Source organism: Elaeis guineensis, chromosome 5 (genome assembly GCF_000442705.2).
Source record: "Elaeis guineensis isolate ETL-2024a chromosome 5, EG11, whole genome shotgun sequence".
In the NCBI taxonomy this organism is placed as follows: Eukaryota; Viridiplantae; Streptophyta; class Magnoliopsida; order Arecales; family Arecaceae; genus Elaeis; species Elaeis guineensis.
Genome location: NC_025997.2, coordinates 110,144,888 through 110,216,976, shown reverse-complemented (window position 1 = coordinate 110,216,976; position 72,089 = coordinate 110,144,888). Strand labels below are relative to the sequence as shown.

At 36.2% G+C, this 72,089-nt stretch overlaps 2 protein-coding genes across 2 annotated transcripts; both read left to right on the top strand.

Annotated features, from left to right (window-relative positions):
- Positions 1 to 12,473: 12,473 nt before the first annotated feature.
- On the top strand, positions 12,474 to 19,431 carry LOC105033690 (uncharacterized). The gene is made up of 7 exons (XM_010908584.3): positions 12,474 to 12,652; positions 15,477 to 15,571; positions 16,027 to 16,106; positions 16,224 to 16,276; positions 16,445 to 16,557; positions 17,781 to 17,842; positions 19,102 to 19,431. The coding sequence occupies exons 1-7, from the start codon at positions 12,568 to 12,570 to the stop codon at positions 19,391 to 19,393; spliced, it is 780 nt and encodes a 259-aa protein (XP_010906886.1). The 5' UTR covers positions 12,474 to 12,567; the 3' UTR covers positions 19,394 to 19,431.
- A 14,762-nt stretch (positions 19,432 to 34,193) lies between these two features.
- On the top strand, positions 34,194 to 38,738 carry LOC105033688 (aluminum-activated malate transporter 2). Its single transcript, XM_010908583.3, has 6 exons — positions 34,194 to 34,519; positions 36,894 to 37,034; positions 37,187 to 37,459; positions 37,687 to 37,799; positions 37,964 to 38,107; positions 38,259 to 38,738. The coding sequence occupies exons 1-6, from the start codon at positions 34,210 to 34,212 to the stop codon at positions 38,598 to 38,600; spliced, it is 1,323 nt and encodes a 440-aa protein (XP_010906885.2). The 5' UTR covers positions 34,194 to 34,209; the 3' UTR covers positions 38,601 to 38,738.
- Positions 38,739 to 72,089: the final 33,351 nt, after the last annotated feature.

Genomic DNA, 72,089 nt, shown 5'->3' with positions numbered 1-72,089 from the left:
TTGGGCAGGGTTTCAAGGGTTCCCCTCCTAGACCCATGCAATGATGTGACCACGATATGTGGCATTAGGAGTTGATGCCTGGCTCTGCTTAGAATTCGTTGGGGAGTCGTATTCGCTTTTCAAGTGGTGCTTTATTGCAATAACGCTGCCACCATTTCGGAAATGTTTGATTTCCATTTCTTTTAAGTACAGTAATGCAATGTCGAAGCGTCATATTTTTTAGATCTGAGATTAAATAAAAAAATATTTTTTTATAAAAAATTAATATATTATAAATATTAATTATTATTAAAAAATTAATCTACGTGTAATAATTTTTTATAAATATATTTGTTAAGCAATATATAAAATTTATTATTAATTTATTTAATTATTTTTCTTACTATGATATTGTAGAAAGTTATTTTTGTATGTCATTGGAATATCAATGCAGGGTCTGGGATGACCGTCCAATTTGATCCGCCCCAGGGTTGGTCTTGCTTGTGGGCATATTTCAAATCAAAAATCTCCGCTCCTTCCAAAGGATCCAAGAGACCATGACTGCCTGACTATTTTTTGTTTGTTTAAAAATAAATAAATAAATAAATAAATAAATAAATAAATAAATATATATATATATATATATATATATATATATATATATATATATATATATATATATATATATATATATATATATATATATATATATATGGGTAAAAGTTTGTTTGGAAATATTTGTTGGTAGGAGATCTCACCAATTTGTCCATTATTCCTTATGGTTTTTGGGTTATGCTAATTTTTTGTTTCTATAGAATAGTTAACCAAACACCAGCAGAAAAATTACGAGGAGAAAGTGGCCTACGGTCTTCTCTTCTGAGCAGCACTTTTTTTTTTTTTTTTGGTTAAAAGTCAGCCAATTGAAGATTTTGGCTTCTTAGTGTTTTCCAATTGGATTTGGTGAATTGTGGTAAGATTTCTACGTAGCTCACGAATGATTAGCATTTTTTTATTAAAAAAATTTGATATATTCTATTATGATACAGAAAAAAGGACATTATTAGTTTCATATTGATTGTGAGTTAAGAAAAATTTTGATTTATATAAAAATGATCATTTTTCTTACGTGAGGTATCGTTTGAAGGATAAAATTATAAGATCAATGGATCAAAGTGGATAATACCTCATGTATCAAATCATATGTCCTAGGCAGAGAACCATTCCTGCAACTGTGAGACTCCTTCAGGGAGAGAAGGGTATCTTCCATCCAGACATAAACTCAGATGCTGTGGTGTAGAAGAGAAGGTATTATTAGTCTTACATTAGTTTCTTCTCCAGAGAGAGAAAAGCATATTTTATCCGCACACAAATTCACATTAGTCTTATATTGGTTCAAAAAAAATCTTAGTTTATATAGAAAAAAATTATTCTTCCCACGTAAGGTACCTTTTGAAAGAAAATTGTAAGATCCATAGATTAGAGTGGACAATACTTCATAAGTCAATCCATGAGCCTTTGGCCACAACACATCCTATTTCTATTCCACCATGTCAAGTTTGCTTTGAAATTTTATGATGCTGATCATTGTTTGAGTTTCTGTGTTCTTCCCCCTCCATTAGTGTTCATGATCGTGCCGAAGAGGTCTCAAATGTTATTTGTGTTTAAAAAGAAAAGAAATCTACAATTAAGGCTTCCTGTTAAATCCAGAAAAACTTCTTCGAGGGTCCGCTACTCAACTAGTGATCATGCCAAAGGGAAACATGCGAAACGTGCATCTTGTTGCCAATTTGGAAGCAATTCTTAAGGCTGAAAAAATCGTTTACCTTCAAACTGATGTGAGTTTGAGGTGTTTGAAGGCTGATAAGCAGGACGGTGGACGGTCTGAATGAGTTTACACCAAGTTTTGCTGGTCTTTTGAAGTTTCTCCATCATCTTGCATTGATGGCAAGTTTTGAGGTTTATCACCCCCAACCCTCCTATAGCTTCTGGCCTACATACTCAATCCCAGCTTACTAAACAACGAGCTCCATTATTGCTTTTATCCCCCTACTAAAGGAGATCTCTTCGTTTTTCATCAATTTTTTCTATTACCTCTAAGTTTTGCAAAGATTGCAAACTTAAACTCAAATTGACTTCAGAACAAGGGTTAGGATATAAAATTTCTTGATTAACATACATTAATGATCATATGTAAATTCAAATAGGGTTAGTGTGATAGCCCAGCCCAGCCAGACGATCAAAGCCCAAAAAAAAAAAAAAAAAAAAAAAAAAAAAAACAGGAAACAGGGGAATTCAAAAACCGGGAAGAAGACTCCCGATGGGAGTCTCCTTCTCCGGCGAAACCCAAGGAAATCGGGACTCCTAGGACCCCTCGGAGTCCTAGGATCCTCTATAAGTAGACCCCTCCCCTTTGAGACCCAAGATCGGCCTCCTCCCTCACTCTTTTTCTCCGATTTTCCCGAAGAAGAGCCGCCGGCACAGTTGGGTTCTCGCTGTGTTTTCTCTCCGACGAGGTCCCAAGAAGCCGAGGTAAGTTTTCCCTCTTCCTCCCCTCTTTCTTCTCCTTCCTCCCCGTGCACTGTGCGCGGCTGCCGGCAACGAGAGTCGCCGATTTTTCATTGGGAAAGAGACCCTGTTTTTGGGTCTCTTTTCCTTGAATTTTCCGGCGCCGGCGATCGGAATTGATCGCCGGCCCCGCTCCTCCGTGACCGGGGGAGTGGCCCCCCGTCGGCCGCCGGCCTCCGCCGCGGCGGCCGTGGCCTGAACGGCCCAGCAAAGCATGGGCCACGCCGGTCCTCTGTTCCGGCGTAGGAAGAACCAGGAAAAAAAAAAAAAAGAAGAAAAGAAGAAAAAGAAGAAAAAAAGAAAAAGAAGAAAAAGAAAAGAGAAAGAAGGAAAAAGAAAAGAAAAAGAAAAGGAAAAAGGAAAAAAAAAATAATAAAATTGATGAGAGAGAGAGTTTCTCTCTCTTCTCTCTCTTCACTTCAGTCTGAACCCTGACTTTCTCTCTCTAGAATCCTCTCTCTAGATTATTTCTCTCTCCTAAGATTTTTAGAATTTTGAGAAGAATGATGATGAATTTAAATGATTCTCGTAATGGATTTTTGATCTGTGATCGTCGGACGATACACCGACATCCACTTTGATCAGATCAAGTATTTTTAGATTTTATTTCTCATGATCTTATTTAATTATCCACATGATAATTTTAGCATGATTTGATCTGATCGATCAGAATTTGTTAAATCATATTGTCTGAAGAATTCAAGATGAGTTTTCTCTCTCTAGAATTTTCTCTCTCTAAAATTTTCTCTCTCTAAAATATTCTCTCTCTTGATTGATTCTCTCTCTAAAAAAAAAAGGTTAGTGAATGAAAAAATTTCTTTTAATAAGTCTGATCTGATTCTAATGAAGAACCTTGATCCATGATTGTCAGACAGCGTACTGGCACCCACTCTAATCAGACCATAAATCTTTAGATTTGATCATCCATGATTTCCGATCTAGCCATGACTTGATTTGATCACATTGATTTCACCAATCGAGATATTGGACCCATCGTAATGTTGGATTGTGTCACCTGATCAATTCGAATTATACCTCATGAATTCTCTCTCCTCTGATTTTCTCTCTCCACTTGATTTTATGAAATCGATGAAGAAACCTTGGTCCTATCACTTCGAATCCAATTTGATCTGATAGTCAAACTTTGGATCGTTTAGGTCCTAATTAGATTTTGATTAGATGAAATTAGATGATCGGATCCAATCTAAACCGTTGAAATATAGAATTCGTATTCTTTCTAATTATTCAAATTGATTCTGTATAGGATTGTGGATGTTTGATCATGGGATATCGCGATATGATCTACGAATAGAATTTTTGGAAAAAAATTTATAGAATTTTATGGACTTATTGGAATGCGTTCGAGGTAAGTAATGTTTCACTTTTTCTAGATTTATCAACAAATTATAATGTTTTCTTCTGACATGATTTGTGAAACGATGCATGAATTGGATGAATGGTATTTTGTTATGAAAATATCTTATTTGAAATGTTATGATGAAGCATGATTGAATATATTGATTTCATGATGCATTATATTGATTGATTTCGATACTACATGATTATATGTTTTATTATCGAAATTAGAATATGAAACATGATTATGAAGAATTATGATATAAGAAACAATAAGAATTGACAATCTGACTATGTTGAGGACCCCGCCAATGGGGGCATATACGTTGGCAATTGACTGTCCTGAGGGTTTACGTCGCCAGTAAGACCAGCGACATGTCGTCAGATAGACCAGCGACAAAACCGCCAGTTAGACCAGCGGTTCCAAAGGACTTGGCTGCCAGATGATTCGCAGCCCACCGCAAGCAGATACGCGGTATTATGACCCTGCCACAGGGATAATGTGGTCATAGCTCATGGTTGACGAAAAGAAATTGAAGAACAAAAGAAATTGAAATCCCGAAAGAAACTTGAAATTTCGAAAAAAAAGAAATGAATTTGGCATGAATTATATTGCATAATTGAAATTGATTTCGAATTGATGAACTCTATATGCTTATTTTCTATAAATGATTATTTACTTATATGCCTGATGAAATCTGTTGAGAAGTGATCGTTGCTTACTGGGCTGTCTAGCTCATTACCTCTTATTTTACTGTTTTTACAGATGTTGAGGAATTAAGATGATACAAGATATGAATAGAGGAGTGATCAGAAGCAGAATCTTCGTATTTTTATTTTAGGTTGGAAGGCTTATTGAATTTGATGCAAAGCCTTTGAATTATTGTTGAATTTATTGAGATATTAAAAAAAAAAAAAATTTAGGTCGTTATGTTTTGGATTTAAATTATTGAATAATTATTCCGCTGTTGTTTTAGGATAGCATGATAAGATGCCTTGCATGCTTATGGGAAGAGTTTTCTATGAGTATGCGGCGGTTGCCGCGACCCTCGATTCACAAATCTCGGGTCGGGGGCGTGACAATTAATATGGTATCAGAGCATAAGTGGATGAATTATGAAACATAGAATCAGATATAGAATGGGTGTTAGTGGATAGACACCAGGGACATTATAAGGTAGATCTTTGATGATTGTAGTGGGAGAAATATTTATAAATTTTGACTAAACATTGAGATTATGTATGAAAGGATCACAATAGATTATAACATATAGAATTTGAAATATGATGGATGATCTATTGATCATGATATGATTACTTAGATCTTGATCGAAAGTAATCACAAAAGGATTGATATAAAATTGTATTGTGCATTATGGTTATTAATTTGATCATTGGTTATTCAAGTGAATCGTAAGTTCAAATTCGATGTGAGAATAATATTATGATATTACTTCTAGTTGAGAAATTGACTATTATTGGCAAGATAAAGATTTGATAATAAAATATTATTCCAGAATGGGCTAAGAAAAATCTTTTATGATGCTTGATTGAAATATTTATCGAAATTGAATTTGGTATGTGGATTATATATAAAGTGGCATATTAGGATGAATGCATATTTGAGGATATTGCAAAGAAACCTATTTCTTATTGATGAAATTGATTATGAGGTTGTAGAATATTCATTGTATTGGAAGCTTTAATCATCATTTTTAGATCTAAATAATAGATCTTATTATGCCTCTTGGAGACTACATGATGTGTGTGAAATTTCAATTTAAAGATTTCGTATCTAAGTTGATTAAGAGATTTTTTGATATTATTGTTGAGGTTGTTAATGAAAAATTGATATCTTCAGATTAAGATAAAAGATCTGATTTATATTTATTTCAGATTAAGGGACCTATGTGAATTTACAATTAAGAAATCTTGGATTTAAGAATTGATATGGAGTTTCCTTTGCTTTTGTTAACGAGGTCCTTAATTGAATCTACTATTAAATAGAGATTTGATTTTTTTTTTTTTGAAGCTTGTATGATTGTTATGAAAGGATATTTGATAGATATTGAAGATCCTGATGATAGAAATTTTAGAAAAAAAAATAATGATTTGAAATTCTTATATATTCTGATTATGTCCAAATTTGGTGGAGCATCGAAGGATTTTTTTTTTTTTCATTAATTTGACTTATAAAGATTTTTGGTTTGAAAATTATCGAATTGAATTGATATGAGAATTGAGATTTGATTCATATTGATTATAGTAAATCTATATGATGGTTTAAATATTATATTGGACTCAAGGGTTAATCAAGATTATTGTACACCAGTGAAGGTATGAATGAGAATCGAAAGCTAATCTTTGATTTCAATTGAAATTTGAAATTTGAGGATAAAGAAATAATTTGATCCAACTTTTTTTTGGTGAACCTAAGAAATTTTGATTGTTAGATCAGAGTGCGCAGCGGAAGCATGGTAATCTGAACTACTTTGAGTAAGTCAGGAATGTTGACCCTTTGAGTTAAAGAATTATGATAGATGATATGGTTTGATACAAGAAATTTATTGATATTAGAAAGAATAATATTTTAAAATTTTGAATTATTTTAGATATCCTAATGTGACTTTTTAAAAGTAGTGCTTCCACCTACTATGCTACAAAAAATAATTAGCATCCTAATTCTAGGATGAGTGGACCTTTGATTTTAGATTTAGAATATTTAGAGATAAATTTTCTCTATTCTAGAATTAAATTTTATAATTCTTTATTAAGAAGAATTTGAGATTGTTTATCAAATGATGATTTTGATCTTAGATTAGTATACTCAAATAATTATCTCCAGAGTATAATGAAATTTGAAATTTGAACTCTTTTGATTATTATTATTTCTCCGACTGAATGAAAAAGATTAAGGTTATCTATTGATATTGACGATTGTTCTACAAAAGATAGATTGGAGTTATTCATAATTTGATAATGAATCGATTAATTAAGTGATGTTAATGTTTAGATAAAGAAAATTGATATACTTAGAATATTTAAGAGTTTGAGGGTTTGAGTAAGAAAATTTCGATGACTAGAAATAGTGATATTGATTCAATCAACAATGATGATATTGATCTTTATAAAATGACTTAATGATGAAGTTGTATCGAGAATTAAAATATCAAAAGTTCGAGAATGAGATTGAAATGATTAATCTTAAACCTTTGAAAGTATGAATAAGAGAAATATTTTTAAAATTTTGATTGATTGGGATATCGTCAATGATTCATAGAAGTATGTTTTCCTATCTTATGATGGATTAAAATTAAGAGTGGTTAATATTTTGAAATAAAATAAATGATGAATGAAGTTCTTATGCAAGAATAGAGACATTGATCCTCTTCTATTCACAAGAGATAGATTTGATTTTAATTTGAGTCATGAGATATTGAATGTTAATTTTTACAGGAAATAAGATCATAATTTTGAAATCTTGAAACATTGAAAATCTTTGAGACGTGGATCTTGATAAATAAGAAAATGAGTGGTTCCGTTTCAGATAGATATTTGATGTACCGACTTTTTCTTATGAAATGATTTAAGAATGAATTTATATCAAGAATTAGAATATTTGTGGATGAGATTCAAGTAAGAAAGTATGAAGACTCAAGCAAGAAAAATTTCGAGGACGAAATTTCTTTTTAGGGGTGAAGAATGTGATAGCCCAGCCCAGCCAGTCGATCAAAGCCCAAAAAAAAAAAAAAAAAAAGTAGGAAACAGGGGAATTCAAAAATCGGGAAGAAGACTCCCCGATGGGAGTCTCCTTCTCCGGCGAAACCCAAGGAAATCGGGACTCCTAGGACCCCTCGGAGTCCTAGGATCCTCTATAAGTAGACCCCTCCCCTTTGAGACCCAAGATCGGCCTCCTCCCTCACTCTTTTTCTCCGATTTTCCCGAAGAAGAGCCGTCGGCACAGTTGGGTTCTCGCCGTGTTTTCTCTCCGACGAGGTCCCAAGAAGCCGAGGTAAGTTTTCCCTCTTCCTCCCTCTTTCTTCTCCTTCCTCCCCGTGCACTGTGCGCGGCTGCCGGCGACGAGAGTCGCCGATTTTTCATTGGGAAAGAGACCCTGTTTTTGGGTCTCTTTTCCTTGAATTTTCCGGCGCCGGCGATCGGAATTGATCGCCGGCCCCGCTCCTCCGTGACCGGGGGAGTGGCCCCCCGTCGGCCGCCGGCCTCCGCCGCGGCGGCCGTGGCCTGAACGGCCCAGCAAAGCATGGGCCACGCCGGTCCTCTGTTCCGACGTAGGAAGAACCAGGAAAAAAAAAAAAAGAAGAAAAGAAGAAAAAGAAGAAAAAAAGAAAAAGAAGAAAAAGAAAAGTGAAAGAAGGAAAAAGAAAAGAAAAAGAAAAGGGAAAAGGAAAAAAAAATAATAAAATTGATGAGAGAGAGAGTTTCTCTCTCTTCTCTCTCTTCACTTCAGTCTGAACCCTGACTTTCTCTCTCTAGAATTAGATTTTCTCTCTCTACTTTCTCTCTCTAGAATCCTCTCTCTAGATTATTTCTCTCTCCTAAGATTTTTAGAATTTTGAGAAGAATGATGATGAATTTAAATGATTCTCGTAATGGATTTTTGATCTGTGATCGTCGGACGATACACCGACATCCACTTTGATCAGATCAAGTATTTTTAGATTTTATTTCTCATGATCTTATTTAATTATCCACATGATAATTTTAGCATGATTTGATCTGATCGATCAGAATTTGTTAAATCATATTGTCTGAAGAATTCAAGATGAGTTTTCTCTCTCTAGAATTTTCTCTCTCTAAAATTTTCTCTCTCTAAAATATTCTCTCTCTTGATTGATTCTCTCTCTAAAAAAAAAAGGTTAGTGAATGAAGAAATTTCTTTTAATAAGTCTGATCTGATTCTAATGAAGAACCTTGATCCATGATTGTCAGACAGCGTACTGGCACCCACTCTAATCAGATCATAAATCTTTAGATTTGATCATCCATGATTTTCGATCTAGTCATGACTTGATTTGATCACATTGATTTCACCAATCGAGATATTGGACCCATCGTAATGTTGGATTGTGTCACCTGATCAATTCGAATTATACCTCATGAATTCTCTCTCCTCTGATTTTCTCTCTCCACTTGATTTTATGAAATCGATGAAGAAACCTTGGTCCTATCACTTCGAATCCGATTTGATCTGATAGTCAAACTTTGGATCGTTTAGGTCCTAATTAGATTTTGATTAGATGAAATTAGATGATCGGATCCAATCTAAACCGTTGAAATATAGAATTCGTATTCTTTCTAATTATTCAAATTGATTCTGTATAGGATTGTGGATGTTTGATCATGGGATATCGCGATATGATCTACGAACAGAATTTTTGGAAGAAAATTTATAGAATTTTATGGACTTATTGGAATGCGTTCGAGGTAAGTAATGTTTCACTTTTTCTAGATTTATCAGCAAATTGTAATATTTTCTTCTGACATGATTTGTGAAACGATGCATGAATTGGATGAATGGTATTTTGTTATGAAAATATCTTATTTGAAATGTTATGATGAAGCATGATTGAATATATTGATTTCATGATGCATTATATTGATTGATTTCGATACTACATGATTATATGTTTTATTATCGAAATTAGAATATGAAACATGATTATGAAGAATTATGATATAAGAAACAATAAGAATTGACAACCTGACTATGTTGAGGACCCCGCCAATGGGGGCATATACGTTGGCAATTGACTGTCCTGAGGGTTTACGTCGCTAGTAAGACCAGCGACATGTCGTCAGATAGACCAGCGACAAAACCGCCAGTTAGACCAGCGGTTCCAAAGGACTTGGCTGCCAGATGATTCGCAGCCCACCGCAAGCAGATACGCGGTATTATGACCCTGCCACAGGGATAATGTGGTCATAGCTCATGGTTGACGAAAAGAAATTGAAGAACAAAAGAAATTGAAATCCCGAAAGAAACTTGAAATTTCGAAAAAAAAGAAATGAATTTGGCATGAATTATATTGCATAATTGAAATTGATTTCGAATTGATGAACTCTATATGCTTATTTTCTATAAATGATTATTTACTTATATGCCTGATGAAATCTGTTGAGAAGTGATCGTTGCTTACTGGGCTGTCTAGCTCATTACCTCTTATTTTACTGTTTTTACAGATGTTGAGGAATTAAGATGATACAAGATATGAATAGAGGAGTGATCAGAAGCAGAATCTTCGTATTTTTATTTTAGGTTTGAAGGCTTATTGAATTTGATGCAAAGCCTTTGAATTATTGTTGAATTTATTGAGATATTAAAAAAAAAAAAAATTTAGGTCGTTATGTTTTGGATTTAAATTATTGAATAATTATTCCGCTGTTGTTTTAGGATAGCATGATAAGATGCCTTGCATGCTTATGAAAAGAGTTTTCTATGAGTATGCGGCGGTTGCCGTGACCCTCGATTCACAAATCTCGGATCGGGGGCGTGACAGTTAGGATCTCTTTTTTTTTTTCTTTTTTTTTTCCCTCTCTTTTATTCCTCACATGGTAATTATCCAAACTGGATATCAGTTATCCACACCTCTTATTTTTTGTATCACACCATGTCTTATAAAAGAAAAAAAAAAAAAGATTAAGTGGCTTCTCACATTTATAACTCTTATGTTATTAGCATAAAGAGGTGCATGGTACAAGGATTTCCCAGGCGGTTACCTCTACTACTACCACTCTCACATTAATTCTCTAGTCATGATGTTCTGGAAAAGTCCGTCAGGATGCCCAACACTAGTACATGTACGAGCAATAATTGAGGTGGGCTCTGGTTGGGTCAACTTTTATTTAAATTCAACGAGAACTGCATGTAGACCATGGCTATTTCTGATCAATATTATGTTGGATTCCACAGTTGGAGAATAGTGTCTAAAGGAGAGAGATTGACCATTGGTCATTGCTCTCTTATTTGTCGTTTATTACCTGTCGGAACTTTGATAGGCCAGATCGCTGAAACAGGCCAAGGGCTATCTATCTTCTCTTATTCAGAAAAATATAGTAATATAAAAAAAATATAAATAATAGATTTTGAAGCTATTTTTTTTATATGTGGAAGAGCATGAATAATTTTTTTCTTTAAATATTATCTAAAAAAATATAAATTTTTAGATAAATTTTTATTCATAAAAAAATAGATTCTAAAAATATAAATAATTATATAAAAGTTTATTACGGTCCTTAATGGAAGTAGGCCAGGGATCCATCTATCTCCTCCTCAGGATGTAAATTCTAGCCAAAATTTGAGAGTGGGTGGGTTTCGCATCCAAGTTCTTCAAAGTCAAAAACTTCACCTATGGTTGGCACTCTTGATGAGATGAACAAATTCTTACGCTATACAAAGTAACTTAATTTTTCTTATTTTTTAATTTAAAAAATAATTCAATTATTTTTTTATTTTATGAAATTTTCATAATAAACTTCAATAATTTTCTGTCTCAAAGATTTAAATTAATAGAAGATGAATTGTGAGAAATCTATTTTTGCAAAATAAGAGTCACACCTCTCCAATAGTCTAAATTTATTATAATTTATACTTATAGAAAAAAATTAAAAATATTATAAATTTGAAATATTATATGGAAAGTGAATTTTAATTTATTTAATAAAAAGTATAGATCAAAAATAATACAGCAGATAACTTTCAAACAATTTCGTGCGGGAAGGATATTAGTGAGTAATCCATGGTTAATTTTTTTTAAACTTGCCTTATGATGCATGATAACTAGGTAGAAGATGAGCACTATGCATCACAAAAAAATATCGTACGTCTCAGTCATCACATTTTGGGGAAGGTTACTCCAAAGCCTATAATCGAACCCAACATGATAAGAGAAATTCTTTGTCCACCACAGGTGATATAGAAAATTCGATATAGAGCATACCATCTTATCCCATTGATCCATGTAGTCATCATTTTTCAACACGTATTTAATACTTATAGGTCGGCTTTTTTATTTAAAAATTTTATATGATGAAAATATTTTTGTACTTCAGAAAAAATTATTTTGTAGCATAATATGGCTCACGATATTATAATATTATCTAAAATATCGAAAGGGATATTTTTATTCAACTACCTTCTCATGCGCATTTAATATTTGCAGATCGATTTTTTTTTTAAAATTTTAAATAATAAAAATATCTTTATTTTTTTAAAAAAATTATGATATTCTATGCACATTATGATGTTTCGTCTATATTATGATATCTTATGGACAAAAATTATGACTTTTTAGATGTAGGATGTTATAATATGGACATAGAATGTCATAATTTTTTTAAAGAGTAGAGATATTTTCGTCATATAAAATTTTTAAATAAAAAAATTGATCTACAAATTTTAAATATATATTAAAAAATAATAATTATATAAATTAATCAAATAAATTTATATATTTTACGTCGGATTTTCTATGCCGTCCGTGCACACAGATAATTTTGCAACATCATAAATGAGAAATCAATTTGGCACGGTGTATATTGGGCTTAGGTCGGATTCGGGTCGCTTCTTTCCCGGATAATGGGCTTCACTGCCACCGGCCGATGTCTAACCCGCCCTTCTTCTGAGATTGGGGCGCGGTGTCTCTCCGGATGGCCTCCTCGTCCGGCAGCCGCAACGATTGTCCGATATGTCTCGAACCCGTGAAAGATGAAGCCTATTTAGATCAATGTTTTCGTAAGTCTCTCCATCTTGCTTCGTTGTCCTGCCTCGATCTAATCTAATTCGTCTTCTACCTACTTTCCTGCTGTTCTTCTTTTTAATTTCCTGGATTTACTACAGATACCCCTAATTACCTCCTATTTTTGGTTGCGTTTCTTCAAATATTCTCAATCGCGACTGCCTTTTTCGATTTTGTGAACGATTGATCTTTGGGATATCAAAAAGAAGTGATAAACTACTATATGTGAAGCTTTGCATCCAGGGTTAACTGAAGATTGCATTACAGTTAATTAAGAATGTGGCAATTGGTAATTGGCAATAGGCTTTGCTGTAATTCTTGTTCTTGAATCTTATGATCTTCATCTTCCTCATTTTTTTAAAAAAAATTCATGCCATGCAAGCTTATATGTGCCTTGCATCCTTCCTTCCTTTTTTTTTTTTTTTTAATTTGGTAAACCAATTCACTAGGAGTCGTAGAAGATTTTGTTATGCTGTTGCTTTTACAAAAAAGTATTTTTTTGCTTAGTAACTTAATATAGGTAATTTGCAGACATGTCTTTATAAGTTTTCCAGAACTGTATAAGTGTTTGTCCATATAAAGTTTACAACAAGGAGGGAAGAAGATTAATGAAACTATAACATGTAAGACTGTAAATAAACCAAGCCATCCACAAAGAACTCGCGCTCTTTCAATTAGGAAGCAAGACAAACGTAAGGAGTTGAACTTGTACTATGTGTACTATGTATTAATAAGTTAAGATTTGGCCATTCAGGTTACTGCAACTCTAGGTTCCATTGCAAGCTCCTTTGTAGCCCAACCAATTTGCAGAACTGCAGAAGGTGACAACTGGTTAGTCGGCTGTCCAGCAAGTAGTAATGCTCTCATATTTTTGCATGGTTGGACTTTCATATATATATTTATATGCTAGCATTGTATAGCCATGAATAGTATTGCTGGTTAAATTATAAATATAGAGATAGTGCCTATTAGGTATAGAGACTGAGGTCTCTGTTCAATGTCAGGAGAGGCTTATATGGAGTTTCTTTTGTATACCTATGCAGTGATACTGTGATGTTCACTGAGGGAGATCTAGTAATCTTGTTGGAGAGGAAGCCTAAATGTTTGGACAAAATTCTTCATGAATCATGAGATCAGAAGCCTACCTATTAAATCAGCATGCCCATAGTTTTGGTTAGCCTCTTTTGGATATGAGAAGGACCTTATTAACAAGCCAATTCCCCTTTCTTCTCTTCATCTATTCAAGATGGCACAAAGCTTGCTCCTTGTTCCAACGGTAATGTAACGGGAACAAAGCATGCTTTCTGGTAGGTTAAATGAAACCGAAATACGAAAGTTTGGTAACATATATTGGGAGAAATGATGATATTACTGGATGCTTTAAGCTGTTGTTAAAGCCAAATTGGTTCTGTATGTCAAAGCAGTGTCATCAAGAGAATTTCTTGTGAGTTCTTGATAATGGCCCTGAGATTTATTCAGGGCATGGTGTTGTTTTTGGAAATAATGGAAAAGGGAGTAAAAAGAAGCAGTATACTTATCCTACCATAATGTTTCAGGCAAAGAAACTATAAGAGGGGAAGGAAAAAAAAGGTAATTGATTATGATAATGGGGTTGAGAAGGCTAGTGTAGTGTAGATGCACCAAAAGATATGCAATCTCTTTGTACAAAGACCACCTGAGATAAATTTTTTCATCTAGTTCACTAGGTCTTTAAATTGAGTTTGGCCAGATGTTTGAAGTGGAGGACACTTCCATTCAAATTAGAGCACAATATGCTAGTAAAAAGGTTTTCTGCAGACAGCTTTAGGAGAAAATATATGGAGAATTCTATTAAACATAATAGGTTTAAATTCAGCAGAGAAGATCAGAGAAGAGTTGCAACAAGAAGATAACTTCCTTGAAGCTAGAAATAAGGAAAAATAGTTAATGAAATGATGTTCTGTGGGTGATAGAGATAACTGAAAATCAATGTTACCGGGGCCTAGTTAAACAGCCAGAAAAGCATGGTTTTGACACTGAATTTTATAGATACTGAAATGTCTTTTTATTTGCAGCATTGGAAGTAATTAGTGAGAGAATTGGTGGTAGTGATCAGGAGGATAATAGATGTAGAGTAATATTCAAAGAAAATGAGAAATGGAAGGCAAAACAATTACTATTCAGTAGTCATGCTTAATTACTGATTTTTCAACCTTATAGACAAACCCATGATGCAGTAATAGCTTAAGGCCCTGCTTACAATTGGATGACCTTCATTCTTGCTAATTTGATTCCTATTCCTTCCCGACCAGCCATGATGTTGAGGTAAAACTAAGATTGTTAGAATACACTTCTCATGTTAAGGCCAAATCACTAATCTGTAACACAGCAAGGAAAATTTTGCTTTTCCTTCTTGCTCATCTTTGTGTAGAGTGCATCAAAATGTATGAATATCATTGAGGTACAACATGATTGCTTAAAACATTTGTTGCTTGTGATGTAATGTTGGGTTTGAGTATTTTGTATGCAGTGTAGTGAGTAAAGTATCCCTTTAGGAAATGATAGAAAACAAATCCACAACTGTAAATTTAAAAGAGTTGGTTAGCACTAGCGGTAAAAAAAAATATAATGGCATTGAATATCGTTTAGCCTTCTTCAGAAGGAAAATCTAGATTCTGAAGCACAGGGACATGTTTTGCCGTACGTTTCCTTCTATTCTTTATCGGAAGGTAAATTCTTTAATGGCTGAAAGCTTCATTTCCATTTAAGTATGAAATAGCTATATTCCAATACATTATAATGCTTATCTTTACTGTTTTTGCCTTTCTTGCCCTTTCACAGATGCATTTTGCTACCGGTGCATTGTTCAGTGGTTAAGATTGGTAGCTAGCAAGCATTCCCAGCCAATATCTTTAATCAGATGTCCTCTTTGCAAGGTCAGCTGATAGTGATGGCTTGCACACTTTTGTGATTAAATATGATTCATCTGCTATTGATTGTGGCTAATGGTTAAAAATAATATGTCCTCTAATGAGGACATATACAAGTAAGAATACTAGCATTCTACAAGTATATTTCTTGATAAAGTACACTATAGTATGTGGTACTTTTAGTACCAAAGGAAATTGTTGGTCAAGAGTGCATGTCTTTGAAGGAGAGAAATCTAGAAAGGAAGCACTTTAACAATAGTTTCTTTCATTACTCATTGACAGAGTGAGCAATTGTTGGTTGCGTATTTCAGAATTTTTCCAATAAACATGAAGCACCATAATGTAATTTATTGTAAACATGATACTCGGATACCTAATCCATGCTGATAGATTTATAGTAGTGACATACTTGTGACTGTATGTAATCATGAGCATTATCATTTTTGTTATAAAATGCGCAGACAGAGAACTTTTCTATAGTCCATGGTTTTGATGGTGAATCCTTTCAGCGGCATTATGTAAATCAGGATCATAGAAAGAGGTTTGTGGATGATTTTTTACCATTCTTTTTCTTTGCTGGTTAGTAATTGAAAGGCCTATTTCTGTTTCCTTGTATTGTAGTCATTATATTAATATTATATCTGTTCACAATGTGCAGTTATCTTTCAAATGTTCATGAGTTCAGACTGCAATTTTATAAATGTGAGGCAGGTATAGTGTTCATACATAGAATACCTATTTACATATGCATATGCATTACATATGTTTGTGTATATGTTGGCTCCCTGTTTGTTTTCTTATTCATTTATACACTACTATTTTATTTGGTTCGTTTCATTTGCATTTTGATTTATGTTGTAAAATAACAAATTGGACCAGGAATCACAAACGATATATTTGATGTGCAACAATACTGGAAGTGCCGTAAGTATCGTCAGAAAAACATCTGGCTTCAAAATTGGTTGAGAAGGGAAATTCAGACTCTTACTCAGGTATATTTTAGGGCTTGGTACTTCCATCTTTATTTCTTAAGGTGCTAATCTAACTGCTCCTGTCCCATCTATAGGGGGTCAAATCTATGGATTGGGGGTATCATCCCATCGAATCTTGAGAAATATCTATAATGGGCTCTAAAGTTGATGTCAATGCAATAAATTGGGGTGAAATTACTAGGAAAGCAAAGTCCAGTAAACATGTATATTGAGAATCGTAGTGTGCACACCACCTATCATTCAAAGAAATGATGGGAGAATTTTCCCGGGTCAAACACTTGGGGAAAAACCGTGCAAGATCTGGACCTGGAATTTCCTCCAAATGGAGGAGGTATGCAACTGCTGGACTATTGCCTGATTTGCAAGATGTATTGTTTATGTATTTTAAACTCATGCCATAAAGGAACATGCACCAGTGTTCCTCCAAACATGGAAAAGAGTTTAGACAAAGAGGTGAATGTATTAGCCTGCCTAGAATTTTATAGCTCTTGGGGCACAGTCCCTCCTCACCCAAGAAAGCAATACATACACAACTATGCTTCATTTTGGCAGGCAAGCTGGGGAGGGAAGGGAGGAGGCTCAATATGTTAAGCTGATGTTTCCAAGTATTTAAAATCCTGCAGTAATTGGTTATACTGATTACAGCTCTAAAAGAAAAAGTTACCAGTGCCAATAGCCAACAAATGCTTCACAACTGACCAAGCTAGATTCATTATATTATGAGATTTCAAACTAATGATAACAGTAGAAACAAAAGTCTAGTGTTTTCTTTGGTAATTGCTTAAATATTGGAGCATTGGTCAAATTAATACCATAATGTATATACAAGCAGCAACTGTAGTTTCAGCTTCATCTATAATTTGGGGAAATTATGTTCTAGCAAAACTTTATAGGTACGACCTTTCACCACATCTGTAATTATTTAGAATGCAGAAATATGAAGCTAATGGCCGTTGTACCACATTAATCTTTTATCCCTACATTTCAGGGTTGTTCATCCTATTAGTGATGCTTCATCCTCATGCTGAATAAATCTCTCAGGGACAAAAATTTGACTGAGATATGTCATGTGTGGGTTGCTTTTTATAGTTTCATTTGTTCTTAAATTTCCCTAAGAAAACATCTGGATAGCTCTGTTGTAGCATGCATATCTCATCAGATGTCATATGGATGTTGCACCTATTTCAAGAAGGTTAACATGTTGCAACCTCTGTTGCATGTAGGAGGAGAATGTTGACATCATTCTACATCATATTCTTGGTGTCATTGATTCTTTCTTGAGAAGGTAAATTCCTGAATTTCCTCTGGACATGATGCTATCATTCAGTTCTGGTTCTCATGTTCTCTCAATAAAGACTGTTGAAGTACGAAAAAATTAAGTTTCTTTCATGTAGCATTGGTATCTAATTGCACTTAGTTTTTCTCAATAAATATCTATTTATGGGTGAAGTGTATCTTGAATTTGTGTAATTCCTATCATATGCATCCACAACCACTCAAAATCCGTTACAATGAGCCATGCTATTCAAAGGGCAAATAAATGCTTCAGCTGTTCAGCCATGTTCCAAGTAGCAAATGTCTTTCATTTCCATGAAACAACAAGCCATGCTATTGAAAGGGAAAATAAATGCTTCAGCTGTTTGTCCATGTACTAAGCAGTAAATGTTTTTCATTTACATACTACATGATCTTAAAATCATAGATCCAACCATCAGTTAAGATTATCCAGGATTGATATTCCATGGGAAGCTATGGTAACTCAATGAGCATGGCAAAGCTGAGTCCCTGCCAAATTATATTGCATCGACTGATCAATTCTTCCTCGGCAGAATTAGTATACATAATATTACATACCCTACCAATTGGTACAAAAAATGTAAGAAATTCTTTCTTGGAAAATTAAATGATTCTGAACCTTCAGAGGAAACTTTATTTAGATCTTCCACACTTGAACAATCCACCATTGAAAATGATTTGTAAAGTCACGCGTCAGGGGATTTACATTATTACAGTGCTATCTCATTCCTCTCTTCACCTGCTAACTTGGATATCATGTCTACAGAAACTATTTCTGTCGGGCTATAGTTTTTTCTTTTTTTTTTTTTAATAAATTCTCTTGACCAGAATGCCTATGCTATTGGCCTCTTATAATCTGATGGAGTGATATTTTTATAGTCTTATGAGCCGCAATACTTTCTTTTGTTCCATGTCTGCTCGACCACAAAATTCACCTTTTCATGATTATGCTTTGTAAATTGCAGTAGGTCTCATTTCATCAGGTGTATTACCTTCTGGACCTGTGGTGCTTCTTCCCTTTTTCTTTTCTCTTTTGTGGGGGAGGGGTGACTATTAGTCATTGATGGGTTTCAATATTGCTACATCTCTCAGATTACTATGGTGATGGAAATTAAGATATGCTAGCAGCTTTCTCTGTTTTCTCATGGAGGTTTTTCACTTTGGGTTTCCTATATTTATTGCATTCAGATTTGTGTAGCTCACGTACTGGGTATGGTCAAACTATCATCAATCGATTAATTATTGCAGAGAAGAACAGGAGGGCATCAAGAGCATGCCTGAGCAGAAGCGTGAAGAGTTCAGGGGCTTACTTGCTGATGCTGCTAGGCCATTTCTACTGGGATACACAGAGCGCTTCTTCAATGAGTTAGAACTGTTCTTAGCTTCAGGTCTAAATATTGAAGCCTATGACAAAGTTTGCAAGCAGCGTTTGGGCATGTTGTCTGGTGAAAAAAGAGAGCACAATGAAGAATTCTGTGATGAAGCTCTTCAAGATCGTTTCCTGCATTTTCTTGATGAGGATGCAGAGAGAACTGATTGAGGAATTTATCATAGTTGAAATGGATTTTACTTGCATAATTTTCTTTGTTTGCATGTCTGAGAAACGATAGCATAACACACAAACCTTAGAGAGAGAGAGAGAGAGACTTGGCCAATATAGGTCTTCCTAAGCCAATATAGGTCTTCCTCATTTCTCCTTTTCTATTGACATGAAACGGCATGCCGCATGGTGGAGAAATGGGTAACTTTAGACCTGCTGAGCAATTCTCTCTTGAGGGCCTTTTTGTTTTGGATATTTGGACTGATATTACAAAAAAATGAAAAAAAAATTATAAATAAAATGATGCTAGTAAAAGAAGCCCATAAAAGAGGTAGCTATGGTAATTTTCTAGTATTTGGTGTTTGGCAAACTATAAGAAAAATTAAGAGATGTTTTACTACGGTTGAAGTAAATAAATGATAACAAGCTAGCTAGACTTAAGATGTGGTCTATTGCAATGGGGGATTCATACCAAGAGTAATCGGTGGCTGGGTTAATATTAGAATGAACACGAATTGGTTCATATTTATCTGGTCTATTTTATGGGCATGTTTGGTTTGCAACTGGAATTGAAATTGGAATAAATTGGATAGAAATTGGAATAGCCATATCCTTGGATGTGTTTGGTTCACGAACAGAATCGGAATATGAATCTTAGGAGAGAGTGCGGTTTGTGTTTTGGGGAACCACGACGTTCCTATTTTTATGTGGAATTGGAATGGAAATGAAAAGGATTGGGGTATTTTCAATCTCCTTTGGAATCAAAATGAGAATGAGAATGCAACTTCTCGCAATCAAATGGCTCGAATAGAGCACTCGTTCTCATTTCAAATTTCAACTCTCACTAGCCAAACATGTTCTATATTTAACTAAAAACTAGCTTGATGTAAATTTCATCTTTGTGTAAAATTATCTTTAATTAAAATTGAATTATATGATCATATTTAGATGGTATCAGCTTAAGCAAGACGAGTATTTGGTTACAGCCAGGTCCAAGGGCAAGGTGAATACAGGGTAGGCGGTGGGAATTAGCCCTACCTAACCTCTTAAAAAAAGATTATATATTCCCATATTTCTTTCATTTGATGAATTCCTTCCCTCTTCAAATCCATTTTTATTTAGAGTTGAAAAATTAGTTTTTTCTTAAAAATACATTTCTATCTCCAAATAGATGAGCCTTATCCAATTTCAAGAAGATCTTTTATTTTAACCTTAATCACATAATGATTAATTCTTTACTATATTATAAAAAAATAAATTATAGAAATATCTTTTCAAATTTAGATCATTTTTATTTTTATTTTTTATATTTTAAAAAATATTAAATTGATCTTTAAAGTATTAAAATGTTTTAAAGAGATTCTGACGGGCACTTAACCACTAACGATGTCCGCTTGCCATTGCAATGGATAAAAATACCCCTCCCAATTTCAGGATTTTTTTTTTCCTTCTTCACCAAAGGGAGGACTTCTGCGTCCTTCTCTTCCTCGTTTGTTTTCTTTACAAAACAGGGGAGCTCTTGCTCCCCCTGTTCCCGATGAGGAGGTCCTCCCTCCCAGGTGTCCACCACCCTGGCCGGAGGAGCAGGCCCCGGTGACGCCAACTGAAAGGGTCCGACGACCGGCGGCGGCCAAAATGGCAATGGGAAAATCCAAAACAAAAGGAAAAAATAGGAAAAACTTTAACAGTTATTTTTCAAAGATTTTTTAGCAATTAATTGACAGAATTTTCGGCTTAGCATCCCATAGAATATCGAAGGAGGAGGAGTGAGGAGATTACCTGTCTTTTAACGGGCTTTAATCAGGTTTTCCGACGGCCAAAGCAAGCTTATTCCATCAAAAATCAGAACGAAAAGAGGGAAGAAAAATCAGAGATTGATCGGTGGTTTTCAGTGAGAAGGAACCCAGAGATTGGGGCCTTTAAAAAGACTCGCACAAGCAACCTTCAAGATCTTACCTACAATTTTCTGATTCCTCTAGGACATTTCACGGTTTATAGCTTTATAGTACTGCAGTTGATCTCTCAGATGAGAAATTTCATGATTTTTTGAATGAATGACTTCCTCTGCAACAGCTTCTGCTTCAGCCTGGACCAAACCTCTTTCTATAGCTTCAGAAACGAACCTTAAAACTGTGATCTCTTGGCAAATTGCTGCAGAATTTATCTAAACTTGAACATCTTCGGCATGCTGGATTGCTGGAAATGATACTCTTGTACAACTAAATGGTACACTTTGTGATACAATTTGATATCTTTGTATATATTTTGATACACCTTATGGTAGTTTTATATTATGAAATGTGATACCATTTGGTTGCAAGCAGCTTGGTTGAATGTGATACCTTATGTTTCAGTGGATTATGGCACTTTCAATTTTGTTTTAGTTGAATATGATGCTTTGAAAAGTTTGGTTGGTTTGCACAATGTTTAGAATTTAAGTATCAGCCCGATCTGCTGATACTTAAGTATCAACATATGTTTCGGCAGGTTCAATTAGTTTTTGTAATATTTAGAACTTACGATAGGTTGGGCTGACACTTAAGTATCAATTCATATTTTAGTATGTTCGATTGGTTTGCATAATGTTTAGAACTTAAGTATTGGCAAGTTGGGCTGATACTTATCAATTTATATTTCAGCAGGTTCTCTTGGTTTGTATAATATTTAGACTTAAAGTATCGGCAGGTTGGGCTGATATCTAAGTATCAACTTATATTTCAGTACCAGCTAAGTATCGGCAGGTTGGGCTCTAGTCATTCTATAACCTCATTCTATAAATTGAAAATATGTTTCCATAACCTTATAAGTATCAGCTATAGAGCCCTTAAGTATCAATTAGAGTATGAGCTAGTTAGTGCCCTTAAATATATCAGGCTTAGTAGCTGAAATGTGATTATATTATGTCGAAAGGATCATAAACATGATATAGTTAGCACCAAATACTATCTATGCCATGTTTCAAGGAGTCCATGTCATAGTCAAAAAGATTGTCTGTTTGAGTTCTGTCTGGCATTAGAAGCAATAAACTGTTCAATGGAATCAAGTATAGGTGCATCACTCAACAGGGAAGCTGACCTCTTGAGATTATTAAGTTGACTCATTTTGCGTTCTTTGATTCAGTTGTTATGGACTTATGACACTAATGCTAGAGACAATGTTATACATTGTTTCGCGACCTATAGAAACATATCTGCCATGTCATTCCTGGGCTGCAGGATTATTTCTGTGTCAACAAACATGTAAATTAATTTCCATATTTCTCCAGCATTATTCTCTGTCAATGGAAAAACAGAAATGAGAGAAGGATAAAACACTCAGCTTAATTTCATAAAGAAAATGACCTTTTTTTCTCTGGTACAAGTGTTTTTAACTTGCAGTTTTCTACGGTAGTGAAGTTCTTATATCATATTTAAATTTGGCTGTTATTTAAGACCTCTCTGTTTTGAATGCATTCTTCTCTTTATCTTGCAGTATCTTTTCTATTGAGGCGGTGATGAAACCTCTTTTCGACTTCTCTCTCTTGTTTTCCTTTTGCAACAGTGCATGGCAGTTGGGGGCAGTCCATTTGTTCATAGACAACTGCTGCAGTCACTTGTTGAGAGCATTGTAGCAAAAAGATGTGAGAGTCCATGCGGATGTTTGTTTAGTCCGGGAGGTCATAGCAGGGCAAGGACATTAATTCATAATATTCTGTTGATGATTAAACACTTAGATAAATCAGCACCATTAAGAAAAGTTTTCTCTAAGAAAAAGGAGGAAAATAATTTAAAAAGCTTTTTATATTCTGGATGAATAACAAGTAGCTGCTTTCAGACATTTTGGTTGATATTAATTTACCGGATAAATTGGTCCTACTAGAAAATAATTTCTTACGAGACTTCCTGCTCCAATCAAACAGATTGAAAAAGTAGCTGCTCTTTGATCCTCCTTTTTCTATCTCTATTCTTATTCTTTGATTTTAAGGAAAGAAAAATTTTGAAGAGGCTGTTGCAGAATATGGGGAAAGTTTTGGCGTGGTATACATCTAATCAGAATGTGATCGGGGTGATGACATACATGAGAAAACCCAATAGATCCAGGGAAAAGAGGTCAGATGGTGGAGGAGATCAATTAGAGAGGAGGAGGAAGAGGAATGGGTGGAGGTTAATCAGAGGAGGAGGAGGAGATCAATCGGAGAGGAAGAAGGAGGAAGGAGGTAGACATAAGGATATTTTTATCATTTTTTAAAATAATAATATCATGTGATGGTCATGTGACGAGATTTTATTAACGGAGATGAATGGAAGGATCTCTTTGGAATGTTTCAAAACTTTAGGGAACAGTTTGATACTTTTTAAAGTGTAGAAGGTGTAAGTAAAAATGATCTAAATTTGAGGAGGTGTTTCTGTAATTTATTCTATAAAAAAAATATAAAAATAATTTATAATACATCGACAAAATACAAGCAATTGAGTTATACATTGTCCGAATAAAGCACAGAAGGTGGACTCAAAAGAAACTAGCCCATGGATATCGTTAATAACAAAGTCTAGAAGAAAAATAAAGGACAGATATACATGATAGCATTGTAATGACATCTAGATGTACTATTACTAACTTATATGGCCTTCAAATCTCTCCCTGTTGTGTCTCTTTTTATTATCATTTCTTATCTTGTCCATGCTTTTCTGTTTTTTGTTTTATTTTTTTTTTAATTTTTGAAGAAAGTAGATGGACGACGAAGGGTTGTGGCAGCAAAAGTGATGTAGGTCTAGTCGCTCTCAATTTTGAATTTTATTCCTAAAATCTGAGTGGGATACAATAGGAGCATGAAAGGAAAGCCATTGATTCTTGCGTGATGCTTTCCAAATAATTTTTAATCACTCTTTAGCAAAGAGAACAATACGAAATCTTCCAAAACCAAATACCAACATCTTCCATAATCAAACACCGCCAAAATAGAGAGAAAGACCAGATTTATAATTTCTAAATTAAAACGCAAGATTACAAATTTGAAAGAGTTGGACACAAGGTTTGGTGATGATCTATTGCCCTCCCCTTCCACCTCAACATCACTTTAAATATTTCTTCAAAGAAAACATCATTGCAAATACCAAACCTCAACCCATCTTCCATCGTTACTGATTTTGTGTGTGGAGTAACCTGGAATTGCACTAATGAGAGTGGCGGTGGAATCCATGGACCACGGTGATGGGTTGGATGGTGTTCAGCTTTTCTAATATGAGCACTTCAAGGTGGATGATAAATGAAAGATGGGCATATTTGGTTGGAGAAAATTATTTTTTTTTTTTCCTGATTCTAAGGGAGAATGAAATATTCCAATCTTCCAAAATTCAATCTCTATATGCTTATGATATCTAAATTCTATTTGGATTCTAATTCCAATCACAAACCAAATATATCGAAGGATATAGCCATTCTAATTCCCTTTCTAATCTATTCTCATGCCAATTTCGGTTGTGAAGCAATCGCACCCTAGACTATGAAAAAAGTGGTAAATTTGGGAGGAAAAAAATAATAGATATTTTCCCAAAGAATCCCTCAGTTTCCATGGAAAATTTTAAAAAAAATCTCCAAAGTTTTATCCAAACAACTTTTTGAATAATTCCATCAACTTTATGCCCCCCTTGGAGATGTTTCATGCCGCCATTTGTAAATACACTAACATTATTATCATCCAGCAGAGAGACATTTTGGTCTTCTTTTTGCCGGCCTGCCATGGTGCAAAAATGATATACCACTCAATGCTGTCTTTTTTTTTTTTTTTGATGAAAATGGAGAGTAGAGGTGGGAAGGCCCCTAGTCACCAGTTTTATTGCAAATAATTAACTGTACGGTAAAAAAAAAAAAAGGGAAAAGATTACACAGTAAAGAGATAAGAAATAGAAAAGATTGGAAACCCAAGACTGCATCTGGGAGACTCAGAAAAATTTTGAGAAGACCCAGACAGCACACACCAGAGTCCCACAGAAGCACACAAAAGCTGCATAAAATCATCACAGTCCACCAGATTTGGGGTAATGAAAGACAAGTATAGGAAGCAGCAGGCAGTGAGTGGGGAGACTCAGAGTAGAGTTGAATAACACTCAATTCAGCAACAAAACAGATCCCATGAAAGTTCACATACGTTGCTGAAAATTCCATAACGCTCAATGCTGTCAAGATATGATGTTGTCTTCATACGCCACCATACATTTAGCTTCGACATAATGCTTAAACTTGTCAAGGTTTGATGCAGTTTTGATATTCCACTATAAAGAGAACTGTAATTTGATATACCACTTGAATCTCTCAAGGTTTGATGTAGTTCTGATATTAGAAAGATCAGCAAAGCCTATATCACCAGTATGTGGTTGGCCTATTCATATTACTAATTGGAAGGTCGAATCATGAGAACCAAAGCAAAATCTAGCATGCCTAGCATCATTATCCTTGCGATTTGTTCTTTGCTTTCTGAACAAGTTGGTATATAAGCTATGAGGTACCTTGCATATCTCTATGATAGCTTCCAAGTGAGAGAGACATCTAATAAACTCTGTTATTTACAGGCATTCTTTGTTCTTATCACAGGCCTACATACAAATTCTTTTCTCACAGCTTTGTTTCAACTGAATTAGCAGAAGGAATGACAAATAATCAATTTAGTTCTTGGGAAATCAGAATTTGTGATATTGTTGCTTTGCTTCCTGATAAAACTGTGATTGGTTAAAGTAGGTTTAGAAAAATTGAGATCAGATTCAGTGGCCCTAGTGAAGAAGATACAAGAAATTGTCTGCTTGCCAACAATTTGTCTTTTGACTATGAGATCTCTGCTCCTATTGTTTGTTCACTTAGTGCGCATGCAGACTTCTCTTTCTCTTTCATAGTCAATAGTGTGAACATTCATCATTATCATGGATGAAGAAGAAAGGGTCATAACCTTCGATTTGATGGGTTTACATCAAGTACGTGTCAGGAAACACTTTTGTCGATAGTGATTTCAAGAACAAGTCTACATGCCTTCTCATATTCCACCACATTGGCCAAATAGTCCAAGGGCTCCATTACATCTACACGGTTTTCTCTCAAAAACTTTATAAAAATATTTTGATTAATAGACTCCTGGATGCATGGTTTATTGCCCTTCTTCATGTAGGTACATGATAGCCAGAGAGAACAAAGTTTGACAACCCGATGGGATGGGGGCAATATCCTAGCTGTCCCATCCTGTTAAAAAAAAAGATCGGGATAGGATTAAGACTCTGAAATCCATCCATATGGGGAGAGAAAAAGAAAGAGAAATTTTTTTTCCTTGAAGTTCAATTTGTAGAAATACTAATCCAATTGTGTGCTTTCTCCGCTTAATTTCCTTAGTTTGTTTTCTCCCCTGATAGTTTACTGCTTTGTTTTGAAAGCAAAAAGCCAGCGAAGGGTAACTTCCAATCTCATATGTAGTTTTCTTATTCTGCATATTTTTTGCTATGAATCACTGAATTAGGAATATTTCATGGCCAAATAATCAATCATATTTGTTTCTTGGACATTTTCTTAAACAGCTGCTTATCCCTATCTAATCTCTTGACTATGTCATATAATAGCACGAATCATGATCCTGTGAAATCCTATAAACAGAAATTTTATCAGATTCTTTTCTCATTTTTTTTTGGGAGATCAATAGGTGCAAAGTGCCTCGAAGAATTATTAAGATTTAAGGAAAAGTTTCAAAGGAGTAGAGAAAGAAGAAAGAAGTCTCTCCAATAATTATGAGCAAAACCTTTAACATAACTCTTTCACTCCTTATAAAAGTTTTATAGCTCTGGAATCCTTCTTAGCCAGGACCGAACATCCAAGAACAAGGCATCCTTTTGACCTTCAAATTAGCTCCATTGTACCTGAGCATGAATTATTGAATATCTTCTTATTTATTTCTAACCAGATTTGCCAACAACCAATTGCTACTAGCACAATTCTTTGGAACTACCGCTAGCCTCACCCAAAATGCTAACCGGAAAGTGCTATTTTGGTTTCGTTGGTTTTGTATAAGTATTCAAGATTTATCCAATAAATAATTGATATAGGACTAAATACATACTGACATAATTTTTACACACTCCTTCCATTTAAGCCTACACTAATGATTCAAAACTAATCAAATCTAATCACAAAAACTAAACCGGCTTGTGGTTAACCTTACAAGGGACTATGCTCTAGTGGCCCCTAATCCACGTGGGCCGTGGTCCCTAGTTCACCTGCCCTTAAATAATGCTCCTTAGAGATAATAAAGCCTAGGCTTCTGATCTAGGTGAGAAAAAGGGAACAGTCAGATCACACATGAATTTGAGCGTGCTAGCTAAATTTATCATGTATTACAAAGCACATATTGGTTTGCTTGATCATGTTGGAAATATGTTAAATGAAACTGTGAAATTATTTTATCATAATAGAGATATTTTACAAGGTTCATTAGTATTTGAAAACTCCATAACTGGTGCATGGCGGAAAGTAGTTTTAGAGTTGATGTGGAAAAAAATTAATCATTACTGTGTGCTGTCTGCGATTTGGAGCCAGTGGGCTGATTGCTGGCAAGAAGCATGCACCCAGAACCTAGTTTCTTTCAGGCTGAGCTAAGGTCTTACACCAGAAAGCTAAATGTGGATTTGGACCTTGTCATGGGGTTAATTGTGGGCATTATAATAAGGATTAGGAGAGGGTTTACGTTTGCATATATATTTGGGAATTTCGCAAAGTTGGTGGTTGGTCAATTATTTTTTGTTAAATCTAGCTATTTTACTCCTACTTCAAGGGATTCTCTGTCTCAAACTCTCTAAATCATTCATAAGCCAAACATGAAACTTTTATATCTATTCCAACTTTTTTTTTTTATGGACCAGCACTCATAGAGATATACTATTTATCTAAGTATTTTTATTTATATGCTTGACACAGCTAGAAGTGGTGAGGCATCATACTGAGCTGTTCACTGATTACTTTATTTTTTCTCATGATCTTTCAGATGCAAAGTAGCTAGGACTATATTTGATGGGCTATGCACTAGAGAGCCTAGAGACCTGCCTTAGTTTCTTTTATCTGACTTCAGTAATGGAATAGCAACTTTTGTTATGATCTGCTAGTAAGTTGGAGACAATGTTTAATGAGTGTTAAATGTAGATGGTTAATCTCACTTTTATTCTTTTGAAATTATTGGATGTTGCCGTTAAGAGTTAACGTGCATAGGTTTATAGCTACTGTAAAAATTTATCACTACCTGTTTGTGATTGTAGTAACTCTTGTTTGGAAGCTCTTTCTTCTTCTTCTTCTTCTTTTTTAAAGACTAAAGAATTGCAGGTATGCAAACTGTTCTATGGGATATGCAAAGTGTTCATCACATGCTTAGCTCGTGCTGCTGGATTGGAGCATCACACTCATCCTTCCCCTCGACCTTTTTAATCTCCTTCAGGCTCCAAATGTACCATAGGTCACAGGTTTCCTTTGGTCTCCTGAGAATCTTATAACCAAATGCCAGAAATGCTTAGAACCTGCCACCATTCTACAACTGATGAACAAATAGTCCACGCTAATGCTCAGCACAGAGCACATATAAAAGGCAAGCTCCAGTTCCTCTTTGTTAGAGATTCTCCACTCTTAATATATAGCTTGTTAATCAACAACAGCCACCCAAAACCTCTAACCTTCTTGGGGATTGCACTCCTATTATAGGTAGCATAAAAATAAGACGAACAGACCCCTCGCCAGTGAAAAAAAAAAAAAAAAAATCATAGAAACCTTTCGCAGAGAAGACCCATCTCCAAGTCAGAAGCACATGCTATTGCATCCTAACTAAATCAGCAGCCTCATCTTGCTCCTCCTCAACTTGGGCCACATAGAAAGCTGATCCTTCTTATCCCTTGCACAATTCTGAACTAGTAACTGATATATAGAAATTAATAGAATCTGTCCAAAATAGAGTGCCAGCCCCATATCCAACCTTCACATTGATGCTTCTGAAATATTCTCTTCTGCCTTCAGCACTCTCTCCTCCACAATGTTGCTCAGAGGAGCTTGACAATCTTCTCCTTCCAAGTACCAAAGTTCGACCAAACATGTCCAAGATAAACTTCCTTCCACAAGCAATCTCCACCACCACTTACGTACATATCAATGTTTTATTACAAACCCATTGATGTCCTACGGGAGGAGGCTTGTTCCACTTTCTCTGGGTGCTTCTAGGATATTGTGCGGGCTGATACGGGTGGTTGTATTTAGTGCCGAGCTTTTTAAAGCAGCCTGCTACGCGCTTAAAAAAAAAAAAAAAATGATGCCTTTAGCTCCCATTCTCTCTATTCCTCCTGCATTTCCGTATTGCGAGAAATATGAAGCGTTGGTGCCTATTTTTCTGCATGCTAATACCTTTCCGAACGATCCTAATGCACTTACGAGGAGTGTTCCGAAAGAAATTTTTTGTCCTGATCCACCATCAACTTAATCTAAAAATAGAAGTCTCCACCGTCAACTTCCTTGCAGACTTAATCTAAAAATAAAGTCTCCACCATCAACTGTTCTTCTAGAATATCTGAATGTATAAAATATTAAACTAACAAGAAAGTAGGTGAATGGCTTCTGCGAAGAGTCATGATTCCCTTCCGGCTTCATATTAAAGAATACATAAAGATTACATTGCACTTCGGCCGACCGAACGGGCCACAATGGACGCAATGACGCCCACAAACTGGAGGAATTAAAGCCAAAATGAATAATAGCAGCAGTAAAAGGATGGTGGGGAGAAAAAGAACGCGTACGGAGTCAATTCCGTCCGTGACACGGATCATTGCACGCTAACTCTCTCTCTCTAGTGGCCTTCGTACCACGGCAATTTCGTCCATTCTGGTGGCCTCCTACCCACTGTCAATTCATGACATGCCCCACTTCAAGGGCCACCAAAATGACCCTATGTCACCATCCTCCACTTTGGCGTCATTTAAGAGTTAATTGTAGGTGTTGGTGCGAGGATGGCGAAAGAGTGGGGCTCCCATTGACCGACAGGAGAAGGTGGTGAGATTGGTTAGGTGTTGGCCAAGGTCTGAGGAAGGTCTGTTTAACTGGCTAAGCTAGAGCGTCACCACGCACTTTCCCACGAGAAGGAAGGGTAGGTGGTTCCATTCCCTGTCAGACCTCTCATTATATCGCTCGGTAGTTATCATATTTTTATCCGGCTTTTTCTTCGTGCTGTGATCTCTGGTTGCTTATCTTATCTTCATCCCCACAAAAACGGAATGGTTGCTTATCATCATTGCTGTTGCTGGTTTTTCTAAGATAACAGGGAGTGGCATCCAGAAGATATCCTTGCTGGAGTAGTACAAGTGCAGGAACGTGCCTTGTTTGCGGTCCATTTTTGTGCCACACAGTGAACGAAGTTCACCACCAAACATGTGATGCATTCCGAGTATCGGACTGGACCTTCGAAATGAAGGGCAAGTTGTGAGCACATCACTTGCAATTGGATTGGCAGCATGATGTTGGTAGTGCTTTAAGGGGCAATATGGTCGGTAACCAATGATCATATATCTATAATTTAATATAAAAATACAGCGATAAACAATATATATTGCTGCTATCATATAATTACATCAGTATATGATGCAACCATAATAACACTATACAATTTATGATACAATATATTCTAATATAATACGATGATAAGTACAGTATTGACAACATAGTATATAATATTGATTCTACTACGAAGCCTATAGTATATTACAGTATTATTGTAACAATTAAATGAAATCATTTGATGTCATAACCAAAGATGTCGATGTTTTTATAGTATGAGATTATGATATCGTACTATAAAATGCATAATAAATGATAATGATTATATATATCAAATTATCATGCAACTGCTATTAGTACAATCTGCATTCATGGACACCACTTGGTCAATTATACCTATGGTTGTCTCTTATTATTATCCAAATAGAAAATAGTACTTCTTGCAATTGCAATTGCAATAGCAGGCTAATTAACTAAATTGACAATTGCAAATATAATTTCTACTTACAACTACAAGTTTTGTTATAGAAGGTAATCAAAGAATTGCTAAATCATAGCCAACTATCAATATGTTGGACTCTTGCATACAGCCAGCTGCTAGTATTGCTTTTGGAAAATGAGGGATATATATTGTTAATTAAAGCTAAAAAATATCTTTTGGCTAGCCTTTTTATCTAAGATCTTGAGTTTTATACAAATGGTATCACATGGACCGAACTCATAGCCTATATATGGACTAGAGCATACTGCAACACGAGTCTAAACTGACCACGAGTTGATTGCAGTATATGTGTTTGGATTTGTAGTACTTATAATTAGATTTGAATAGATTTGAAACTTTAGCTTGATAAGAATGCCATGACTTAAATAAGGGGAGTATATAAGGAATATATGTGCGAACATTTTTAGTTGTATATCAGCTATGGGTTAATCTTGAATAGTTAAGCAGCTTGAATAATACTTTCAGGCTAGACATTTTAGGTGAGGACCTAGGTTGTTACAGTGGAGCGGATATAGTTTATGGTCTATATGGATTAGAGGATACTATAACATAGGTGCACTGCAGCTTACTATGGATCGATATCATGATGTCTGGGATTGGATTTGAATAGATTTTGACCTTTATACTAATAAGGATGTTAGGGTTGAAACGAAGAAAGAATATGTGAGGACTCATATGAGTGTGTATTTAGTCCCACATCAGTTATATAGTAGATAAATTTGAGGTATTTATAATAACTTCTAGCTAATTTTTTTCAGTGAGATGTTGGTTGTTACAATTTGGATGATTCAATATGATGCCACTCTCCTGTTCATTTGGGAAGAGATGCTACCATCCTGTCGTCATAGAAATCTGGCGCCCAGGATACACATGCGCAATTTACACTCTTTGTCGCCAGTGATCACTTCATATCTGGACCACAGACCTTTTGACCTTTTAAGAGCACTATACGGTAACCAGAAAGAGTTAATTAGAAACATTGCATCTGCACAAAAAAATCCATTAGAAGGACATAAAAAATCAATTAAAAGTTCGATCTCCATCATTGCATCTAGACGAAGTGGCTGGAAACTAAATTTCCATGACTGAACGGCCCCTACATGTTTTGGTTGGCACTGATCCCTCCATCCAGCTTAAATTTGAGAGTTATTTTAGAGTAACAATCTGCAGCCTAGCTAGCAAGGCTAAGAAAATGGGCAAACTCCTAGTTCTAACAGCCAAAATTTAGATTATCATCAAAAAAAAAAAAAGGGGGAAGAGGGGGGCGGGGGGTGTCCAAAATTGAGATGATATAACTAGTAGAGCTGCAAAAGAATCTAGCTAGTTGTTCATGAACAACCAGGGATCGGCTCAGCAAATTGCCTCATCTCAACTTTGGTTCAGCTAGAAAATGAGCTAAGCTCAAAATTGAATAAAAACTCACCTTAGCTTGACAATAAGCTTGTTAAAGCTCATTTTAAACAATAAATTAAGGAGCCAACCTTGAACATAGTCCATATCAAGATTGGCTTGAGCAAAAATTGAGCTCAATTATCTCTATCATGCATATAGAAGACCATTTTTAAGCAGCTTGCTACTAGACTTTGCTCAACCGGTTTGCACTCCTAATAACTAGTTATCTTTTCTTCCCAAACCACCGACCTTGATGTACTCAACAGGTTCATATCTGGGACTTCAACGTTTTCCACCTTCTATACTCCAGTTGGACAAACCTCTTGCAGGGAGGCTTGCAAAGGATTCAGACTGATTAGGTTTCAATTGCTATCACGCGCAAACCATATTATCATATTTTAATTAAGATCTATCACTAGCTCACTATTTTTTTTTTGTATAGACGGATGATCACATGACTCTAACGTGAATACAATCCATAGAGTCAAAAAATAAAATATCCTGTAAGATCCGTAGGTACATCTCATTCTATTATCAGATCTAATCTCTGGTGTGCTCCGCAATAAGAAGTGACCCAATCTATCACTTTGTTCATCTTCTGAAACACATGCTGAACAAACACTATGGCAGACTTATGAAGAGATATTTAGATGTCATGGAGAAGTAGATGAGCCTCCAACTATCTTATGACATCATCTCAGATCTAGCCGACATCGATCGCTGAATCATCCTCGATGCAAATCTTCTCCACCCATAGCTTCTGTCTGGTGCAAATAATGCTTGTCTAGGCGGCTCGAAGCTCAGCTCTTGGGACCGATGGCTTAAATAGATATGAGTCCCCTACCGCCAGCAACTTGCATCCAGAACCCGGATGACAAAGCAAGCACCATTTTAACCTAATAACAAACCGATTGCATTTCTATCCAAAACAATCTTGATTGCATGGCTACAAACTCGTTGCAGAGGTTTTGTAGTAAGATGGAGCACGGATGATCTGCTGCAATAATTGTGCTGCCTACCATTTGCTGAATAAAAACTGTAAAGTGGTCATTTTGCTGCTCCAGGGAAGCAAGTGATACAAGCGATGGATCCCACATCAAATGCACTTACGAAGTTGGAAAGTTCATGCGTGCGTCCCTTCCTTGCAGCATGCTCTCTCGTAGCAGCCACTAAGGTATCCCCTTCTAATTGTTCAGAAAGGTTTTGTATATCCCAATATTGATTCTGTGGACCAAAAAGGTGGTGCCAACAAACTATGTTGTCAACTTAATAGTGCATCAAATCCAGTCCCTCTACAGCACATTGGACATCCAATCGTAGCATCTATAAATAATCCTTTAACGAGCAGCTAAGTTCCCCAGGCTTTCAAACCTAGAACATTGTTAATCCAAAAATGTCTCCTACTGCAGACCCCAAAGCTAATTCAGTTGTGATCCCCATTGCTGAAGATGAAACACCTCCCCATGATAAGCAAAAGCAGCAGCCCGAGCAACGGCAGGAGTATTCCTTCTCTAGTTTGCTTCACTCTCTTCTTCCTCTCCTTCCACAGGTAAACACTCGATGGCTGATACACAGTGCCAAGGTTGGATTAGCTCTGGTCCTGGTCTCACTCCTCTACATGCTTGATGTGGTCCATGACCGGCTCGGTGACAACGCCATGTGGGCGGTCATGACCGTAGTCGTCGTCTTCGAGTTCACCTCAGGTAAAATGGTGAAAGAATTTTATAGTCTTTTTGGAAGAGCATTGTGATCATATGGTATCATGTACATGGTTCCGCATCTGCTGAACTCTTAGTCATTTACAATTACAAATTGAAACTCTATGAGATAATTAACCTCAAACAAACAAAAGAAAACAAGAGCACAAAACCAATCTTATATGCGCTTTTGCTCTTTACTACTATGAAAGTGAAAAGAGTTTTGCTACCAAAACTTGTAATAATTTTGGAAACAATTACAAGAACAATAAGTTCTCATCAATTCTGCTTGTTTAATCTAGTTAATTTTTTACTCGTTGAGCATTGCTATGCGACGAAAACAAGAAATAAAAACATCACCAAAGGATCCTAAGTTATTGACTGCAGAATAACATGCAGTTACCACTTGTCCAAAAGGTCTTTTCTTTTTTAAAAAAAAAATGAAAGATTTACTAGTGTGTGAGTAAGACGCATGTTGAGTGGGCTTGAACTGTGAAATGACATCCACACGAAGACCCCAAGCATAAGGCATGCAACTGTAGTTGGTGGAAGCTTTTATTCTTGCTGGCTTGTGGAGTTAAAATGTAGGGCTAAGTAAATAACCGAAATATGAAGGAACCATCCAATCTGATTTAATAAATATCGATTTTGATCGGTTGAAAGACATAAATCGAATGGAATCGGATTGGAGTTTGTAAAAAATTAGTTATTTACAGTTGAATTCGATTCCCACACTTTTAAATCATATGAAATCAAATCCAACCAATGTAGTACAATACAAATTCACTTTCATTTTGGGACGGTATCATTTGGATTCATCGGAATATTAAAGTTAAATTATTGACAAGGGCACATCAATTTGAGATAATTCTAAAATTAGTTACTTTCAGATGAGTAAATTTTTTTATTTTATTTTATATAAATTTAAAAATAAATCTAAAATTTGTAACTTATAAGATTTATGCTTTTTTTTGTATTAGATTGATAAAAAAAATAAATAAACTTAAATGAGTCAATATTGGACTTAAAATTACTATTGGATCAACATTGAAGTTCAGACTGACACAATCCATCCGAACCTGCTAGATATTATTCACTTCGATTTCAAACGATTTATACATAATAAACGATGAGCAGCGGATTGAATTTTCTTCAATTTGATTGGGTCCAATCGAAAAAAAAATTTTCTCTCAATCCGACCGAATCCGATCCATGCTCAACCCTACTAAAATACATCACCCTTACCATCACTATCATCTATCAATTGCAGCTAAACATGTACCACAGTCGTCAAGATTTTGTCCAAGGGTCGGAGAGGATCCAACTGAGAAACTGAGGCTATCTAGCATCATCAGACCGTAACGTTCCTTGTTGTGGGGGCCAACAGGTTCCAGTGGATGATTATAATGATCCCAACTTACACCTAGACGACAAAAACCCCAACATAAGATAGAGAAGGTCACTACATAGACTCATAGACGACAAACTGATACTGGAATCATGACTTTGTGAGGTACCTTCCCTTCTTCTTCCTTTTTTTTTTTTTTAATAGATGAGAAAGAGAGTTTTCTCATTATGTTCTTTCATGATATTGATAATGCCAACTTAGCTTTATTCTTGCCTCTGTCACTGTCCTCTCCTCCACCCTTCCAACAACACACAGTCCTCTCTATATACTTTGGGTAAAAAAGATCTTATTAATTTATTACTAGAAAGTAGAAAAGATAAGTTTAATGTGCAATGGAAGGTGGACTTTAGAATTCGTATTTGCTAGTCGACGTGGGTTGAAGCAGTCCAGTAGTGCGTTTGAAGTTGGGAAGTGATCCTAACCCACTTAAGAATCCTAGTGTGCTGTGGTTGCACTAGTTCCTGCAGCAGAGAAGGTTTCCACTACGTACGTAGTAGAACCAGACCTCGTCACTCCTCAATGTTATGCCTACCATTAGCTCTTGTCTCTACAGAATAATGATAGCGAGGACTAATAGAAGCATTTCAGCTGGTAGAAAGAGGTAATCATTTTTCCAGCAATCTCCTAATAATATTGCTATATGTTCCCTCAAATACCGATTCATGTATGATGCCCAGTAGCTATGCAAAGACTGGGGATGGGTGCTGTGCATGCAACAAAGTATAAGGTGATATTCAACATTTGCTCATTTAGTTTAATTAACACTGCCCTTGAAGAATGATGATAACAAATTTATTTGCATTATTAGAATAAAAGGTCAATCTAAGATCGAACAAGTTTTGGTGATTAAAAATATTTTTTGCACCATGGTGAATAGATTATTTGATATTAAAGAGGCATTGTGCATATCCGTGGTGTTGGTGTAAAACTAATTCCTACTCTAAACAAACAAATACCTTTTCTTTTGTTCAGGTGCGACGATCGGGAAGGGAATTAATCGTGGAATAGGCACTATCCTAGGGGGAGGGCTTGGCTCTTCGGTGGCTCTTTTGGCTCAAGAGATTGGTGGAATTGGTAAAGCTATAGTCATTGGGGCCTCCCTATTCATCTTCGGTACGGCAACCTTTTTCTTGAACTTCTGACGGCCGGACCTCATATTCATGTCATTTCTAAACCTTTATATGATGTCATTTCAAAGCATGCATATGTCTAATTAGCATTTGAGATCTATATATGAATCACACAGTCTTATCTTCATCTTTCAGGTGGAATGGCAACATATTCTCGAATGATTCCTAGCTTTAAGAAGAAGTATGACTATGGAGCAATCATTTTCATCCTCACATTCAGTTTGATTGCTGTCACTGGAATTAGAGGAGATCATATACTTAAAATAGCAAGTGACCGTCTTTCGGCGATATGCATGGGCTTCGTCATATGTATTGTCATAAGCTTATTCATCTTTCCCATGTGGGCTGGTGATCAGCTCCACAATTCATTGGCATCCAAGTTTGATAAGCTTGCATGCTCAATAGAAGGTTTGTCACCAAACTCACCAAAAATATAATCACATCATGAAGTGTGGTTTTTCATTATTATGACATACAATTCAATATCTTATTGTTTCAGAATCAGTGCTCATATTTTAAAAAGAATTTATCTTCTTGATTGGTTTATGTTACATCAAGCTTTTGCATTGCAAAGAAAGAAATATGTATGATTTTAAATTTTAGTCCCTGATTATATATTTATTATTTTGATGTAGAGTGTTTGGAGGATAACATAAAACCCTTGGATGAGAAAAAGGGGACCCAACAGGCTTATCCTCACGGTAGTTGCTTAGCAGTTCTATCCTCCAAGTCTAGTGATGAGACTTTGGTAAGCAAGTTCTAACCATTGACCATTACAAATATGCCATAGCCTTTTGCCACAATGCTTCTCCACTACAATCATCTTTTATGTTTCGATTGAAAAGTGTTTGATAATCACCAAGCCATTTCTCCAACTCTTAATTAATTGCCATAGTAATTATCTTGTTTTAGGCCAATTTTGCAAAATGGGAACCATGGCATGGGCGGTTTGGATTCTACTATCCTTGGAACAAGTACCTACAAATTGGGGAGTTGCTGCGGGAATTGGCAGCTTATATCCTATCACTAAGAGAATGTCTACGATCAAAAGAAGAAGTAAGAAGTCATATTTCTACTTCATTTAGTAGACCAGTTGCTTGTTTGCAAGATATCTACCCATAAACTACCCATTCATGTGGGTCACCTAAATCTTACATGCGGAATAAATGCTAGTGTGGCTTACTAATTATCTCATTTTTGGTGTCAGCCTTTAAGATCATGTGCCATGATGGACATTGGAGATTATTACAGAGCAACGTGTATACTGCTAGCAAGCACATTGAGAGAACTTGGGCACAACATCTGTGACATGAAGAAGAGTCAGCAAAGCGACTCAATCTTAGCAAAATTTGAGATGACAAGGTCGGAATTATGCTCGACTATGCTCGTGTCGAAGCTAGCAAAGCTTATGAACCGAAACAGTGGTATTGGTGGAGGAATTTCGAGCACCAGCATTGTGTTTCTGTTATCGGTGATTACTGACAAGATAGAGGTGATTGTTAAAGAAGCTGATGAATTAGAGAAACTTGCACGTTTTTCTCATACATAACTCGCATATTGTATAAGGAGAGCTAATTTTGAATTACACGAATCCATGATACTCTCTATCTTTGATATAGTTATCATCCAGACATAATTGAGACGGGATGCCGGCCGGTAAAAATATATTGGTATCACTTCTTGCTTGTTCCAAGTATATGATGAACTTTTAAGGATCAACAAGCTTTACATTTACAATAACTCCATAATAATTAAACTTCTAACATGATAATTGTAAAATCTGCATATCATGCATATCTCTCTCTCTCTCTCTCTCTCTCTCTCTCTCTCTCTATTCACATTTCATCCTGTAACAACTCAGAACCTCACCTAAAAAGACTATTTGAAAGATATTATTTGGATTCTTTGGTTCTGTATAAATATTCAAGATCTTCCAATGAATAATCGATGTGAGATTAAATATATACTTGTACGCATCTTTACATACTCCTCTCATTTAAGCCTTAGTGTTCTCGCCCGACTAAGGGTTCAAATCCATGTATTTATTTTTAAACACCACTATTAGCTCGTGGTCAGCCTCAATGAACCCATGCTATAATATCTCCTAGTCTACATAAGTTATGGACTGGACTGGCTCTGATACCATTTGTAACAACCCAGTATCTCATTCAAAAAGACTAGCCGGAAGGTAATATTTTGATTCTTTGACTCTGTATAAGTATCCAAAATCTTTCAAACGAATAACTAATGTGGGACTAAAAACTCGCCAGTATGTGTTTTCACACGTTTTCTTTTGTTTTCAAGAAAACCAGTACATGCCTAGATGACGACATTTTATAGAACCGAAGGCTGCAGCTGATTATATGTCTAGTTGGAGTCAAGAATACATGGAGACTCATGAAAATGACTCCAAAAAGTCACTTTGCTACTGTTGGTGCGAGATTTCGATCGATACCGGAGGAGCTGGAGTGGACGATCGAGATCGATATCTCTCAAATGAACCCGCAAGAAAAGCCCCGATCGAAGGTGGCTTTGGCGGTGACCTTCCGATGCTCAAGTCAATATTTCGTTCAACAGAAAAAGGAGCATAAGAGACGGAGTAATGGTGTACCTGAGGGTCCCCTTTTCTACATCCTTTTATAAGAGTCATCTGGAGCTAGTTAGGCCTATGCCAGTAGGCCATCAGGATATGCCGCTTGCTATTCGCCCACTATCCAGATTGTTAGTCATGGGTGTTAGTTACGCCACATGATCACATTCTGGAGGTTTGTTAGGGTATCCTGTCAGTCATGTTCCAAAATTTTATTGGGATATTCTGTTAGATCGTGCATGGATGATTCGATTGGACTATGCGCTCAAGTCGATGAGGTGGGTTCGAGACTGTGTCGGTGATGTCCAATGGGCTATTGGCAGCAACCTATTGGTGGAGGGGCATTGGCAACCTCCTGAAAGGAAGGGCCCTCGATTGAGAGTCTGATCGATTGCCAGGTGCGAGGCTTAGGTGTTGCTAACTATTGCTCGATAGAAAACTATCGGTTACGAGAAGATATTTAGTCGGATAGTGCCATTCGCAAGCACCCTTGGGGAATCAGTGATGGAGAGTAGGCCGTCAGAGAGGTTCTTGATGACTCCGAACAAGACTCATCGATTTTGGCTGATGGGGTATCAACTATGAGTCGGTCAAGGCTTTGTGCCCCCAGAAATTGGGTCTGACCATTTTGGATCTTGGGCCTCTTCACATTTTTGGCTCATGTGGATTTTTTTTCCAACACATGCCTTCCTACTCTCGAGTTTGAGCTTTGGTTGGATGAGGGGAGTACTGTCGGTTCCTCATGTCGAAGATGTGAAGAGTCCCAGACAGAAAAATGCATCATTTTCAAGGTGGATGTGAGGGCTTTGGGCAGGTAATTATGGTTAAAATGTAGAGTTTTAATTTCAAATTTTGATGGGCACCTTTTTAGGCTTGGCGCATTAATTCAGGCGACTGATGGTGGGGAACCAACCGATGGGCAGAGGCCACGTGTAGACTGCCCATTCAAAGATCATGATTCATGATCTTTCAGAACCATCCTTTTTTAGCCATAAAGTCGCACCATCTTCCTTCCTTTTCATGCTTTCGGGCAGTGTTCCATGTCTTCTCTCTTTCTTTCGATTCTTCTTCTCTTTCGATTCATCATCACGTCAGGTCCGCTCTGCCTGAGTTTCTTCCTCATGGTGGCATTTTTGAGGGTAGCCTAGGAGTTGTCCTTATTGTTTTCGATCATCTCCTCAGCTTTCTCCTCTCTCTTCAGGTGGGTCTTTCTTGGCTGTTCTTTTTCATCCATCCGTGTAGCACTTATTTCAGTCTTTTCTTCCCTCTCTTCAGGTTTTGATCTTTTTTTTTAATTCCTTTAATGGCGGGATCCACTGGTTCGATCAGAGAATGGTCCACCTCCTCAGGAGCAGGTCCTAGGAACCCTATCAAAAGACACAAGTGTTCTGAGGTCGATTCGACTTTCGGACCTAGTAACTTTGATTCCGTGCTAGGATCGAAAGATTTGGACTAGATTCGGGCTTTGTATAGAGTTCCATTGGAGTTCGATTTGGAGCTCCCTGAGACCACCAGATGGGCAAACGACCCCCCACCTAGTCGATTAATTGTGTACAAGGAAGCGCTTAATGCTGGTCTATGGCTTCCTATCCCTTCCTTTGTTCCAGCCCTCTTATGATTTTACTGCATTTCTCTCTGCGCTCTTATTCCAAATTCCTTTCATTTTGTTATTGGATTCTTAGTTGTTTGTGCTATGACGAACGTTCAGCCTTCCATCCCTCTTTATTGGACTTTCTTCACCATTAAGAGGCATCCACATGTCAGGGGTTGGTGGTACATTGCGACTTAGAAGAAAGTTTCTCCACTGATTAAAGGTACTCCTACTTTTGTTCATGGGTGGAAAAAGTGTTTTCTTTTTGTTTCTCGATCATCGCTTGAGAGTTGGGACTTGCCGAACTGAGGTCAATTGGAGGACTCAGCTGGTAGCATCCCAAGGCTAGAGGTTGAGGAGGAAGGCCACTTTAAAGTACTTAGGGATTTCAAGGTTCCTCCCTTGGGGAAGCTGCTGTCTGAGGAGGCCTTATATAATGTGAGGCTTAGCCCGATCATCCGCAAGGGTGAGTAGGAAGTTATAATCCTTTCCTCTCCTTTCTTTCCGTTTTTGGGCAGAGGTCCGCTTTCTACCTTGCTATGGCATGGCGAAATGGTCTCTTCATGTGCAGTGGAGCTTTCATTTTCGATCGAAGTCGCTAGCGATCACTTGAGAGAGGAATCTTTTCACAGACTTTGGGTTGGCATGGGAGGTATTGGAAATGGTTGTCCCTTCTAAGAGGAACGCAGTTTCGTGGCCTTGAGAGAATGTCCTAGTGCCATACTCAGAGCAGGTTTGGCTTCAGTGACAGTCTCTACTGGGGTCTCTGTGGAACTTGTGCTTTCAAGAAGGATGGACACTGCGCCACGCATCCATTCGTGGTGGGGGCCATGGTCTTCAATGTTGGGGGGCGGCTTCTTTGTGGCTCTCAATGGCCAATTGAAGTAGCCCAGATGCAGCCTTCACCCATCGGCGCTGACTTTCCACTGGACCCCCGACTGGATTGGAATTCCATTTTAAGATGGTGAAGGATAGTAGTTGTCTGCGACGGTTGGATGTGAGAGCTCCTCTTTCTCTCTCTCGCACATCCGTTGGATGATTGGCCTGGCCCTCGTGCTCCTTCCATGGTGGAGGCAGTGGGTAGTCAGCATTACCTGGTGGGAGCATGTGGGGATCTTGTCTAGGAGGCGATGAAGGATTCCTCCCAGGATTCGGGGCTGTGGTGTCTTCCAAGACCAAAGCTCCGAATGCCGAAGTCAAGTTGGGAGAACAGCCTTTTACCTCACATCCGACGATTGGTTAGTTACAGCGGAGGGAGCTCCAAGTTTGAATCCAGAGCAAGCGCTAGCTCCTGCTACTTTAGAAACGTTGGCATTCGTATGGCTGAGATTTTCTCCATACGAGATGTGGTGCATGTGTTGGCCTTTATTATATACTTTTGCCTTGTTATCGTTTATGTAACACTTGATGCATCGTCTTTGTAGAAACTTTATTTTCAATTTAAGAGTGCATTTTTCTCTGGTGTGTGCACCTTGGCATCCCCGAATGATTAAAAGTCATCGACTTAGGCAAGGTCGTAGAGGGTTTAGTTGGGTCAGACATAGGCCATCCCTGCTAAAGGCCAATTGAAGGTCATTTTGACTTTAAAGTCGATCAACGATCAGGCTAATTAAAGGCCTCATTGTTTAAAAGCCGATCAAAGACTCCTTCTACGTTGGGCTGATCAAAGGTCAGATCGATCAAAAATTATTTTATTTAAAAGTTGATCAAAGACTCTTTCTATGTTGGATTGATTAAAGGTCAGACCGATCAAAGACCATTTTGTTTAAAAGTGGATTAAAAGCTCCTTCTATATTGGATCGATCAAAAGTCGGATCGATTAAAGGTCGGATCGATCAAAGATCATTTTATTTAAAAGTCAATCAAAGGCTCCTTTTATGTTGGGCCGATCAAAAGTCAGGCTGATCAAAGGTCATTTTGTTTAAAAGCTGATCAAAAACTCTTTTTACATTGGGTCGATTAAAAGTCGGACCGATCAAAAGTTATTTTATTTAAAAGTCGATCAAAAGCTTCTTCTATAATGGACTGATCAAAGGTCGGATCGATCAAAGATGATTTTATTTAAAAGTCGATCAAAAACTTCTTCTGTTGAATTTTGAGATTTGATGCATGCATATGCGTTTTAAAATTTTTATTTTCTAAATACCACAGTGGAGAATAAGATTAAAATATTTTTAATCTAAATTTTGTATGTAAAAAAATATAAAACCACATGAATCTATTTCATATACTGAAATTGATATATGCTGAAATTTAGATTGTGATCAAATCACATACCTGTTTCGCAATATCTTTCTTCAAAACTGGATCTGGAAGAGAAGAAGCTCTCTATTAGCCGCATAAATATCTGATCTCTACGAGTATCCACTCGAGATCAGTCTGAAACAGTTCTCTTTAATCTAAATTTTGGTTCTCCAAAATTCGGCATGCTGAATCTGAACAAAGCCTGGATCGCGATCAACACTTGATCTTTCTCCTTGATCTTCTTCTTCTCCTCTTCTCTAGAGTTTTTTCTTGTTATGTGTTGTTACTAGATGTTAGAAACCAGTAAGAAAGAGGCAGCCAAACTGCTTTGGGCATGAAACTCCTTGGGACACGCATCCCAAGGAAGGAGTGTATAGAACACCCAAAAGGAGAGAAAGGGAGAGGAAGAGAGGGCGTGGAGAGAGCCTTTGGGTGTGAGGGACTGCTGGTTTTGATGCTTTAGAGACCTTAAGAGAGATCTTTTTAAATAGGCATAAGAATTGAATCCTATTCAATCTTATAATATAAGTCCTACTTGCATTAGGATTCCTATTAACTTAAGTTATCCAACTTACATTAGGAAGCCCATTAGGCACTAACTATTGGAGCCCTTGCACCTATAATTAGACACCCTCTTTTGCACCCAAGAGACACTCCATATGAAAATCAAAGGTCCTCTAATCAATGGACACTCCAAATTGATCAAATCAAAGTGGCACCCCATAATAACTATCAAAGAGATTCATAAGGGACTTGCACTCTTAATTTATGTGATCCATAACTTTAGACACTCAATTTTTACATCCAAAAGACATCTCATATGAAAATCAAAGACCTTCTAATCAATGGACACGTCCAAATTAATCAAATCAAGATGGTGCCCCATAATAATTATCAAAGAGATTCATAAGGGACTTGCACCGTTAATTTATGTGATCCATAACTTTAGACATCCAACAATTAGAGTCTCATGAATCTTATTCATGTAGGTTGTTAGCAGGTAATTAAGTTAGAATTAACTTATCAAATAAGTAATCCCAACGGAAAGAGAAATTGGGTCTAACCATGTGCTAGTAAAATTACCATGAACCCAATGGATTTTTCTAAACCCAATTGACACTTCATAAGCTCAATTACTTATTTCAGGCCTAATCCCTTTGTTGTGTGACCTCATAAGTTTAATTCTATATGGTAGTGAGACATTCAATAATCTCTATTATCGTATCATTGAAACTCTTTTTAATGGATCGAAATAATTCTACTCTAACTCAACAAAGATTGTCGATCCAGAACAATCCTAGTGAGCTCTCACAATTTACTAGTGACACCTAGCAGTATGTAGTGACAATCTAGTAGAATTGAAATGAACCTCTAAATGTAGTTAACGTGTGATTCAATCCCTCTATCGTAAGTCTCGACTACATGGCAGGTCATGGATAAATCGTCAAACCTCAACATCGATCATATGATAGATTCAATCAGCTTAAGTCCATATGTGATTCTATAAAAATTCTTTTCCATCAATCACACTGCTCTGGCCATAGACTTAAGGACTCAATCTCTTAAATTCTATAGGATTAATTCTTTCTGTTATGATTGATAGATCTCATCTTGATGCACACTCCACTCCTACAGTGGATCAATTATCACCAACATTCACTACAAGAACTTCTTGAGATCCATGTTGATGTATCAGTCAAACTTCAACAGCCTCACTACGAGCAGTAGTGTCATCTCAGGTCAAAAGATCAGTCATACAATTGCAGCATCGAGAAAGTCACAATGAGTGAGCAGACATCCATGTGATTTCTCATATTGATCACACTCAGTGCTAGTTATTCTCTAACAACCACCTGCACTCTCGCTCCAATATTTCTACACTGCAGACTCGAGACCTATCTGTCCAAAGGAAGCGATCTGTGCACTGATCTATCCAGATCAATCACCATCCCCATGATGATCCTATGACCATGAGCAATTTAGGAATCAACCGTCAATGACATATGCCTCAAATTTTTAATTCTTTGAGAATATATATCATCATCTTATCAATCTCTTAGATGATTCATGGACACATAGACATGAATGGTAATATAACTATCCAATAAGTATAAAATCATATCCTAGAGATATGAAATGTGTCAGCCAAGATTAGCTTCTAGGACATACATCCAACAATCTTCTATTTGTACTAAAATCAATCTGCCATGTACCAAATCCTATCTTCACAAGACAGGTTATAGTCTTAGGCTAGCCAAGTGACTTACTAGTGGATCATCCACATCACATGTGAAGTTTGTTCTCTGCACCTCTATATACTTCTACTCGAGGTAGTCGTGTGTTTTGCTGTTCTATGTGCTTGGATATCTGGTGAGACCTAGGCTCCTTAACAAGGGTTATGATGCCATTATCTTTTGCAGTATAGTGTCACGGTATCTGATGGTATGACAACTAATTCTGTAACTAACATTATAATCAGAATGTATCCTACACATCTACAGTGTACTCAACTTTTATTGATCGATTATTTGGAATCCTTCTAAAATATCGACATAGGAACACATCCATGATGTAGACATTCTACCATCAATATCAGACATAAAGTCTGAATTGGTGTATCCTCCTACTCCTAGCTTTGATCCTTCTCCGAACATGTCTTCAGTTCTTCTTAAGAGCTTAAGGATATTTTCACAGCAATCCAGCGCTCACAGCCTGGATACAACAGATATCTACTTGTGACAATCACGGTATAATCAGTTCAAGTACTTTATGACATACGACTATACCCGAGAGAGTAGCAGACCTCTCTCTGAGATTTCTATGCTGAATGCTTTCAGCATCCGATCTCTGTACTTTATTTGTGAAAACATAAGCATCCAATTATATCTATCTCTATGGATCTTTAAGATGCTCACTTTATGTCTTTAATGGAGAAATCTATATTCAACCATATTTTAATCGATGTTAATATTAGATACTCCCACTGATCCTTTTGAAATCCATAATTTCTCATATGTGATCAAACAATTTGATCATATCATTGAAATGAATATTCCAACTCCAAGAGTATTGTGGTTTTTATGATTACCTATCACAAGAAGTAAAATTCATAGGCTATTCCACATAGAAATCTTCAAAAGATCTCTACTCAGGAAAGCTATTTCACATCTTTTTTTGAAGTCGATGTCTCATATCGCCTCGTTGTAGATTCTGGGATCATCTCTATGTTCTCTATCTCCCATGAGAAATAATTTTTTCTACATCCTCTGTTAAGCATACTCAAGTACTTTTCGAGAGGATTGGAGATCCTACTATATGTACGAGATGGAGGAGGAATACACGTCTACTGGCTCATGATTAATATGTTCTTAAGGTCTCAAGGCTCTTTGCTCTTCAGAGACACTCTCTTAGAGCTTAACTTTCCTCCCACTGCTTCATCTTGGTTAAACAGTTTTTCAAGAAGATAGCATTGAGTCACGATCATATGATAATCCCATTGAAAAGTAATATTTCAAACTCTTTTAGGAAGAGCTTTATAGACCTATCCTCAACATATCCACCTGCTATCCTAAACACAGGCTTCCTTGAATCTCAAAATAATTAAGATTCAATTCTCATCATATCATATCTTACATGGTATGGTAGGAACAGATTTAGAGAGTATCCAATTTCATAGAAATAAAGCATGTTCCTAAAGAAATATAAATAAATCAGTAAATTTTATTATAGACCAGATCATTTCTCATATAGTCCCATGACTCTTCTTATCTCATTGAGCTGAGATTTACTAAGAGGGGTCCAATATGAAACAATACCATTTTATGAGATAATCAAAAAAAAATTTTCAATGGTATTGCATCCTCGATCCGATCGAAGTACCTTCTGAAATTTTTTGATTTGTTTCTCTACTTATATCTGAATTCTTTGAACCTTTTAAAAATTTTAGATTTGTATCTCATATACAAAGTAAAGACAACTCCTTAGTTAGCACATCACATGGGCTACACACATCAAATATGTATCAGGATAAGTATCTCAGTGGTCCTTTTCTTCTTGTCTCATAAGAGTAGCTTGATCATATTTTCTCAAAGAGATGATGCACAAACTAGATTTGACTCAACAGTCAATGAGTCCAAGTCCATATTTTTTTAGTTTGTTAATTATTTCTTCTCCAATATGACTTAGCTATAGGTTTCACATATACTTTAAATTTTATTTCAATTTTGGATCTCTCAAATTCAATAGTATTCGCTGATTACTCAATTAAATTCACATATGCATCAACATGCAAATGATACAGATTGTCTCTAAGAACTAAATTCAAATAATGATCGCAAAGGACAGATACCCATGGTCACAGTAGCAACTGTTGTCCTATAACCAATTTAAGGGTTACTTTGTCAGCCCTCTATCTTTCCATCGACTCTACACTAGAGTCTGTAGCTCAACTAGAAGAAGAAAAAATCGTAAGGACAGTATTGAGCAATTTCGACATATCTATTCTAGGTGTGTCTTTGTTTCTTTAGGCTATCCAGGTATTTACCTCTGAACTCTTTCAAGGTTCTTTTGTTATCAACACTTTGATCAATTTAGATAAAGTGCCATGATGATCTTTCATATGGTAGTTTACCATAAACTATCCATATAAATTAATCAGAGATTGTAGGATCAAATCTATAAATAATTCTTTATGCATGATTATGTCGAACCTTTTAAGCTCTTTAATATCCTCGATCATTATCAAATAATGATCATAGACTGACTATCCATCATGCATCACATGCACTGTGCGACTCTGATCACCTCACAACACTTGTGGATGAATCAACATGTTATGGACAGTGTACATGTACTCATGCATAGGACCTATCTTTATTGTCATTGTCCATCCACTCATCAAGTATAGCTCGTTGACTATGGGTTGGATGAACTGTTAACATTAGAATAATCTGATAAAGAATATTACTTAATTTTTTAAAATTAAGAATAATTCTTAACTTTGTAAGTCAGTCTATGTACTCGATTTCGGTTAATCAGTTGATATCTAGGATTCAAGCTAGAGGATTGAAAGCTGACACAATGAACAACAGAGAGCAAAGATTCTAATTAGATGTTTGTATTTATTTTATAATTTTATTCTAAAAATTTTTAGATGTAAAAAGAGACTCACTATTTTATCAGAACTCCCATACTCTCTGGATAGAGAAACAAAAATTCTAACACGATAATTGAGTTTCTAGTAGGTACTACGGTCCCACCGATGTCGTGTACCTCACTTAACAGTTATTAATAACATGAATAAACATCGATGCATGGATAACTCTTTGTCCAGATGCTTCTCTAAGCATATTACAGTCACTTGGTCTCTAAGTCATGTGGGCTCACCTAACAGTTATTATCCGCACTTCTTAGTTAAGTAAGATCTACCGTTCACAAGCAAGTGTAAAGCCATCATTGGGTCCCTCACCTAATAATTATTAGGTCCAAACTCATCTTTATCCCATAATAACTCTTTGCTAATAGAGTGGTTGCATGTTTTTGATACAACTGAACTATTGTGACCAGTCGAGAACAATCAACGTCGGTAGCACGCCCGCACATCTATAATGATGGAAGATCTTGGACTTAATATTTTATGGAGAGGTTTGAGTTTAGATATCATCTAATCAGTCATCACATGACTGATGTAATTGACATGGGCTAAATCAAACCACCAAGCAACCATATTTGTGACTCAATCTTTCAAATTGACTAAGTAGAGATTAGTGGGGATCCCCCCGTTACTTTCTTTAGACACTAATAAATTGATCAAGTAAGTGAATAAAATTAATTAAATAATTATTTTTCAATTACTTACCTTAGACATCAATTAGACAATTGATCAGAATTGATTAGCTCAAGTAAATCGGGCTCAAATCAACAAGCCAAATTAGGTCCTTAGGTTAATCGATTCTACATATGGGACTCAATTGATTTGATCAACAATAATTGTATGATCATTAACTTAATTGATCTAATTCAATTCAATACTTGACTCAGTTTAATCAATTACTTAATCAAATTAGATCCATATGTTCCAAATCAAAAATCTTAGATGTAATCCTATTACATGACCTAATTTTTGATTTTTTCATGATCAAAATCTTTATACACAAATATAAATTTTAGATTTTAAAATCATATTTTAGATCTAAATACTTTGTATAAAAGTAAGTATTAAAATATGAAAATAATTTTCAAGTTCTAACATACAAATATATCTCACATATATGCATGTAAAATTATATCTTAAATAAAATTTCAAATCTAAACATGATATCATATATCTCATATACAAATCATAGATCAGATTAAAGATAAATTTATGATCTAAATATGCAATCATATATCATACATATGAATCAAAATTTAGATTATAAAAAAATTCAGATTTCATACATGTATCTATTTCACATGAACTAGAACTCTTTTTAGATCAATTTTTAGATCTATGCATACATCAACATATCAACTATATATTCTAGAATTAAATTTAAAATTAAATTTTAGATTTGAAGATCCATCCATACATCTCATGTATCAAAAAAATTAATTTTAAAATTTTTTCAAAAATATGTATGTTAAAATTCAGCATATGAAAATCCGTGGCTCTGATACCACCGTTGAATTTTGGGGTTTGGTGTATGCATATGTGTTTCAAAATTTTTATTTTTTAAATATTATAGTGGAGAATAAGATTAAAATATTTTTAATCTAAATTTTGTATGCATAAAAATATAAAACTACATGGATCTATTTCATATGCTGAAATTGATATATACTGAAATTTAGATTGTGATCGAATCACATACCTGTTTCGCAATCTCTTTTTTCAAAACTAGATCTGAAAGAGAAGAGACTTTCTGTTAGCCACACAAATATCCGACTTCTACGAGTATCCACTCGAGATAGCTTGGAACAGTGCTCTTTAATCTGAATTTTGGTTCTCCAAAATTTAGATTGCTGAATCTGAATGAAGTCTGAATCGCGATCAACACTTGATCTTTCTCTTTGATATTCTTTTTCTCCTCTTCTCTAAAGTTTCTTCTTGCTATGTGCTGCTATCAAATATTAGAAACCAGCAAGGAAGAGGCACCCAAACCCCTATGGGCATGGAACTCCTTGGGATGCACGTCCCAAGGAAGGGGTATATAGAATACCTAAGAGGAGAAAAAGGGGGAGGAAGAGAGGGCATGGGGAGAGCTTTTGGGTGTGAGGGGCTACTGGTTTTGATGCTGTAGAGATCTTAGGGAAGGTCCCTTTAAATAGGCATAAAGATTGAATCCTATTCAATCTTATAATATAAGTCCTACTTGTATTAAGATTCCTATTAACTTAAGTTATCCAACTTACATTAGGAAGCCAATTAGGTGCCAACTATTGGAGCCCTTGCACCCATAATTAGACACCCTATTTTATACCCAAGAGACATCCCATATGAAAATCAAAGGCCCTCTAATCAATAGACACGGCCAAATTGATAAAATCAAAGTGGCATTCCATAATAACTATCAAGAAGATTCATAAGGAACTTTCACCCTTAATTTATGTGATCCATAACCTTAGACATCCAACTTTTGCACCCAAGAGACATCCCATATGAAAACCAAAGGCCCTCCAATCAATGGACACGCCCAAATTGATTAAATCAAGGTAGCATCCCATAATAACTATCAAAGAGATTCATAAGGGACTTGCACCCTTAATTTATGTGATCCATAATCTTAGACACTCAATAATTAGAGTCTCATGAATCTTATTCATGTAGGTTGTTAGCAGGTAATTAAGTTAGAATTAACTTATCCAATAAGTAATCCTAATAGAAAGAGAAATTGGATCCAACCATATGCTAGCAAGGTTACCATGAATCCAATAGATTTTTCTAAACTCAATTGACACTTCATAAATTTAATTACTTATTTCAGACCTAATCTCTTTATTATATGATCTCATAGGTTCAATTCTATCTGGTAGTGAGACATACAATGATCTCTATCATTGTATTATTGAAACTCTTTTCAATAGATTGAAATAATTCTACTTTAACTCAACAAAGATTGTCGATCCAAAATAATCTTAATGAGCTCTTACAATCCACTAGTGATACCTAGCAGTATGTAGTGGCAACTTAGTAGAACTGAAATGAATCTCTAGGTGTAGTTAACGTGTGATTTAGTCCTTCTATCTTGAGTCCTGACTAGATGGCAGGTCATGGATAAATCATCAAATCTCAACATTGATCATATGATAGATTCAATCAACTTAAGTCCATATATGATTTTATAAAAACTTCTTTCCATCAATCACACTGCTATGACCATAGACTTAAGGACTCAGCTTTTTAAATTCTATAAGACTACTCCCTTCTGCTAGGGTCGATAGATTCTATCTTGATGTACACTCCACTTTTACAGTGGATCAACTGTCGTCAACATCTACTACAAGGGCTCTTTGAGATCCATGTTGATGTATCAGTCAAACTTCAGCAGCCTCACTACGAGCAGTAGTATCATCTCAGGTTAAAAGATCAGTCATACAACTACAGCATCGAGAAAGTCACTAACGAGTGAGCAGACATCCATGTGACTTCTCGTGTAGGTCACGCTTAGTGCTAGTTATTCTCTAACAACCACCTACACTCTCACTCCAGTATTTCTACACTGCAGACTTGAGATCCATCTGTTCGAAGAAAGCGATCCGTGCACTGATCTATCTAGATTAATCATTATTCTCATGATGATCCTATGACCAGGAGCAATTTAAGAATCAACCATCAGTGATATATGCCTCAAATTCTCAACTCTTTGAGAATAGATATCATCATCTTGTTAATCTCTTGGATGATTCATTGATACATAGACATGAATGGTAATATAACTGCCCAATAAGTATAAAATCATATCCTAGAGATATGAAATGTGTCAGTCAAGATTGGCTTCTAGGACATACATCCAACACCTTCTATATTGGACTGATCAAAGGTCAGACCGATCAAAGATCATGACTCAACAAGCAGATAAGAAACCTTGAAAAAAGAAATTCATTATTAAGAGAGATGGCATAACACATTACTGACAGTGCATCCGGAGGTTCTCCAAGTTTCATGATTGGAGAAGTAGGGCTCCATCCAACTGCTTTAGACGATATATCCCTGGCTTGACAATTCATCCATTTGGTAGGGACTTTTCCAATTTGGTGCTAACTTACCTCGCTTGCTCGATTGAGAAACTCCCGCTTTATGAAGGACCAAGTCACTAATTCTGAAGTACTTCTTCCTAACTTTGGAGTTGTCATATTGGGCCACTCAATGCTAATAAGCAGCCATTCTGATATGGGCTCTTTCTCGGGCTTCTTCTAGCAAATCTAGATCTATGCAGAGCCTTTTTGCATTGGTCTACTCATCATAATTCTCAACTTGCATTGATGGAATTTCAACTTTGATGGGGACTACTACTTCGACCTCGAAGGTGAGGCTGAAGGGGGTTTCCCCCATAGGGGCCCTCGGCATCATCCGATACGCCCACAGGATATGGTAATGCTTGTCGGCCTATACCCCTTTAGCTCTGCCCAATCTTTGCTTTAGACCTTGTAGGATAGTTCGATTGGTTATCTCTGCTTCCTCATTTGCCTGAGGGTGAGCTACGGAGGTGAAGTGATGTGAGATTCCATATTCTTCACAAAGCTGCTCTAGTTTGGATCCAGCGAATTGATATCTATTATCGGTTATTAATACTTGGAGAAGTCCAAATCAGCACATTATGCACTTTTAGATGAAGTCCACTACTTTCGCCTCAGTGATGCGGGCCAACAGTTTTACTTTTACCTACTTGATGAAGTAATCTACAGTGACAAGCAAAAATTTTTACTGACCTGATGTCAGAGGAAAAAGATTGAGGATGTCCATTCTCCACTGTGCGAATGGCCAGAGAGCACATATGGGGTGATTGGCACGGTAGGTAGGCACTGTATGTTTGAATGCCGCTGGCACTGATCACACCATGCAACCAAGCTTTGGACATCCCACTGCATAGTTGGCCAGTAGTAGTCTTGTCAGAAGAGTTTGTAAGCTAGCATCTTTTTTTCGATATGGCTTCTGCATGCTCCTTCATGTATCTCCCTTAGGGCGTACTCAGCTTCTGTTGGCCACAAATATCTGAGGAGTGGTAGTGAAAATGATCTTCTGTAGAGTTTTCCCTCATGAAAGAGATATCGAGGTGACTAATATCTTATTTTTTGAGCTTCCTTCTGGTCCGCTGGCAAGATTCCATCTCTGAGACAGTTGATGAGGGGGTCCATCCAGCCGAACTCCTCATCTATCTGTATTACCGTTGCTGACTCTCCTGTACATGGCTTGCTCAGCACCTCAAAGAAGATCCTTCGTGGCAACTCAGATGGTGTTGAGGTCTCCAACTTGGATAATAGGTCAGCATGAGAGTTCTTCGATCTAGAGATTTGTTGAATTTCAAAACTTACAAATTGGGACACCAGATCTTTGATCTTCTAGAGATATTTTATCATATTTTTCTCATGGGCCTCGCAGTGGTCTCGGATGTGGCTGACAACCAATTGGAAGTCAATACGGGCTTTTAAATCTCGGATCCCCAGCTCCTTGGTGATTCTAAGGCCGATAGCTAGAGCCTCATATTCAGCTTCATTATTTATTGCTGGAAATTCGAAGCGAAGGGCGTACTCAGCGATTATCCCATCTGGGCTCGAAAAGATCAGTCCTGCCCTCAATCCTACAGAGTTGGATGACCCATCCACATATAGCTCCCATGCCTTCGAATTGGCTTTAGGTGAATCTTTGCGAGTCTGTTCCTAGGATTTGGCTTCCTCAGGCTCTTCAGGCTCATCCAAAATGGTGCATTCTGTCATGAAGTCGGCCAAAATCTGAGCTTTGATCGATGGTCATGGTCGATAATTAATATCAAACTTAGAGAGCTCTATCACCCATTATGCAATTCATCTTGACGTTTGTAGCCGATGAAAAATGCTTCTTAAAGGTTGGTCTGTCAGGAGAACGATTGAGTGATCTGAAAGTATAGGTGGAGATTTCAAGCGGTGATAAGGAGCGCATAGGCTAGTTTTTCAAGCTTTGAATATCGGTTCTTTACATCTCTCAGAGTCCAATTGATGTAGTATATTGGCTTCTGAACCTTATCTTGCTCTTGAACCAGTATCGCACCCATCATTGTAGGAGAGATAGATAAATATAGAAATAATTCTTTATCTAGATTAGGCTTATCAAGTAATGGGGTGGAGCTGAGGTAGCTCTTTAAGTCAACGAAGGCTTTTTGGCATTCGTCTGTCCATTGAAAGTTCTTTGACTATCTCAAAATTTGAAAGAAGGATAGGCAACATTCGACAGCCTTCAAAATAAATTGGTTCAAGGCGGTGATCCCTCCCATGAGGTGCTGTACTTTCTTGATCGTTCATGGAGGAGCCATCCCTTGGACAGCCCCAATTTTCTCTAGATTGACTTTGATTCCTTGGTTAGAGACCATGAAGCCAAGGAACTTGCTAGAGGACACTCCGAAGGCACACTTTGTTAGATTCAGCTTCATCTGATACCTCCGAAGGATGGCAAAGGCTTCTCTGAGATCTTCAATGTGGGTCCTTATGGACTTACGTTTGATGAGCATATCATCCATATATACTTGCATGTTTCACCTGATTTGGTCCTTAAAGACTCTACTCATGAGGCGTTGGTAGTTTGTACGTACATTTTTCATACCGAAAGGCATAATCCTATAATAAAAAAGATCTTTATCAATAATAAAAATTATTTTCTTCTCATCTTCAGGTGCCATTCGGATTTGGTTATAGTCAGAGAAGACATCCATGAAGGTGACGAGCTCATGATTCGGTGTGGCATCGACTGACTGATCAATCTTTGATAATGGATAGCTATCTTTTAAGCAGGCTTTATTCAAGTCGATGAAATCAATGTAGATGCGCTACTTCCCATTCACCTTTCTAACCATGACCACGTTCGTGATCCACTCAGGATAGGTGGTCTCCCTGATAAAGTCCGCCCATAGCAGCTTGTCTATTTTTTTGGCTATTGCCTTCTGCTATTCAGGTGCAAAATTATATTTCTTTTGCTTAACTGGATGATATCGTGGGTTCACATTAAGTCGGTGCACCATCATCGAGGGATCAATATCTGACATATCAGCTGGCATCCAGACGAAAACATTTGCATTCTCCTGTAAAAAGGAGGATAGCTAAGCTTTCATTACCTGATCCAGGCTGGACCCGATTTGGACGGTGTGTTCTAGATTTCCATCTGCCAAAAGGACTAATATGAGCTTTTTGATAGTCGTTCCACACTCTTCAGATAACTCATCATGAGTGTCCAATCTCTCAATGGGGTAAGACTCAACTGACTTGCCTCCTTGAAGGGTGATGTTGTAGCAATAACACGCTAAGTTTTGGTCTCCACAGACTTCTTCGACTCTCTCCATTGTTGAAAATTTCATCTTCAAATAATACTTGGACATGACGGCTTAGAGTGCATTAAGGCCTGGTCATTCGAGAATCGCATTGTATGCTAAGGGCGCTTGGACAACCAAAAAGTCGACCTAGATGGTGGATTGGTGCGAAAAATGACTAGCCTTTACCGATAAGGTGATGGCTCTTACCGAGACCACCTCCTCAGTAAATCCGATGAGCAGAGAGTTTATTTTCCCAACTAGTTAACAGACAAACCTAATTTTATAAAAGCATCATAGAATAAAATATCAGTGGGACTTCCATTATCAATCATGATGCAGCGTAACTTCCATTATCAATCAGGATGCAGCATACATTATAATTTTTAAGATTGAGTGTTACAACCACCGCATCATTGTATAGGAATTGGAGCCCACGAGCATCTTCCTCAGTGAAGGTTATGAGGTCTTCAGTCCACTACCTTTTCATCGCTTTTCTTTTTTTATCGACTCCACTGCTGCACTGCCCCTCGATGACGGCGTTTATGATGCTGATTGGGTGGCAGTCCTCCTGTTGCTTAGGCCGTAGAGGCCACTTTACTGACTGGGGTGATCTTGGTCGGTCATCCTGTTGTTCCCTCTAATGTCAGATGAATCAGTTGAGGTAGCCACATCGGATGAGATTCTCGATCTTGTCTCAGAGTTGGATGCAATCCTTTTTGTCATGGCCATGATCCTGAAGGTACAAATAGTATTTGTTTGGATCCCTCTGAGCCAGGCTTGTTCATAGCTTCTTTGCCTCTGGAAGTTGCCTCCTGATTTCCATAAGCACCTGAGTTCTTGGTGCATTCAATGGAGTGTAGCTATTGTATTTTCTTGACAGTGACAATTTCTCCTCTGGGGACTTCCAGGTTGATCGTTCTTTGGGGCCTCATTCTTCTGACGATGAAAGGGCAACCTTGAGCACTGGCGCACCATCTCTTCCTTCACGGGTGAGTATTCCTTGCTCTGCATCTTTTTTCCTTCCCCCACAGTGGAGCTAGTGGGGGGCTCGTCCTCCGCGAAGGCCTCCTCCATGCGGGCATACTTTTTCACCATGGCCAGCATATCGAGAAAATCTTGGGGACAGGTCTTTATCAATGACTTTTTCAAGTTGTTCTTCCACAGTCCACTCATCATTATGGACATTGCGATCGACTGATCCAGGTAGCAAATCTCAAGCATAGCCACATTAAAGTGGCTGATAAATGATCGGATGGATTTTCTTTTCTTTTGCTTGATAGTGTGGAGGTAGTTTGACCACATCTACTGTCGCTGGCTACTAACAAAATGACCAACGAAAGATCGGTTCAGTTGCTCGAAGGAGTGGGTCGAAGCCGGCTTCAAACTAGAATACCAATGCCTTGCTACCCCCTTTAGGATAGAGGGGAGTGCTCAGCACAAGATGGCATCAGTTGCTCCATGGAGGAGCATCATTGCCTTGAAGCTCTCTAGATGATCGATGGGATCTGCTGTTCCATCGTAACTCTCGAGCCGAGGAATCTTGAAGTGGCAAGATAGAGGTTCCTGCATGATTCGGGGAATGAAAGGAGGATCGTTGCTTAACCCATCATACGACATCACCTTCTGATGGCAGATCATGTCGATCCGTTGGTTCAAATCTCTAAAAAATTGCTCGACATTGGGATCTTGAGCAGTGTAGGCTCTTGATTATTGAGAGAATCATCGATCGGGGGTGGAGTCATGCCCTGATCAGAGACTTGGGGATCACCGCCACCTTAGTTTCGGACTTCTGGGGTGGCTTTGGTGGGTCTGCCTCCTCCCTGGACTATGAGGAGCATCTTGTGGCTGATTAGGTTGTGGTGCCACCGCTTGCGGCATCGGGTTTGGGTGTGGAGCTGTAGATGGTGGAGCCAGAGTGGCTTGATAGGGGGATGGCACCACTGATGGGGGTGCCGGAGGGCCTTAGATCGACTGGATGGTGGCCATTAGGATCTGAACCTATTGAAAGAGCAGGTTGAATTGCTCCGTTGTCACCATCACTGGTTGCGGAGGTGAAGGATCTCTCACAGTCATCGATGGAGCCGTGTGGTTGACTTGGATCTCGTTCAACTAGACTGTAGCATTGGTGTGGCGAGATGATGTTCTTCAGGGTGCCATGGATGCTTTGCTTTGATCTGCATTCCTCCAAGTAGGATGCGGCAGGTTCCTTCCTTTAGTGCCAATCTATTGGTGTGAGATTTTGACCGGTGCTGGAGGAGCTGGAGTGGACGGTCGAGATCGATCTCCCTGAAATGAACTTGCAAGAAAAGCTCCGACCGAAGGTGGCTCCGATGAGGATCCTCTGATGCTCAAGTCAATATCTCATTCAACAGAGAGAGGAGCATGAGAGGCGAAGTAATGGCTTATCTAGGGATCTCCTTTTTCGCATCCTTTTATAGGAGTCATTCGAAGGTGGTTAGACCTGCGCCAATAGGCCGTCAGGATAGGCTACTTGTTGTCCACTCACTATCCAGGTTGTTAATTGTGGGTGTCAGTTATGCCACATGGCCACAATCTAGAGGCTTGTCAGGATATCATATCCATCATATTTTAAAAATTTGTTGGAATATTTTGTCAGATCATGCATGGATGATCCGATTGGGCTGTGCGTTCAAGTCAACGAGGTGGGTCCAAGATCGTGTCGGCGATATCCAGTGGGCTATTGGCGGTGACCTATCGATGGAGGGGCCTTGGTAGCCTCCTGAAAGGAAGGGCCCTCTGTTGAGAGTCTTATTGGTTGCTAGGTACGAGGCGTAGGCATTGTCAATGATTACTCGACAGATTATTGGTTATGAGAAGATATTTAGTTGGACAGTGCCATTTGCAGGCACCCTTGGGGAATCAATGGCGGAGAGTAGGCTGCCAAGGGGGTTCTTGATGACTTTGAATAAGACTTATCGATTTTGACTGATGGGGTACCGACCATGAGTCAGCCAAGGCTTTGCGCCTCCAGAAATTGAGCCTAGCCATTTTGGGTCTTAGGCCTCTTCGCATTTTCGGTCCGTGCAGATTCTTCCCCCAACGGCAGTCATTTTGTGTTACTAAAGCATTTTTAATATAGAAGGTAAGGAAGAGTAATTGAAATTTTAGGGAATTTATTTATTTGGTTTGTGGATGTCACGTCCCAAATCTACGATATAACAAGATTATGTTATCGAGGGATACTATCCTCAATAATATGAAATCTATCAATCATAATCACTTAAAATCTATCACATAAAATATGACAAATGATTCAATTCCAATCATTTATCAAATAATTAAACTAAGATTGACTCAAAGCATCTAAATCTAATATCAAATATCAAAATCTATATCTCATAATTCATAAATAATTAACTACAAGTCCATGTTCCTCCACTAAGTAAACTTCTAACTACAAAATTTTCAACCTTGTTATGCAAATCCCTAAGCCTAGATCCTCTATAGTTCCTAATCTTATTCCTCTATAGTATAAATCTTACACTATGTTATCGGATCAAGGATAAGTTTATGCATGCATTAGTAAATCTTTTAGAGAAGATAATTATCATTAGAAGATAAAACTTTCATAATAACAATATATCATAAAACAATCATACTCTTGCATATGTATAAATCATGCAATTTATATAAATTTAATTTTCAATACATAGCATAAGCAAATTCATAAATCATGTTAACTCATAGATAAAGTCATAAATCATCTGTCATTTTGTCATATCATAATTCTTAATAATTCTCTCAAACTAAATACTAAGATCATTATTGTACCCATGATAGGATCGTAATCAATAAAATACTAACTACTATTATTCGTTGACAGGATTGTATACCAACTACTCTTATTTATTGGTGGAGTCATATGCCAACTATATTTATCCACTGAAAAAATCGTATGCCAACTATTTTTATCTGTATGCCAACTACTATTACGCATTCATAGGATCACATGCCAACTACTACTATCCGCTGGTAGAATCATATGCCAACTACTATTATCTATTGGCAGGATCACATGGATGCTAGCTCCACATGTTAATCTTCTCTAATTTTAAGGATCATACATCTATCTGAGAGCCTCTTTTCCATATTTCGTAATACAAGTATTGTTAAATCATATTTTTTTAAATCATGCATAAATAAGATACTACATAATTTTATAGAGTTCATGGTCCATAAATAATTTTTGATAGTAAAATATTTAAAAAGTCATTCTTTTCATAACAAAACATAAGTTTTCATAATATGGAGTTCATATTTCATAAACAAATCATTCATATTGAAATATTCATTGAATCACTATTTCATGATAATTCATGAGTTTCATAATACATATACTCGATTTTTTTTATAAAAATATAAATTAATTTTTTTATGATAAAATAATTGATAATTCAAAAGTAAGTAAGAAGTATCGGGATTACTTTCATTTTTCATCCTAACCCTTCAAATTTTGCTAGATGAAATCATTGAATCTATTTAATATATTAAAATCATAATTGATTCTCATTCAATAAATTCGATCATAAGAAAAAAAGACTATAAATTGGATGGTCGGTCCAACGGACTACCCAGGCATTGAAGTAGTTTAGGACCTCTTAATTGAGGGTCCATACAAATCCATGAGATAAGAAGATGGGACTCGATACTAGGGTTCATAAATCTTCTTAGAGGGAAAGTAGAGAGAGAATCCTTGTATCCCTCAAAAAAAAATCATGATCAAGATCATTATAGATCATGCTAGGGTGACTTAATAGGGGTTAAAAGTAACCAGATTCGATGAATATCTAGTAAGGACCGAGTTGGGATCCAATATACTGTATGGATATTAAAGCGATTTTGGATTTCTTTGAAAAGATCATGTCAAGTTCATATGAAATTCATTAATCAAATAGAGAGAGAAAAAGAGAGTAGAGAGAGAAATTTTAGAGAGAAAGAGAGCGAATCCTTCTCTCTCTTTTTCTATTTTTTCTTTTCTTTGCTTTTCTTATTATTCTTCTTATTATTCTTCTTTTTTATTTCTTTGTTTTCTTCTTCTTCTTTTCTTTGGCTGAATAGGGGAGGAAGGGGACTGTTGGCTCATGGTCGGAAGTCTGATAGTGGGTAGTGATGCAGGCGATCGATGATGGAGCAGTAAACGACCCGCAGCAAGTGGTCGGCCAACAAAAATAAGGAAATAAAATTTAGAAAATAGGGGATCCACCCATTCTCTTACTTTTTTTTGGATCATTGATCGATCGCCAGTGGTCAAGATCTCTGGAAAGGGCAATAAAGAGATTCGATGCCATGATTTGAGGGTGTGGCAGCAAGGGTAGCAGGGGCGGTGGCTTGAAAAAAAAGAGAAAAAGCTTGGCCAAAATAGGAAAAGAAATAAAGTTAGTCTTTTGGGTGGGTTTTCTGGCAAAACTGACGGTCAACGGCCATGCATAAGGGTATAAGAAGAAGAAAAAGTAAGAGAAGAAGGAGGGTCGGGGCTTATCTTGAGCTCCGATGATATCTCTAGCCATGATTTTAGGTGGGCACAAAGATGGTAGACCACAGCTTTAATGGGAGAAAGAGGGAGAAAGAAAGTTGATGATTGTTGGTGGATGGCCATAGGGAGATGTGGGGGCTATTTATGTCCTCTTTGTCATAGGACTCCAACTCTTCTTGAAGTCAATCAGAGAAGAAGACTTCCATCGAAGTCTTCTTTTAAATTTTTTTGCTGCTTTAAGATTCATGCGGCTGGTCCAATTGAACTAGGTTATCACAATGGAAGCAATGGCTATTCGTGGAAATCAAGATACTGACCATCTCTTCTCCTTAGAAAGGAAGAAGAGGGAAAAAGAAATCTTACTTCTCTCCTCAGAAGAAAAGTAAACATAGTAATTCGTTAGTATAATTAGATGTCAAAGAAGCATTTTAGATATTGTAGTTGAGCAAGTTTCTTAGTATAATTAGATGTCAAAGAATCATTTTAGATACTGCAGTTGAGCGAGTGCATTATAGGAGTCTAAGGAAATCATTAATAAAGAGCTTTAGAATGATGATACCAAAATGAAACTAGATGGATGTCTAAGATACATAACATGCCAACAAATAAGCCTATTGGATGGGCTTGTTGGCCCTCCCTTAGTTCATGTAAAAAAGATAATATGCTAACTAAAAGAGTACAAGGTTAATAGATTGACAAGCGAGTAAGGATCAATGAGGAGATCATGATCTAGGGTCACCAAGTGGTTTTATGTTTGATAATTAGTTCATTAACTACTAGATAATCATTGGAAATCATGAACAATCTTCATTAATATGTAATGGTTAAAGTTAAGCTATTTTCTTTAATAAGCTTATTTTGGATCTGATAAACCTAAGATAAGAGTGTAGGTCAGAGGTAATAAAATTATTGGATCATATTAAGCCTAAATCAATAATGTACTGTACTTAAATCATGGTAGGTTATCACATTGACTCATGAATCATGCTATACTTATACATAACTATGCTAAGCCTTGCTTTCTGGATTAAAGTGCTTAATTTTAGACATGATGGACTAAATAATCAAGTAAACCCTAAGCTCATTGTCGAATAAAGCTAAATCATGTACATTTCATGATCCAAAAGGATCTTCAGATTTGATGTGGCCACTTTTGCTACTATGAGCAAGAGTTGGATAAGTCTAAAAGCAAAATCTGCCACATCAAGAAATCAAATCTTATGTCAAATTTTAGGAAGCCATAACTTGGTTAGATGATGTCAGAATTGAGATGATCTTTTTTTTTTGAAATTAGATATCTTGCCAAGGTAAACAACTTTGGGCCAATCCTAAAGGTACTAAATCGATCCAAAATTTTATTGTTTGGGCCTCAAAATGGATTGGTTAAATCAAAATTTTTTTTTTAGGATAAGATTTTGATTGAAATTTATCCTCCAATCTCTAAAGAATTAGATGGAGTGATAGAAGATAAAATTGATACAGAAATCGAGATCTATCTTCTATAAAATTTTGATTTTTTTATAATTTTTTATTTTCATCATATTTTTAGAGACCTAATTCTTTTTAAGCTAAGAAGAGGAGTCACATCCAAATTATTCGATAGCTGACATCCTTATAGAGAATAATAAGAGAAATCAAATTTGAATTGTGAAAGGGTGGATGTCACTATTATAATAGGGGATATGTACCTCAATTTTTTGGTGAGTGGAGAGAATCAATGAAAGAAAGGAGACTTAAGTTCCATTTCTATAATTCTTTCATCTTATTCTAATCTTCTTTTGAGAGATTCAAGTTGAGCAGGTTGAAGCAAATCTTCTTTTTCTCCATTCAAATTAGAATGATATTAGAGTATCGGTCTTTTACATTTGTGGTGGTGTTAGTGCATGGTTTAGACACATGAACAATACAAACAATTAGGAGAAGGCCTATCTATTTTTCAAGTATGATCACTAGTTCTATTTCGATGGATAATAAGATGAAGGGACATCTTATACAACTAGAGGAGAAGATCATCCAACTTATCGAGATCATCTTCAGATTGGCAATACCTTCAACACAAGTATAAGTATCAGCAACTCATATTGCAAAGCTGTCTCCAATATTTGAAGATGAAGATCTTTCTTATAGCGAGGAAGATAAGCAACCTAGAGATATGCAAAATCTCTCTATTCAACTATTCAAAGTTGAAGCTCAAATTGAGATCCTCATACATATGGGACTATTGATACAAAAAGACAGATAATTGGTTAGACCAGTTAGAGACCTACTTTACTATCTATAGATACTCAATTATCTAGAAGGTAGCTTTTACTCATTTTAAGCTTGCTAGCATACTATCATGTGGTGGAATTTGTACATGAGATACATCAATATTTTTAATTTAACATAGAGCAAATTGAAGAGCCTAATAAAGAAGCAGTTTTATCCAATTGGCTATAAGGAGGATTAGTGGTTCAAGTGGAGTACCTATACTAGAAGCATGATCAATCCATCCAAGACTACACTATCGAGTTTTACAAATAAGCAATCTTCCTTATAATCTCAAGCATGATCAATCCATCCAAGACTACACCATCGAGTTTTACAAATAAGCAATCTTCCTTATAATCTTCCTTATAATCGATGATCATGCAATTTTTGTGAAGTATGTTGTCTCGATGAGAGCATTTAAAAAGAGCTGAAGCTCTTCAAAGTTGAGGACATTAGTGAAGCTTGCATGAAGGCTATGGGGATTGAAGAGAAAAATCAACCTAAAAAATATAAAAAGCATGCCAACATAGTTTAGAAAAATTATTGTGATCACTACAACCACTGTAGACACATCAAGGAGAAGTGTTGGAAGCTTCATCCTAAATTGAAGCCAAAGTGGAGAAGCCGAAGGATTATATTTTTGAGAAGAAAGGAAAAATAATCTTCTGTGAAGGTTGAAGAGCTAGTGTAACTCAAGCAAGTAGACTCCAAATTAAACTTGATGGTGAGAAAACTCAAAATAGTGACTAAGGTATATCGAGAGTGTTAGATATATGTCCTAGAAGTCAATTAGATTGATACTTGTAAATATTCTAGGGATATCATTTTATAATTATATTTTTAAAATTAATAAAATTAGATTATTTTTTATTCGTGTTGTATTTAAGTGTTTATGAATGATCCACAGAATTAACAAAATGATGACATATATTCTCAAGTGTTGAGAATTTAAGGTATGTATCATTAACGATTAATTCTTAAATGCTCCTGATCAAAAGACATCACGAAGATGATGATTGATCCGATCGATGTACTAGTTGCTTCCCTTAGAGTAAACGAGTCTTAAATCTACAGTATAGAAACTTTGGAGCGAGAGTGCAGATATTTGTTAGAGAATAAAGATGCTAAGTGTGACCATTATGAGAAGTCATTTGGATGACTATCCACGCGTTAGTGACTTACTCGATGCTACAATAGTGTGACTAATCTTTAGACCTAAGATGCCTCAGCTGTTCACAATGAGGTTGCTTAGTTTGACTGTACATAAACTTGATCCCTATCCATATGAATCCATGCCCTATATGTTGATTATAGCAGGTTCAATGTAGGAATAGATGCATACCAAAATAAAATCCATCATCCTTGATAGATAAGAAAGATGGTCCTATCTAATTTATAAGACTGAGTTTAGAAGATCTTGATTAGGGTAGAATGAATAGTGAAAAATTTTTTTTACGTACTTCACATCAGAAACTCAAGTCAATTAAATTTTACATATAATAGATGTTACGGTTTGACGAGTTATCCATAATCTCTATCTAGTCGAAGCTCTGATAGAAGGACTGTATCATACGGTAACTACACCTAGAGATTCTTTCTATTTCTTTTGTTGGCTTGTCACTATATGCTGTTAGGTATCGCTGATGGATTATGGAGCCCATAGAAAATTAGATAGATGATCAAATAATTCTTTGATGGGAAGAATTGGAAGTATTCCAATTTATTGAAAGGAGTTTCAATGATGCTATGATGAAGAACACAATATGACTCACTATCAGATAGAATAGAAACTATGGGGTCACACACATAAAGAGTTTGAGACTGATCAGATGGTTGTAATCCAAATTATCAATGTGATTGGTGATTGAATTAATTTATAATTGTTACAAATAGCAAGGACTTAATTGCGAAGGATTAATAAAATTTTGAGGACTAATGTGCAAATATTGTATGCTTTAAATTTAATTAGATCAAATTTATTATGGATAAATTCAAGTTGAATCAAATAGGAATTTGGGTTCAATTGAATTTGAATCAAGATTTGGGCTTGGGTCACATGCACCCAAATGAGTTTAGATACATCAAGTATATAACATTTGAATCTAACCTAAATGAAATTATTTGACTTAGTCTTGGACTAGTTATCAAGGCCCAATACCTAAAATTTCTTGAATGAAACACTAGACACCACACAAAGAGCAAAAGAGGCAAGTATGGGGCACCAACAACAAGAGTTTGTGAAACCCTAGCCATCCAAGCCATAAATGGAAGGTTTTATGGTTCATGAGATGGGGCGGCACACTTGAAAATCTCTCTCCAAGAGTCCCAACCGTCAAAGGATTTTTTTCATGAGAAAATATTCCTTGTTTGCTTGGGTTGCCACCTAGGATTTTGAACCTATAAATAGGTGGCCAAGGCTTCAAGGAAGACAATAATTTTCCATGCCCCAAGTCCTTTTCCAAGCCCTAAGGCTGCCACCCTCTTCTCTCTCCCTCTTCTCTATGCCTAGAGAGTCTCTCTCCTTTCTCTTGATTGTGCTAAAATATTTCAGCAAAGAAGCTTTGAAGAAGCCCTCGTCCTGTAGTTCTTCTCAAGGGGTTGAGAAGATCCTTCCATCAAGCAGTGGTTCCATAAGGGGGCTAGCACTCCGAAAAACCAATTGATTATTGATTAGCCCTCTACTCCGTTTGGATATCTATAGAGATTGAGCACTTGCATGACTACGAGGAAGAAAAGCTTTCGATGATCATCAATTACAGAGATCCTTTACCCTTACAAAGGTATAAAAAAATTATTTTTTTTATTCTATTTCCTTTCTCATCTACATACAGATCTTGATATTAGGTTTTTCTTTTCACATAAAAGGTTAGGTAGATTATTTTATTTCATTATACTTTCATGATTTGATTAGATTTATTCATCTTTACCTTTCTTGTTAATATGATTAATTAGATCATGTAAAATAAATTTTAATTAATGAGATTAACTAAAATACACCTGAGAAATCTAAGAAATTCTTCAAGTGGTATCAGAGCCAGGTTGAAAGTTTAGGGTTAGTTTTTGATCATCCAGACATAAAGTTGCCCTGGCATAATGGATGTTATACTGAAAGATTATCCTAGGATGAGAAAAGGTGAGACCCTTATATCAAGATTTTCTTTGTACATGAGAAAGAAAATTAAGGTTTAGGTTTCATAAGTTGATTAATTAATCAAGTTATTGATTAAAATGTTCAATCTAGACACTTAAAGCATAAAGGGCTTAAATTTTCATGAGATGTAAAACAATAAAATCCTAATGAATAAAATCAGTTTTATTTTGAATATGAGATATTCTTGTTGGTGTTTTTTATGATACATGTGATGACCACTATCGATCATCACAACCCTTCATGTAGGATTGTATCATGAATATACATGAAGATGGTTGCAATCTTACAATCTGTAATGAAGAAAATCCATAGCCAGGCTAATTTAAAATAGATTGACCAATTGATGTCTAAGGTAAATTTTTTAAGAATTGTTGCTCATGCATGGAGAGCCTCCCACGAATCTTATAGTTATCTGACCAATCTGATTGATCAAATTTTATTTTGGAGTGCTTCTTGTTAGGTTCACTATATTTGCACTACACCATGAGTCCAGTCTTGATAAACCAAGCAAGGATCTCTCAAGTAGATCCATTAATTATGGATTTATATAGAATGTAAATAAATAATTAAATCAAAGAGACCTAAATTAAATCTTCTCATAGATATTAAGTTGAGCAATCTTTCATCATTGTAGATGTGTGGATCTTTTCTGGTATTGATTGTTCTTGACTAGATACAGTAGTTCAGTTGTACTATAAAAATGCAACCACTCTATTAATATGAGATGTTGCAGGGTGAAAATAGGTTTGGATCCAATAACTATTAGGTGAGGGATCCAATGATGACTTCACTTATACAAGAATGATGGGTCTGACTTAACTAAAGATTGAGGCCAATAACAATCAGATGAGGCCTATAGGATTTAGAGATCAAAAAATACTACAAGATGCTTGAGAAGCATTGGACAAGAGTTGTTCATGCATTGGTTAACACATCTCAATAACTATTAGATGAGGTGGTGTGCCAATCAGTGAGACCATAATATCCATTTGAAATTCTAATCACGAAGGAGTTTTCATTTCTCCATCCAAGAAGTGTGGGAGATTCAAAAAAATAGTGAAAGTCAAGTTTATTTTTAAAATAAAATCTTAAAATAAACTAATGCAAGTTAGCTACAAAAGTCTAACTAGAATCTTCTTCTCTTTGTTAGGAAATGTCTGCCTCCAACCCTCTCATTCGTATTCTAGAAACTAACTGCTCAATCAGTTTCAATTACAAAGACTGGATTCAGAACTTGAAAATTATTTTGAGTTCTGAGAGGCTTAACTATATCATAGACCAGGATATTCCTATGCTACCAGCTTATCCGATAGCTGACTGAAAGGGAGCATATAAGAAATGGTTAGATGATAACAACAAGGCTCGCTGCTATGTATTGGCATCTATGTCAAATGAACTTCGATGCCAACACGAAGACATGAAGATGGTCAAGACCATGCTCGATTACCTCAAGGAGTTATATGGTGAATAGAGTAGGTCTGTGTGCTATGAAGTGTCTAAGAGACTCTTCAAGATTAAGATGCGCAATGGACAGTCTATCCATGATCATTGTCTGACAATGATCAAAGATTTTAAAGAACTTGAGAAGCTTGGGTTAGTCATGGATAAGGAATTGCTAGTTGATCTAATCCTTCAATCCCTTTCTGACTCATATGGGTAGTTTATTATAAATTTTTATATGAACAAAATCGACTGCACCAAGATCGAATTACTAAACATGCTGGTTACCACTGAAGGGACCTTGAAGAGTTCAAGAGGCACTATTCTCGTTGTAGAATGGACTTCATCTTCTAAGAAAAAGTCTACTTGGAAGAAAAAGAAGTCCATCAAAAAAAGCAAAAGAATAAGAATAGACCTAAGAAGGAAGCTCTTAAAAAGAAGGCCACAAAGAAGGAAAAGTGTTTCTACTGTGACTCTGATGGCCATTAGAAGAAGAACTGTCCTGTCTATCTGGAGAGCCTGAAGAAGAAGAAAGACAATGCACCTTCAGAAGATATGTTGGATCTGCTAGTAATTGAAACTAACCTTACGATTTTTTCTACTTTCAGTTGGATAATAGACTCTGGTTCTAGTACTCATTTGTGCATTTCTATGTAAGATCTCGAGGAAAGTAGAAGGCTGAGGGAAGGTGAAGTAACTCTGAGAGTGAAAAATGGAGTAAGAGTTGCTGTTATGGCTGGAGCATCTATCCTCTATAACTACCGTCAGGACATAGTTTATTACTTAGGGACTGTTACTTTATACCTACTGCAAGTAGAAATTTAATTTTTATTTCATATTTGTTGTAGGATAATTATGTATTTAATTTCAATAAAGACTATTGTACCATTTATTTTAGAAATAAAATGATTGGATGTGATCTTTTAATTGACAATCTTTATTACTTGCATATAAATGTATCAGTGAATGTGTCTGAGTAGGTAGTGGATACCATAGGATCTAAAAGATCTAAAGATAATGTTAACCTTAAGTATATGTGGTATCTTAGGCTAGGTTATATAGGAGAAGAAAGAATTAACAAACTGGAGAAAGATGGTTTTTTGGGCTTATTGACTTCTGAGTCTTATCTAATCTATAAATTTTGTCTTCAAAGAAAGATGACCAAGCTGCCTTTTGTGGGTCAAGAGGAAAGGATCATTGAAATACTTGCTCTGGTACATATTGATGTATGTAGCCTATTCGATATACCGATTAGAGGGGATTATATTTACTTCATCATCTTTACCGATGATTACTTACGGTATGGTTATATGTATCCTATGAGACACAAATATGAAGTTTTTGAAAAGTTCAAAAAATTTAGATATGAAGTAGAAAAGCAGACCAAAAAAATCATAAAAGTACTTCGATCAGATCGAGGAGGTGAATATCTAAATAAAAAATTTTTAGATTATCTCAAAAAAATGGTATAGTCTTACAATAGACTTCATCTAGAATGCCTTTAACTCAATAAAATTTCAGAATAAAAAAATCGGATCCTATTAGATATGGTTCGATCCATGACGAGCTTCACAAATTTTTCTTTATATTTTTGGGGACATATTTTGCTTACCACTAACTATCTAGTAAATAAGGTTTCCTTTAAATCTATTCCTACCACACCATATGAGATGTGGCATGGTAAAAAACCAAATCTTGATCATCTCAGGATTTGAAAATTTTCGGTACATGTCAAACGACTTTAGGCAGACAAGTTAGAGGTAAAATTCTTAAGGGCTCATTTCATAGAGTATCCAAAAGAATCTTTAGAATACTAATTTTACCTCCTAGAGGATTACAATGTGATTGTGAGTCAAAATGCTGTCTTTTTTTGAAAAATAATTTATTCAAGATAGAAGTAGTGGGAGGCAAATAGGGCTCGAAGAGAAAGTTTCTGAAGAATAACAAGTCATAAAACCTATTGAACCTATTCTAGCTGAGCCAGTATATATAGATCATCTTTCATCTCAAAGATTAAGTAAGATTTTTCATCCTCCTAAAAGATAATTAGATATTATTTTAGAAAAAGTAAAGAAAATATTCCTTATGAAAAATAAAAAATATAGAGATAATTCCAGAACCTATGATAAGGTGATGTTAGACATCAATTTTGAGAAATGATTGGAAGCCATGAAGTCAAAAATTGACTCAATACATTTCAATCAAGTTTGAACCTTAGTAGATCTACCAAAAAATATAGTACCTATTGGATGCAAATGGATCTATAAGAGAAAAATAGGATCAGATAGAAAGATAGAGACCTTTAAAGTAAGGCTTGTAGCTAAACATTATAGTCAATGCGTAGGCATTGATTATCAGAATAACTTTTTGCCAGTAGTCATGCTGAAATCCATTCAAACATTGCTGCAATTGCAGCATCTCATGATTATGAGATATGGAAGATAGATGTGAGAACTGTATTTCTGAATTTATATCTTGAGAAAGATATCTATATGAAGCAGCCTTTGGATTTTATTTTCAGTGATGGAGATCACAAAGTCTATAAGCTGTAAAGATTCATATATAGACTCAAGCAAGCATCTCAGAGTTGGAACAGTCATTTTAATAATGCAATCAAGTCATTTGATTTCATTAAGAATGAGGAAGAATCATTTGTTTACAAGAAGACTGGTGGGAGTGTTATCATGTTCCTTATATTGTATATGGATGATATTTTTCTAATTGGGAATGATATTTTCATGATGACTTCAGTTAAAATTTGATTGTCGAAAGAGTTCTCTATAAAAGATCTTAGAGATGCATTCTATATTTTGGAGATAAAGATCTACAAAGATAGATCTAAAAAGATGCTTGAGCTATCACAAAAACTGTATATAGAAAAGATGCTGAAAAAATTCAGTATGAAAAACTTCAAGAGGAGACTTCTGTCCTTCAGACATGGAGTTCATCTCTCCTAGAAGATGTATCCTAACCCATCTGAAGAGATACAATGCATGAGCAAGATCTCTTATGCTTTGACTTTAGGGAGTCTTATGTATACCATGTTATGTATATGACCTGATATAGCTTATGCTGTGAGTGTCACAAGCAGATATCAATCGAATCCAGATGAGAAATACTGGAATACTGTGAAGAATATCTTTAAGTACTTGAGAAGGACTAAAATATATTCTTGATCTTTGAAGGAGGAGAGCTAAGGGTACAGAAATACACAGACTCAGACTTTATGTCTGATATTGATGATAAAAAATTTACATTAGGATATATGTTCCTTTGCAACGGTGCTGTGGTAAATTGAAAGAGTTATAAACAATCGATCATTGCTAATTCCACCATAAAGGCTTAGTATATCAACGTGTCTGAGACTACTAAGAAAGCCTTCTAATTCAAAGAGTTTATTATAGAGTTGGATATTATATCATCAGATGCCATACCACTCTACTGCAACAACAACGATGCCATAGTTCTGACTAAAGAATCCAGGTCTCATCAGAAGTCCAAGCACATAAAGCGATGATTTCATCAGTTGATTCATGAATATCTTGAGAAGAAGCACATCAAGGTACAAAAAGTAAACTTCACGGACAACATGACTGATCTGCTGACTAAGCCACTGTGCCAGCAGAAGACTAAAGCCCACCTTAAGAATAAGGGACTTAGGTTAATGGCCAATTGACTTTAGTGTAAATGGAAGATTGTTAGATGTATACTCTAGAAGCCAATTAGACTGATACTTTCAAATATTTTAGAAATATAATTTTATAATTATATTTTTGAAATTAATAAAATTGAATTATTTTTT

Coding starts and splice junctions, on each gene's coding strand:
- LOC105033690 (XM_010908584.3), top strand. CDS start 12,568: ATGGCCTCCTCGTCCGGCAGCCGCAACGATTGTCCGATATGTCTCGAA. Junction 16,277..16,444: donor ATTTTATAAATGTGAGGCAG/GTATAGTGTTCA, acceptor AAATTGGACCAG/GAATCACAAACGATATATTT. Junction 16,558..17,780: donor AAATTCAGACTCTTACTCAG/GTATATTTTAGG, acceptor TGTTGCATGTAG/GAGGAGAATGTTGACATCAT.
- LOC105033688 (XM_010908583.3), top strand. CDS start 34,210: ATGTCTCCTACTGCAGACCCCAAAGCTAATTCAGTTGTGATCCCCATT. Junction 37,800..37,963: donor AGTCTAGTGATGAGACTTTG/GTAAGCAAGTTC, acceptor ATCTTGTTTTAG/GCCAATTTTGCAAAATGGGA. Junction 38,108..38,258: donor GTCTACGATCAAAAGAAGAA/GTAAGAAGTCAT, acceptor TTTTGGTGTCAG/CCTTTAAGATCATGTGCCAT.